The 72,089-nt window shown below is 42.8% G+C and overlaps 1 protein-coding gene across 1 annotated transcript; it reads left to right on the forward strand.

Moving 5' to 3' along the window:
• Nucleotides 1–45,342: 45,342 nt before the first annotated feature.
• On the forward strand, nucleotides 45,343–56,268 carry LOC140696542 (cryptic protein-like). Its single transcript, XM_072962070.1, has 6 exons — nucleotides 45,343–45,380; nucleotides 45,693–45,742; nucleotides 45,833–46,006; nucleotides 46,741–46,855; nucleotides 47,040–47,149; nucleotides 56,018–56,268. The coding sequence occupies exons 1-6, from the start codon at nucleotides 45,358–45,360 to the stop codon at nucleotides 56,137–56,139; spliced, it is 594 nt and encodes a 197-aa protein (XP_072818171.1). The 5' UTR covers nucleotides 45,343–45,357; the 3' UTR covers nucleotides 56,140–56,268.
• The last annotated feature ends 15,821 nt before the right edge of the window (nucleotides 56,269–72,089 follow it).

Raw genomic sequence — 72,089 nt, forward strand, 5'->3', positions numbered from 1 at the left:
CCCCTGAGACGCAGCCCCGGGGCGCAGAGAGCCGGGCAGCTGCTCCTACCCCTTCCCGCGCTCTGTCCGCAGGGTCCTTGCCCACCGGCCCTGCCCCTCAGGCCCTGGGATGGGAGCACACCCTGCCGCAGCCTCCCTTGCCGACTTGCACCCTAACACCCTGTTAGAATATCTCCTCGTCCCCGTTTTCTGGTGCCCTCTGGGTCCCCTTGTGCTGACAGGCCACTCCGTGTGCGTCCCAGAGCTGCTCAGCGAAGCCCGCTCCTGTGGAGGCAGCGGAACTTTCTCAACAGCGGCTGGTGATTCACTAAATTCGTAAAATTGCCATATTGCCACACCTACACCCTGAAACAGTCGGGCGAGTGGAAATAAGGACAGCAGGCGGGGATCCGTCGTGGGCGGGGCCCGTGGTGGGGGCGGGGTCTGTGGGCGGGACCTGCGGGAGCCCAGAGCCGGAGAGGGCGAGCCCTGCGGAGGCGGGCCCGTCGTGGGGGCGGGGTCTGTGGGCGGGACCTGCGGGAGCCTAGAGCCCGGGAGGCGGGCCGGGTGGAGCCAGTCGTTTTCGCTTTCAGGGTCAGTGGTGCGGCTTCGGGGGGTGGCCTGGCCGCTGGCCCCTGCCCCCGGCTGTCCCTACATCTTACTACCTTAGGGGACATGGTCCAAGCCCGCCTGGTGCCCGCCTTGCTGTCCTTGCCCTCCTAAACCCACAGGAGCCCCTCTCGCGATTCTCCGCCTACTTTCCTAGTAGCCCTTCATCAGTCTCTTCTTTGTGTTGCTCCTCTGCCAGCCCCTTAAAGAGTTTATTTCAGAAGCTTCCAAAAGTTTTCCATCCTCCCTACTAAGAAACAGTTTTCGGGTCTCAGTCCATTCCCACACGCACACACACACACACAAAATAAATCAAAAGTTCCTGAGAACGATTCTTCCCCTTAACTGGGGAAGTGCTTTGATGTTTTTGACTACTTTTCTCCTTTTCCGCTGGTCACAGGTCAATAGCTTGATCTCACAGTCCGCTGTCGTGTCCAGCAACTTGGAAAGCACGTAGGCCCTGGGCTACACTGCTTGGCGGCGCTGAGCTGTCTGCACCGAGCACGGTTCCGAAGAGCGCGTGTCCCGCACTTCCAGCACCCCCGCCTTCCATCAGGGCCGCGCTCTGGCGCTGTTTCCGTGTGTGTCTGCTATCAAGCTTGGTTCTTGCAGCTCTTGTGGTGCGGATATTTCCTGCTCCATTTTTCAGATTAGGAAATTGAGTCTCAGGCGTACAAAGTACCTTCCTCATGAAGGTACTTGGTGATGAAGTCAAAAGGTCCCGAACTGCCTACACCAGATTGTCTGTACAACAGAAACTGACACATTGTAACTGTACTTCAATTTAGAAAATAAATAAATAAAAATAAAGAAAAAAAGACTAGAGGGGAAGGGGATATAGCTCAGTGGTATAGGGCGTGTCCAGCATGCACAAGGTCCTGGGTTCAATCCCCAGTACCCACAATAAAAAAACAAAACAGAACAAAACTTGATTACTTGTCCCCTGAAAAAAAAAAAGACAAAGAAAAAAAGATTAAAGAAAGGATTCACAGTCACTAAGTTTCTCACAGAAATGGCCTAGGAAAGGTGGGGGAAAGGTCTCTTTTTATCTTAACAACAGGAGGGATTCACTGAAAACATTTATCCTTACAGAATTAAATAGCATAGTATGTGTGAAGCATCTGATCCATGCACCATAACAAAAAAATTATTCAGAAGTCATGTGCTGAAATAGTTTTCCTTGTATTTATGTTCATTGTACAGGATTTCTTGGCTTTTGATGAAAAACCACAGCCTGATTGCATAGGCCCTCAAGCTGGAACACTTGGGGCGGAAACATTTGCCTTTTCTGTCATTTGGTCTCTGCCCTGGTGTGGTGACTGGTGAGATGGGCCAGGAAGGAGGTGTGGTGAAGGACGGGGCGGGGGAGGTGGGGGACAAACCCTGCAGCCCCCACGAGGCACAAAACCCAGGAAGTCTGGTGCAGGCGGTGGCCACAGGCACCTTCTACATCCAGGCAGCCCCTGTCTGGTGAGCTCCGGTCCCTCCCATCTGTCCTACAGGGACATCAGCCCAGGGGAGGGAAGGAGAGAGGACCGGGAGGCTGGGACCTGGCTGTGATTCATGCACCAAGGGCCTTGTGTCCTGCATTTTGCTCATCTTGTGTAATCTTCCTAGAAGTGAAGGAGAATTAATAAAATGGTCAAACTTAGGCTAACAGATTGCTTACTCTTACCTTTGCTCTTAAACTGGTCAACTAACCTGACTGACTGGTTGCTGTTCTCAGCTCCAAGCCCATTGTTAACATGAAGCTATTACTTTTACTGTCTCTGCTTTATTCCAGTAATTGAGAGCAACAATCATGCTTGGTTTCTGAGTTGTTCTCCAGGGAAAAGGTCACAGAACTGTAACCTTACAAAATAGCCTGAATTACCTAGAAGACCATGCCGTGGGCACTTATAAAGAGATTGAAAGAGTGACAACAACTAGCCTTTATAGAATTGGTCACCTGGAAACGCTGTGACGCTGCTCTAAGTCTTATGAGAAGAAAAAATTCTGTTGATTGTTATTGACGCCTTATTATTTAAGCTATGGCTATAAAATCATCCTACCCCATCCCCAAGATGGGCTCACGGTTTTGAAGGCACTAGCCTGCTGTGATTCCCCGTTGCCTGGCAGAGTGATAAAGCTGCCTCTTTGCTTCTATGCTCTAAGACCCTGTCTCTGAGTTTCAGTCAGGCTCATCAGGGATGGGGGCCGATCTTTCGGCAACAAATTCGTGGCACCCAACTCGAGGTGTGAGACTTTTCTAAGAGGGGTCTTCAGGTTCCACCCAATTGCCCGGACAACAAGGCTTGAACGACTGTGCCTCTGTGCTGACAGGAGAGGCAACGGAGAATGGAGCCCAGCAACTGCCAGGGCCTGTTTCACTCTGGGGATCCTTTCACGCCTTGCCACTCCCCCTGTCAATGGACTGCTGTCACCTGAACTAACTCGTTGGAGGAAAACAGAAGGCTCTGTTTCTTCTGAAGTGTCACATCCAATCTACAGGCTTAGGGTGAGTACCTGGTGATGACTGAGGTCCCTTGATCTCCCACTGGCAGTTGTCTGATTAGACAGGTGGAGAATTCCCATCTGAATCTGAAGCACAGCGGGTACCCACCTGTAACGGAGATCTTGGGCTAAGAGAATTTGGAAGCAAAAGTAAAATCTGCATGTTTTCATAGCTGGACTGACTAACCTGTCATTTACAGGTTTGTGCTTCCATCTGCTGATGAAGGCCTGACATTGCAACCTGAAATCTGTATTTGTATTTGTATTTTTGTATTTGAAATAAGTTACTATGGGGGGTGCACCATCTATTCCATCCAATAGCCCATTGGGTAAGACATTGAATGACTGGTCTAATTATAGTTATCCACCTATGACTAAGAAAAAGATGGCATTTTACTGTAATACTGCTTGGGTAATGTACAATTTAGGCTCTGAAGAACAGTGGCCTGAAAACGGGTCATTAAATTACTACACCATTCTCCAGTTAGAACTGTTTTGCCAGAGAAGTGGTAAATGGGATGAAATGTCATATGTGCAAGCCTTTATGAAGGCCCACAGTGAGGAAGAGAATAAACCAGGTACCAGACTGATGGGTCAAAGAAAAGAAGAAAAAGATTGTAACTATGAACAGAGAAAGGTGAGGGAAGAAAGAAAACCCCTTCTAAAACAAAGAAAAAAGTCAGGGAAAATACTTAATGAGAAGACACCAGATGAACAGATGGAGGAAGATTTAGGAACAATTAGAATCATGAACCCCCCTCCGGAGGACGAGGACTCATCAGGGGATGAGGCTCTCCCAGACTCCCCCGCTGTTCCCGCTCCACTGCCACCTCTGGCGGCTCAACCGATCGCTCCTGCTCAGCCTATGGCTTCTCCAGCCCCTCCTGCTGCTCTGGCTCTGCCGCCACCTCTGGTGGCCCTGCCAGTCGCTCCTCCCATCCCCAACTTTGCAGTCATCTTCAGAGGGCCTGTCAACCACTTCTCCGGTTGCCCTGTCTTCCCCGACATCTTTGCCACCTCCCCCAGCTCGCCTTCTGTCACTCATTCCCGTGACAACTCCACCTGCCTGCCTACCTTGGCCCCTTTGCCTCTTCCCCAATTATACCCAGCTTTACCTATGGACCCTTTTCCCCCTCCAGTCACCCCGGGAAGGGAACTAGATCTTGCCTCCCCCTCCAAGACCCAACAGGGCGCCCAATTTGGCCCAGGAAAACCCCTGCCTATAGCAGGGCAATACCCTTTGAGATAGATACCAGTTGGTATCAGGGCAAATGGACTTCCCTCTAATTCTGTCTGGGCAGATAGCCCATGCGCAACCACGGATGTGGTCTGCTGGAGAAATCGGTACCCAGCCTACAGTGACGATCCCCAGAAAACTGGCTGAACTTCTTGAGTCTATATTTTCAACCCATCGCCCAACTTGGGCCAATATATAGTCTCTGCTTGGGGTGTTACTGACCTCAGATGAAAAAAAAAATGGTCAGAAGGAAGCCCAATGTCTAAGTCAAGGGAACCCAGAAATACCCAGCGTAGACTTAGCTCTTCCGGCTGCCGAGCCAGACTGGGGCCCCGATACCACCGAAGCTCTGATGATCCTAAAACAGGACAGACAGTGTGTCCTAGCCAGCCTCAGAAAGGGCTCCCCGAACAGACTGGCTTAACAAGGCACAAGCCCTAAACAGGAATCGACTGGAAACCTGTCTGCTTTTCGGGAACAGGTCCTTCACGCTATGGAAAGTACCCGCCCTAAACCCTGACCATGATCCTGAAAATGTATGCGTGGTAAATACGACTTTCATAAGCCAAAGTTCAGATGACACAAGGTGTAAATTAAACAAGATTGAAAGAGCAGTAGACAAAACCCCCGGAGAATTATTGGAAATTGCCTTTAAGGTTTGTGATGCTAGAGAAGAGAAAAACAGAAAGCCAGTTAACTCATGATAGCAAATCACCCGGGGGCCTTTAGTGAACAAAACCCAAAGGGCAAAAGGGAGATAAGACAAAGCCAACCAGTGTGACAAGGAAGATAGTGATTGACGGGGCCCGGGGCTCTTAGCCATGTGAGAGACCCCCAAAACAACTGCTACTCAAGACCTCAGGTACAGCTGACAGTCGGGTCCCGACTAGTGGACTTTCTAGTAGATACTGGAGTGGCACACTCAGTTCTGAACTGTAAACTGGGAGCACTGTTCTGTCCCAGCAGTGGGAATTACAGAGGTGCCGATAACAAACCTGCTGTTACAACCTCTGGAATGCAAATTAGGAGGAAGGACTTTAATACATAGCTTTATACATGCACCTGAGCGCCCTGTGCCACTGCTGGGAAGAGATTTTCTATGCAAACTGAATGCCCAGATAACTTTCTCCCTCGAGAAAAGGATTTGCATAGCTGTGCCTTCAGATGCCACCCTAAGGCTACAGCAGGAACTAAACTCCACGCCCAAAGAACCTGAAAGGATTCCGGAAGAAATCCTGCAAAAAGTAAGTAAAACCGTCTGGGCCGGCGGGATCCCAGGATGGGCAAGATTTCCACCCTGGTAAATACCCAATTAAAGCCAAATGCTAGGAAACAACAGTATCCATTAAAGGATGACGCTCTAAAAGGAATACAGCCAGTTCTTTAAATATAGACTGATTAAGCCTTGCAGATTGCCTTATAGTACCCCAATATTGCCAGTTAAGAAACTCCATTCCGAAGAATAGCGATTTGTGCAGGACTTCAGGGCCATCAATGACATTGTCCAAGACATCCAGCCAACAGCACCAAATCCATATACCTTGTTAGCTACGATTCCTGGAGAATTTAAATATTTTAAAGTCCTGGATTTAAAAGATGCCTTCTTTCACATACCTCTTGAAAAAGGTCACAATTATTATTGACCTTTGAATGGCAAGATCCTAACACCAGGATCAAGACTCACTACTGCTGGACTGTGCTTCCTCAGGGGTTTAAAAATTCCACTATCATCTTTAATGAAATTTTGGCTCTGGATCTTAGAAATCTACACCTGAATCAAGGAGTCCTTTTACAATATGCGGATGAGTTATTAATTGTAAGCCCAGACCTTGATAATTGTAAGGAAAACACAAGAACTGTGCTTAATCACTTGGCTTGGTGTGGATTAAAAATATGCCCCAATAAAGCCCAAATTTGCAGGAAGCCAAGCAACCTACCTGGGAAGCCAGATATCCCAAGGAACTTGCAATCTCTTATATGACCGCAAGATGTCAATCTGTACCTTAAAAGTCCCCTAGTAATGAAAAACAGTTACGGGGGTTCTTGGGAATGGCTGGATTTTGTAGACTTTGGATACTTAAATTTGGACTGATCGCCAAACCCCTTTATGATGCTCTAAAAGGCATAGACACAGAGCCCTCAGTATGGCCTGGGGAATGCCGGCAGGCGCTCACCGCTCTTAATACTTGATTGCTCTCAGCTCCCACATTGGGGTTGCCAGACCTGAAGAAGGAATTCAGGCTGTACGTGCAGGAACGACAGGGGACAGCACTGGGTGTCTTAATCCAGATGCTTGGGACTAACCTTTGCCCAGTTGCAGATCTGTCTAAGCAACTGAACAACACAGCAGAAGGATGGCCCCTATGCCTGTGAGCAGTTGCCACCACCTGTGACTTACTACAGGAAGTGGAAAAGTTTACACTCGGACAGCCCATAATAATCCACGGGCCTCATCAGGTCACTGTATCACTAGAGCAAAAGGGGATATTGGCTCACCGCAGGAAGAATGGGAGAATATCAAGCAACTTTACTAGATAATCCAAATGTCACTCTAAGAACAGTGATGACTTTAAATCCGGCCACCCTGTTACCAACACCCACGGCAGAACCTGAAAACAGCAAATTAGATCATGTCTGTCCGGGAACATTAGAAGCTATTTATTCAAGCAGATTAGATTTAACTGACAAACCTTTCCCAGAACCTGATTGGGAACTATTTACAGATGGGAGCAGCTACATAAAAAATGGCCAATGCAAATCTGGTTACATAGTAACCACCAGATAAGAGGCTGTGCACAGCCCCCAGGCACCTCCGCCCAAAAGGCTGAATTTATAGCACTAACCTGGTCCCCTCCAGATACCAAAAGGAAAAAGGGTCAACATTTACACAGACTCTAAATATGCACTTGTGGTGGTCCATGCCCAGGGAGCAATTCGGAAAGAGAGGGGTCTCTTAACTTCAAAACAAAGAGATTAAACACCCTAAGGGAATATTGGCCCTCTTACGGGCCGTAAATGAACCAGAAGCTGTTTCCATCATGCGCTGCCCTGGACACCGAAAGCTTACATGCTGTGTGTCTCAGGAAACCACATGGCAGGTCGGGTTGCAGAAACTGCTGCCTTCTAGGAACAGTCACCTCCAGCCCAGGGGGCGCTAATTCCTCAGCTAAGTTTAACTCAATACCAGCCTTGTGTTCAGAAGAAGACAGTAAAAGGGCCATTGAATGGGGATTTGACAAAAGAGACCCCTCCAACAATTGGAAACTAAATGACCGCGGACTGATCTTGTTGTCTCGGACTTTGGTGTGGCCCACAATCAAACATATACACGATACCGACCATGGAAAGGATGCTTTAATGGACCTAATTAAGCCTTGGATTGGAGCCCCCAAACTCCATCAAGCCATACAGTCATTAAAGGATGCCCAATTTGCTTTAAAAATAACCCAAAATCTATTCAGAAAAGTCTCCCACAAAGAACTCAGTACATCAGAGGCCACCCTTTCAAAGACTGGCGAATGGACTTCACCCAGGTGCCTCGAACCACAGGTAACTTTCGTTATTTGTTAGTCTTGGTAGATGCTTTTTCAGGATGGACTGAAGCTTTCCCAACCTACACGGAAGGGACCACAGAAGTCACTCGAATACTTCTCAAGGAACTCGTCCCCAGGTATGGATTTCGTCTACCCTCCAAAGTGACAATGGACCAGCATTTACTGCAGAAATATTACAACAAGTAAGTGAACATCTGGGAATTAAATGGAAATTACATGCTGCATGGAGGCTTCCGTCTACAGAAAAACAGTAAAAATGTATCATACCCTCAGGAAAACTTTAGCCAAGTTATGTCAAGAAACTCAACTAAAATGGGATAAGGTATTGCCTATTGCTCTGCTGTGGGTAAAGGTAGCCCCGAGAAGCGGGCTTGGTTTAAGCCCATATGAAATTGTTTTTGGGGAGACCAGTTCTAAGCCCTAGGAGAAAAGGGGAGAGCTGGCAACTGACCCAAGAAACCAGGGTCAGACTATACATAACTGCAGATTGGTCAAATATTAACTATTACACATGAGCTTGTTTCTTCCAGGTTCCCGCCTCAGCTAGACACTCCTCTACACGCATTTAAACTAGGAGACCAGGTGCTATTAAAGGTCTGGAAACAACAAGGACATGACCAACAACTTGAAGAGAAGTTGAAGGGACTCTACCACGTGCCACTCACCAATCTCTCCAACTTTATGGAATTAAACCACAGGGCCCCCTGTCAGCCGCTCCTACGGGCACAGCTGAGTGGAATATCTAACCTTTAGGGGGACTTAAACATTTGTTTAAGAAAAATATTTCTACTTAGATGTGTCTTCCTTATGCAGTTTCCTTTGCAGCTGGTAATGCTTTTGTGCAATGGGCCTCCTCATACACAAACTCATTTAATTATTCTAACTGTTGGGTCTGTAGCCAACTTCCGGTCTCAGGAGACCCTGGTCTCCCTTGGTGGGTATCCCTCCCCAGGGAACTGACTGGAAATAATTATTTAAATATATTCAGGCCCAAAAAATGGGCATGCAGCTTTGGTAAGACCCCAGCTCTGCTAAAACCTGGACGATGAGCAAAACAGATCACGAATTATGATCCCCTAGGCTGGCCCATTAATAACACTCTTGAAGCAGTGGGCTACCATTTCTCATTCTCCTGTGGGGGACTCTCACACCGCGAATGAGTACCTACTTGGAACTTTGAAAAGAACATAGATGGAGCCCAGATCCTGATTATTCCCACAAAATAAAAGGAGGGTGAAGTCAGATGTGGGATGGACAGTTGCTGGCTCACTCCTGAGTTCAGGAGACTCAAATATGCCAGCCCTGTTATGCTGGGAACAATGAGATCATTCATTAGAATCATCCAAGCGTTCCACCCAGTATATGGGATGGACGTCTCTAAAAGCCTGTGCTCAGATTATTATTATTAAAAATGCCGATTGGCTCACCACAAATTGGGAGCAGAGGACAGACATGGTCTGGAACCCCCCTACGGCATATTATGGTTATGTGGAAATAATATTTGGACTTGGCTGCCATCCGGTTGGATAGAAAGGTGCACCCTTGGGTTTCCATGGGTTCAAGGTCATTGATAAACAACAGTACCCTTCACCCATATTGCTAACCTGCTGTACCTGCATTCTTGCTGGAGCCGGTCTGTTTTCTAATGGTATAATCACCTGCTTAACTTCTTTTTACCTAACATAGGCTTGGAAAGCATTCCTTCCATATGGAGGCCTTAGCTAAATTCACCCAAAGGGCCTCAATGACACTTCTGCTCAACGCCAAGGTACAACTCAGAGGAGCCATCTTGCAAAAGCGAGTGTCTCTCCACAATGCAAGGAGGAACTTGTGCTGTTTCCCATCCTGCCTGTTGTATTTTCATACTAGGTGAATCCAGGAACGTCACAACTGCCCTAAGGACACAGAACAACAAATGCATAATGTAGAGAATTCAGATGCATATGTGCGAGAAGATACATTGCAAGTTAACACCCAGTTTTCTGGTCTCTCTTCATGGGTAGCCCAAGGTCTCAAATCCTTTCTTATGGGAATTCTGCAATTTCTGTTATCATTTCTGTTAACAGGAGTTGGTATATATGTAATATTTAGATGAACTGTTTTCTGTTGTCTAATGTGTGGGAAACACGCCTCTAAGGCTCTTTTTAAACCCCCAGCCACATGGCAGGATCGGGTTTGCTTGTTCCATTTCACCCCCACACAACCCCCCCCCCCCCCCCCCCCGTTCAGCAGGAAGCAGCCGGATGAACACGACGCCCATCTCCCTATTTCCATAGAAATGGAATGAGAGAAACTGACAGCGGGGATTTGGAAGGAGAAGTAATAAAATGGCCACACTTAGGCTAACAGGTTGCTTACTCTTATGCTTACTCTTAATCTGGCCAGCTAATCTGACTGACTGGTTGATGTTCTCAGCTCCAGGCCCATTGCTAACATGAAGCTATTAATTTTACTGTCTCTGCTTTTTTCCAGTGATCGAAAGCAATAATCATGCTTGGTTTCTGAGTTGTTCTCCAGGCAGAAGGTCACAGAATTGTAACCTTACGAAATAGGCTGAATTACCCGGAAGACAACGCTGTGGGCGCTTACAAGATAAAGAGATAGAAAGAGTGACAACCACTAACCTCTATAGAATTGGTCAGCTGGAGACGCTGTGATGCTGCTCCGAGTCTTATGAGGAGAAAAATTCTGTTGATTGTTATTCATGCCTTACTGTTGAAGCTACGGTTATATAACCACCCCACCCCACCCCCAAGATGGGCTCACAGTTTTGAAGGCACTAGCCTGCTGTGATTCCCCGTTGCCTGGCAAAGGGATAAAGCTGCCTCTTTTCTTCTATGCTCTAAGACCCTGTCTCTGAGTTTCAGTCAGGCTTGTCAGGGACGGGGGCTGATCGTTCAGCCACAGAAACTCCAAGAAGTCAATACCGCCACGCATGTGTAGATAAGAAGGAACCTGGGCCATTCGGGGAGCAGTCAAGATTCCACAGCTGGGAAGGAACTGACTACCTGAACCCAGGGGCAGACTCTCCCTCCACACCGGGGACTGGCCCAGAGCCCTGGGTGTCTGATTGATAGAGATCCTTTTCTTAAAGAAAATTACTATTTCATGGCAGTACTGGGGATTGAACTCAGGGCCTCATCCATGTTAAGCACATACTCTACCACTGAGCTATACACCCCCCACCCCCAGCCCCTGATAAAGATCTTAACATTACTTCATTCAGACTCTTCGAGAAATTTTACTAAATGCTTCAGTTTAGTAAACGCTCATTTTGTACACACAGACCATGTGCTGTCTTCAGGTGTATAAATGATAATATTAGGAGATATATTCTCAATATATCTTTGTAATTTTTGCCTTAATATATTGAAACATGTTTGTGAGTCTGCACGGGGGACCACACCCTCAGGGATTCCTGCCACCTGGGTGGGGCCAGCAAGTGAGGATGGGGTGGTTTTCTTATCAGCAGATGAGGGCCGGCTTCCTGCTCCCATGGTTTCCTGAGGGGCTCCCAGCCCAGGGGGCAGATCAGCAGCCAGAACAGGTTTCATCAGAGATGGTGATGCTGGACGTTAATTGGTGGCTTTTTTAAAAAACAGTGGCAGAATTTTGTCACAGTCATATTCAGGCAGACCTCATTTTATTGTACATTTAAAAAAATTTTTAATATAGTCAGTTACAGTGTGTCAGTTTCGGGTGTGCTGTACTTCGCTTTTATTGGGCTTTTCAGACACTGTGCTTGTGGCAACTCCAAGTTGGGCAAGTCTGTTGGCAGCATTTCCCCAATCTTCTTTGCTCGCTTTGTGTCCCTATGTCACATTTTGATAATTCTTCCAATATTTCCAACTTTACAATTATTTGCATATTTGTTAGGGTGATCTGTGATCCGTGATCTTTGATGTTATTCTTGCAAAAAGATTATGACTTGCTGAAGGCTCAGATGATGGTTAGCATTTTTAGCCATCTAGTATTCTTAAATTAAGGTATTGTTTTTTAGACTTAATGCTACTGCACACTTGCTAGTGTATAGTGTAAGCGTAGGTTTTATATGCACTGGGGAACCGAAAACCTTGTGTGGCTCACTTTACTGTGATATTTGCTGTATTGCAGTGGTCTAGAACCAAACCTGCAATTTCTCTGAGGTCTGTCTATAATTTTATTTTAATTTTTGTTTTTTTTTTTTGTAGGGGGAAATAATTAGGTTTACTTACTATCTTTCATTTAACAAAGGTGCTGGGGGTCAAACCCGTGACCTCATGCATGCTCTGCCGCTGAGCTCCACCCTCCCCTCGTCTGTAATTTTACACATCACTTTCCTGTTTGCTGCGTCTGGGGGGGCAGCTTGACCTTAGTGAATAGAGGGACTTGCTTTGCCTCAGCAGGCAGGAGCCTCTTCCCCTGCTCTCAGCAGGGATGCTCTCTGCGAGTCTCTGAAGGGATAGGAAATGGCTTCAGGGCCACCTCTCAGCTCCTTCCTGGACCTCTGTCAGACTCCACGTCAAGGGCTTGGCACAGTCCCTGGGAATTTATCATCAGTGCTGTTGATCGTTTTTAGTCCCCAGGTGAAGCAGGCGCACAGGACAGTGATGAGTTCAGACTCGGCTGCCCTCCTTCCAGCTGCATCACAGGAGCAGGGCATGATGTGTGTCAGAGAGCCTGGGGTTGAAGCCAGACTCTCCTACTCTCCAACAGCAGAGTGGGTTATTCTTGTTGGAGCCTCAGGTTTCCCAGGTGCCAAATACAAATTATGCCTCACTTAAAGGCTGCCGCAGCTGCCCTTTCTCTGGCAAGCCTGTTACATAGGGTGTATAAATGACTGGGCAGAATATTTGTTGGGGAGGGAAGGATTTGGGCTCGTATTCCCTGATTTGCATCCCAGCTGCACTTCTCGAGGAGAGGAGGGATTTTGGTTTGTATTTAGTCTGGATCGGAAGTGTCATGATGTTGGTGCATGATGGGTGCTTCTAATCTGCAAGCCTAATTTTATTGAAATGAGGGCATAATGGGCAAAAGGCTACATTTGGACACTGGCGATTCCTGCCTTTTCCTACCTTTCTTTGCCTACCACCCCAAAATGTGTGATCACTTATCAGCCCAGAGGTTCCTGCTTTCCTCTGTCTGTCCAGACACCCCCGTTGTTCACGAGATGTATGGTTTCCTGCATCTGGGCCCGTGGCTCCCTTTCTCTGCTCATATCTGGCTCTCTGCCCGCTCTAAAACCTCCAGGAGACTGCCCGGCGGCCCAGGTCTGGATCTCCTGGCTGGGCCCACCCTGGTGCTGAGGAGTGAGCCCTGGCCCACAGTGACTTGGGGGCATGATCTGTGTGCCGACTATAGGGAGCTTGTCACACCTGAAGGCCAGTCACATCTGAAGTTTAAGGATCAGTGGTAGCGCTTTGTGAATGTTCCTTTTGAGGAAAATCTTTCTGCTTCATCTCATTGCTAAGTTTTTCCAAGACATGTAGGACAATTACCTACTGTGATATTAATCAAAATCTATAAGTAATGAAATTGAATCCAAATTGCAGTCCAATAATTTTAAATCTTTTTCAAGTTCAAGTTTTATGCTTATATAAAGCTGCTGCTAATACATTCATTTCATGTTCTAATCTTCAGCCATAAAACTTTAAAAAATAAAACTTTAAAAAATCTGCTTCAGGCTTCAGTTAATGATTACTTTGGCGTTATTTATAGTCTCTTGATCTTTATTATACAGTCTTATAATATTATTTCACAGTCATTATCAGTCTTTCACATTTTCAGTAATTTTTTAAAGCTATCAAAAACTGAGATACAAAGCTGATGAAGGTGAAGCTGGTAAGGCCTCTGAGTGAGGCTGTGGGAGGGATGCTGTGCGGTCTGCAGCTCCCTGCGGGGGTGGGGGTGGATATGGGGGTGAGGAGGGGAGTTGGGGAGGGGAAAAGGGGGTGCTGATCCTCGCGGTCAACCTGAGCAGCTGGGTCTGTGGCCGGCCGGGGACCAGCTCGCTTTCCCGTTAGGGGAAGCTTGGAAATATCCAGGGCTTTTAACTATTTTAAAAATTACTTAAAAAGGTAAGAACCATGTGAGGGGCATTTTAAAATCGGCATCAACTATAAAGAAAACATTTTTGTAATAAAGTTGGAAAAATAGGGTTTACATTTTATTTCTTAAAGAAAAGTTTTTTTGGGGGGAGGTAATTAGGTTATCAATTTATTTATTACTTTTGGTGGAAGTTCTGGGGATTGAACCCAGGACCTCGAGCATGCTAGGCATGCACTCTACCACCGAGCTACACCCTCCCTCTTTTAATTGTTTCTTAATGGGTATTTTTGAGTCGCTTTAAGTACAGAGATTGAACGTAATTAAAACAAGCCGCCAGAACGGAGGTGACAGCGCGCTCAGGGACTAGTGCACTGCCTCCCCCAGGGAATTGGCCCTTCACACGCTCAGTGTCCCTGCCAAGGGAGCTTTGTTAAACAGTGTTGAAGTGGAAACCACAGTCCGAACTTGAAAGAGAAGAGAGAAGCGACATGTACATGACAACAGGATTTTGAACATGGTCTGCAGATTCTTCATGGAGTTTGTCTTTATCCCTAAGCAAACAGGGGTTTAATTGGGCCAGGGCTCCTGATGGGTTGCACATGTATTGCCCCGGGTGGATTAGAGTAGATCCTCTCCAGCGTCCTGGGCAGCGGATACCGGGCTGGCCGGAAAATGCCAACCTGACGGCCTGTGGCCCAGGGCCCCTGGAGGCCTGCTTCCAGGAGCGTGGAATGGGGATGGGCCCTCCTCCTTCTGAAACTGGAGGTCCAAGAGCTCCCCCTTCCCATCCAGGGGCCGCCTGCATCCCGACCACACCTCACTGCTGCAGAGGGCCTGGCAGGGCCGCCTCTGGCCTGGTTTCTTACTGCATTCAATACAAGTCTATTGAGAACCTGTGAGGCAGCCGGACCCAGGAATAGTGGCTTAAAGGCAGGCAGAAGCCCTACCAGCTTGGGAAGTACAAACCAGAGCGAGCTTTTCTAGTTCTTCTTTTCTATTTCTCCAGTCCTTGGCATTGGTGTTTCCTCACCCAGAGTCCTGGACACAAGCCCGTGACGTGCTCACATGTCATTCAAGCTGAAGCCTCGCCTGGGCGCCCCTCCCACCCCTGTAAGCGGAGGCCCAGAGGAGAGGCTCCGCCCCCGGGGCCCTGTCTAGGTGGGAAGGGGAGGCACTGCTCGGGTGGCCCTCCGGGGACATGTCCAGACTCACCCTGAGTCAGGGGCCCCAATCACCCTGGCTGGCCCAGGGCTGGTGTCTGGGAGGACTGGTTCACCTTTGGCCTCCGTGACCCTGTGGAATGTGCGGCCACGGCGGCAAAGGCCTCCCTTTTCCAGGCAGTGGAGACTCAGAGCAGCCGCCGTGCCCTGCCACAGCGCCCCACCTGCTCTCCCGGGGAAGAGACATGTTCCGACGGCGGCACGCTGGAGACTTCTCTTCCAGGCCCAGGAAGACGGTGCGACAGGCTGAGTGGAGAATGAAGTCACCCTGCTTCCCAGCACAAGGCTGGAGAGTGCCTTCCAGCGGAATCAGGCTGGGGCGGGATCGGGGTAGCCGGGCTGGTCAGTGAAAGAGGAACCAGATCCCAGCACAGTGGAAAGCAAACTGCCTTTGTGCGTGGAGGGTGGTGGGTGGTGGACGCAGCACGGTCCTGACTGCCACGCATTTTGGTGGGTGTGGGGGGGCAGTTGTACTCTGTGCCCTTTGACTTGGAAGTGCGGCCACGTCATGCAGCCTGCAGGTCCGAGTACAGTTTCACCGGATATGCAAAACAGGCCCAAAATAGCTAAAAATATGCTTCTTGGGATACATGTAAAGCACTTGGATGTGTCAGAATTTGAATTTGGTGCCCGCTGGCTTTGGGCTAGAGCTAGCGACCCTGTAAAGTCTAGTGATAAGAAGTAACCAACTCATCTACAAAAGAAACAGACTCAGACATGTGAACAATCTTACGGTTACTGGGGAAAGAGGGTGGAAGGCATAAATTTGGGAGTTTGAGATTTGGAAATGTTCAACACTATATATAAAAATAGATCTAAAAAATTTATTCTGTATAGCACAAGGAACTATGTTCAATATCTTTTAATAATTTTTAATGAAAAAAGAATTTGAAAATGAATATATACATGACTGGGACATTGCACTGTACACCAGAAATTGACTCACTGTAACTGAATATACTTTAATTAAAAAAAAAAAGAAGTAACCAACCTAAGGCCAGTATACAGGGGTATCTGTACTCCATTGAAACAACAGGGCTGAGTCAAGCAGTTGGAAACAATTCAGAAGTTTACCTGAAATCAATTCAGAGGTCTGCTAACAAAGTAAAGTTTCCTGGGAAGATGTGCGTGGATCCACAGTGCTCAATTTCTCCAACAGTCAGGGAAAAACTGTACCGGAGACCAGATACACTGGAAGAGGAGCGTCAAATATATTGGGGGCACAGAGGGAAGAATGGCCCATTCAGGTCGGGGCAGAAGCATTGCAGAATGAACACTTTGTTTACCTGGTACTTGTGGCTGCTGTATAGAGATTGTGCTTTATAACGCAGTGAGTTATTCTTTTAACTTGGCAAATGTTCTTATAGTTGTTTCTGCGCCAACAAGACAACAAGATAGATAAAGGGGAAGGGGAAGGAAGAAAGCAAGCAGGAACCCCACATGTAAGAGGGGAAAACAGCAATTTGAGCATACTGCTTAGCTTTACACCATTCACTGCCTTCCCGGGAACACAGCCCTGGCAAAGCTGCTGTATCTCCTGCCCTCTACTGGCCACAAATGGAATCCTCTTGAACTTGGGGGTTGCCTTTTGGGAGCCAAGACGCGATAAAGAGCAGAGCTGTTGACATAGAGGACCCTTGCTCCCAGCTCATAACTCCACTCTGTTGTAGGTACAGTTCTAGCTACAGCAAAAACATGGCTCATCTCAATTCACTCTTTCAATTATGCAAGGGAGGCATGCATCTCCCCACTTCAAAGCTGAGCCCAGGTGTCCAGCCAGCACAAGACAGAAAAGGGACAAGACAGCTTGCTCCCTTTCATGGCACTGCCCTAGCGCGGGAGCCAGGCGCCCCCTCCTGGGAAGAGCAGGGGTGCTGAAGGGACCAGCCCGAAACAAAGGTGAGCTCCCTTCCCTGAAGGGCCTAATGCACTCGGGGATGGCGTCTGCATTAATACTTTCACACCTTGAAATGCCTCATCAATTTAAAAAATTTGGTTATTAGGTTCTTATTTATTATTATTTATTTAATGGAGGTACTGGGGATGGAACCCAGGACTCCATGCATGCTAAGCACATACTCTACCACTGAGCTATACCCTCTCCACTGCTTCATTTATTTTTGGAGAGGGTTCATCATAATAGTTGGCTGGGAATACACAAGATCACAAGTAATAAAGGAAAGATTAAATGATCCTCAGGGAAAATACACGAGTTTAGGCCAACTTCGTGATATCAAAGCTTACATGGCCAACGGTCCCACAGTTGTTCAGCAAGTGAATAATCCTACAGAACTTTTTTCTTTGGAATAAATCTGTGTTTTGACATAGATCTTTTCATTCTGTGCTCCATTTTCCCATTGTGATTCATCATGAATATTTGTCAGTTTATGACCATTTATTTTAAAAAATCTTATCTGAAAAAGAATATATATATATATATATATATACACACACACACACATACACACACATATATATAAATATATAACTGAATCACCTTGGTGTACACTGGAAACTAACACAACACAGTAAATCAACTATATTTCAATTTAAGAAAATGCCTTGAGGCCAGTAACGGGAACGCTGCAATTTCCTAGAGATTTTTTTGTGCTTTACAGCTTTCTGCACTGAACAATAAAAATGATAATAATAGTATGACATGTACTTAAGTTCCTTCCATTTCCTACATTGAGACCTATTGAAATGAGCATGCATGTACACACATTTTTGTATATTTAAGTGGGATGAATTCTTAGCAATGAAATTGCTGGACCAAAGACATATGTCTTTTAGTTGTTGAGAGATATTACCAAATTACCCTATACTTAAGTTTACACTAATTGACACTCCCGTGGACAGTATATAGGAATAATTCTTTTCCCAAAATCTTATCTTGCAGCATTATTCTGTGATTATAAAACATATACACTGTAAAAAATGCCATTTCACCCACAGTTAGCCATTACATCAGAGGATTTTGATCATGTGTTCCTCTATGTTATTCTTGCCATTGGAAATATTCACCTAAGTTGTGTAGCTGTTGAGTTTCTGGTTTTGGAATTAGCTGTGGAATCTAGTAATACTGGATTTTGACACTCTTACCGTAATAGAGAGGATAATTGTGTAATCTAATTTCTAGAATCTTAGATGCGTTAAAACTAACTTGGATGGTACGTCCAAATGATGTCATTAAAGAAATGTTTTTCAAAAATAAAAAAAGTAGTCACTCAAAAAATGATAATAATAGTAATAAGAATAAATTTTGCTTTCGAAACTCTCCCTTTTCTCCCCTCTTTATCTTCTTTTAATCCTTCACTTTTTATTTGCCTTTGACTTACTGTCTGTTTTACAGTTTTTAATTCATGATTAAGAAGATATAAAAGCCAAGAATTAATTTACAGAGTGTAAAACTCTTCAAGGTCTTGCTTCAGCCGGATAGATTTTTAATAACTACTTTCATCTGTCAATATTGTGCTTTTCTCACCAAGAAAGTCCACAGTTTAAGAACTTCTTGAACTGGAGAAATCAAAGAGGGCACAGGGGATGACGCAGAACCCTCAGGAGCCTGGGAGCTAAGATCTTAGTATGGGAGACAGCCTGTGACCTCTTCACGTCTGGAAGGGCCAGCTGTCTTTCTCAGCTGTCTCTCCTGCTGTCACTACAGATGAAATGTCTTGTCCTCTGAGTAGTCTTTTCCATCTTAGGCCTCTGCTGGTGTGTAGTGTCAGAATAATGCTTCCTTGCCACCCTCAACCCCGCCCTGACTCCCACCACCAAGATGTCAGCATCCTGATCTTCAGAACCAGTGAGTGTGTTATCTTATATGTAAAAGGGAGTTTGCAGATGCGATTAAGGACCTTGAGGTGGGGAGATCATCATGGATTATCCAGGTGGACCCAATCTCATCATATTAGAAAAGAAGAAAAGAGAGGCAGAAGTGGAGGTTAGAGAGAAGAGAAGGAAGGAGGAGAGATTCAGAGCATGAAGGACTCCACCTGCTGTTGCTGCCTTTGAAGACAGAGGAAGGAGGCTGTGAAGCAACCTCTAGGAGCTAGGGATGGTCCTGAGCTGGCAGCCATTCAGGAAGCAGAGACCTCAGTCCTACAACCACAAGGAACTGAATTCTGTCAACAACCCTGTGAGAAAGAAGTGGATCCTCCTCTAGAGCCTCCAGAAAGGAACATAGCCCTGCTGACACCCTGATGTTGGGCCAGTGAGACCCATGTTGAACATGTGACCCACAGAACTGTAAGAGAATAAATTCTTGTTGCTCTGAGCTGCTAGTTTGTGGCAGTTTATTACAGTAGCAAGAGGAAACTGATACACCCTGTGCATTTGAAAGGTTAGGCATGCATAACAGCATGTCTTCCCAAACATTATTTCCCATTGTCCTTTCATTTTTTTCTATAACCTTCTGCCCTCCTGCTAAAGCCAATAGGTAGATGATTAAGTCTTCCAAGATGACTATTTTAAAAAGTACGTCAGGCCTACTTTTTTCAGGAGTTGGCTCATGGAGTGTCTTCAATTCACCATTGGCTTTTGAGATGCTTTGGCTCAGCCTTGGCACAGGTTAGCTGGATCCCGTGTTCAGGGTCCCACCAGGTAACAGCTGAAGCCTCAGGGGGTATTTGTCGCACCTTTCCCACAAATAAGTTAGAAAACCAAAGTTTTCTGAGAAAACATACATTTAACGCATATTGAAAATATATATTGAGAAGTACCTTGAAAATAAGCACAAGAGTGTTGATGACAGACAACCTTACTTTGAATTACCGCTTTGCCTCTTGGTTCCTTTGTGACTTCCAAAGCGGAAAACCACTTCATGGGGATTCAGTTTCCCCATCAACTGTTGGTTGCAAAGTTATCTTGAAATTCAAGAAAATATATGCAAAGTCCCTGACACTGAGATATTACTAAGTAAATGGTGATACAGTTTTACAGGAAAGATAATATAAAGAGAAGCACCAAAGCCGAAGGCCACCGAGAGCACACCTGTGGTTGAACATGTTGGGTTCATTCCACATTGCAGTGAGGGGGAGGACACACCACGGGGAACCACGGGGTTCTCAGGAAAGTGTTTTAGAACCTATTTATGGGGAAGGGCATAGCTCAAATGATAGGGTGCATGCTCAGCATGCACGAGGTCCTGAGTTCAACCCCTAGTATCTCCATTGAAAAAACCCCAACCCCCCAAAACTAATCATAAGTAAATGAACAGACCTAATGACCCCCCTCAAAGAATCTGTTTATAGAATTTGAGCTTTGTTTGGGTGATTTGGGAGAGGATATAAGAAAGTGGGACTTTGCTTAGTTGGAAAGTGGGGGAAATTCTGTGACTGGGTAACTCGATGAATTTTACCCAGAGGGAGGAGACTCTAGAATGAGAATGAAGTGTAAACTGGAAAAGCAGCAGCAGGGACTCGTTTCGGTATTAATAGGGGGAGTTTGGTATTTTGAGGGCGGCTTGCTGACTTTATTTTCTCTGTGCTTAGACAAAATTATGAAGTGGATTGCTCTGCCTTATTCTATCGTGGTTTCAGAGTAATTCTCCCTGACATTAGTGTCCCGTGAGATTGTTTATGACCAACAGGAGAATAACATGGAAGAGCTACATATGTGGGCCAGCTTGTGAATTTCAGGGACTGCTCTTTTGTTCTCTTTCTTGGCGGAATCAATCTTCTTACATTTTAATGGATTGGTTGACAAACAGTGGGCTGTTGGTGGAAGCCCACTTCATATTGAGCAACTAAACACTAGCCTATTCTAACTACGAGATTTGTAACTATTCTACAAATTAAAACATAATCTTCCATTTCTGTACAACTTCTAGTAAACCTAAGCTTGCCCTCTAATACAAAATTTTGATCAAGACAAAACTGAATAAGTGAACCGGTAAATATTAACTAATATCAAGACATCTTGTGCATATGCATACAGTGAGCCAAGATATGTGCAGTGTATATTCGGGGGTGACACTGAGAGTGGCATTGTGGGGACTGGACAGTTAGACATTGTTTGATGAATTCATTACTCAGGAAAACTGCTGCCCAGTCAACTCAGGAAACTGGTTTTAAAATAACGACAACAGTGTTTTACTGGTGAAACTGTCTGAGCTTGGACACTAGAGGAGGCAGAATTGAAGGTGGCGGGGGGAGAAAATAGTCTAATAAAAAAATTGTGCACAAGTGGTTTTCTTATTGAGTCACAAATGACAGTGACAGTATTGACAGGAACACGGCTCAACCTGATACCGGGAGTGCTCTCCAGGGTGCTGATTCAAACAGCCCCGAGCCCTGTCCACAGTCAGCTGTTTTCAAAGTAGGCAGGCCCTTTCTATTAGTAGCATCTGGTGCCTGGGAGAGTGTGGCATTCTCCCCTTTTGTGAATTTGATCATTAGAAAGATATTTACATTTCTACCTCAAGGGTATAAGCCGAATAGCAAAAGGAGCAGATGAACCAGTGCAGGCTGGGGTAAGTTTCCTGTGAAGCTTGTTTTCCAAATGCAGTCTAGAACTGTGTTGGAGAGAGGTAGTTTGAGCATTCAGCACTTCAAGACAAATACAGTTTTTATCTTTGTAACAAAGTTGAGTGATAAAATACAATTTAAAAAGTCAGTCTCCTCGGGTTTCACGGACATTAAAGGGAATTCAGAAAATAGCATTTTGGAGATGACTGAAAATAAGGATGCATAATATTCCAACAACCTAGGAATAAACTGGAGTTCAAAAAATATTAAGTATAAAAACATGATGATGGATAGCTTAGAAAAGACTTAAAACATAAGGAAAAGAAAATGTAGATCTTCTGACATTCCTAAATTTCCACTAGGGCAAACTGTCATTGCCTAAAGGAAAACAGACTCATTTCTTGTCATAAAGACAATGTGTTCTCCAGAGCCTGAACCTTATAGCATTTTTATTTCAGGGTGGAACATTCAGTGGTGGATTGATTCACTGGGGAAGAATTAAAGTTCCCTACCCTGTACAGGTAGTTTCTGTGAACTGGTGGGGAAGGGTAGCTCTAATCACAAGACATAGTTACAGGTCAGTAGGAGCAGTTCCTTGTTTCAGTTGATGACTCATATGGAAGGAAGAAGAAACTCTAGAGGAAAAGCCAAAACTTTCACCTGCAGGACTCTGGAAGTTATTGCTAAGTCCAAAACACTTAACCCAAGAGAGATGCTTGGTTGGAAAGTACTTGTTAACCAGTGGCAGTCTCTACTGGTTTCAGTGGAGTGTAGTCATTCAATATTCACCACATGTTTTTTTTGATGGGTTTTTTTTTGGTTTGTTTGTTTTGGCAAGGGAGGTAATTAGGTCTGTTTGTTTGTTTATTTATCTTAATGGAGGTACTGGGGATTGAACCTAGGATCTCACGCATGCTAACCATGTGCTCTACCATTGAGCTATATCCTCCCTCTCACCACATATTTTAATATCTGCATATTTAATTATTTGTTGATAATAAGTACTTCTACAAATCCAGAAAATGAATCAGTTATAGCGATTAGGGGAACATGGAAAGAACCTGACAAAATGATAAATAACTTGAGAGTGTCCCTCACCTAAGTCTTACTTGGTAAAATCCATATTCTTTCTTTCTTTCTTTTTTATTGAAGTATAGTTGATTTACAATGTTGTGTTAGTTCCTGGTGTGCAGCATCGTGATTCAATTATACATATATATTCTTTTTCATTATAGGTTACTATAAGATATTGAATATAGTTCCCTGTGCTATACAGTAGGACATTGTTGTTTATCTATTTTATATATAGTAGTTAGTTAGTATCTGCAAATCCTGAACTCCCAATTTATCCCTCCACCCCTACCCCTTTTCCCCTGGTAACCATAAGCTTGTTTTCTTTTTTTAAAAAAAATTATCCACATTTCTGTTTATTATATGTACTGGACAACATATTCAGGAACAATGATAAAGCAATGTATAAAACTTTAATAAGAAATACAGATTGCAAAGTACTACCATTTAACTTTTTATACCAATGCTTACATATTTTCACTCAGTTGTTAAATAAAGCACACATAACTCAATTTTAAAGTATTTTTTTTAGCAAGGGGGAGGTAATTAGGTTTTATTCATTTATTTATTTATTACTGTTTATTTTCAGGGGAGGAGCTAGGGATTGAACCCAGGGCCTTGTGCATGCTAAGCAGATGCTCTACCACTTGAGCTGTACCCTCCCGAAGCACACATAAGTCAAAATACTAAATAATGCTAGTTTTTAAAATGAAATCCTCTAAAAAATATGTATGTGAAAACTCAAAATTGTCTAGTAAGATATGTATGACCTTGTTTAGTATTTATCATAGATGTCAAAATTATCACTATTAAAACCAACTTAAGCATTTACAGAATACTCCTTAGGCCTAATATTGATCTATTAAATGAAAATATCAGAGAAACTGGTATGGCATCAGGTTACAGCATTACTAAAAATATTTTTTATTGAAGTATAGTTGATTCACAGTGTTGTGTTAGTAAGAAGCTTTATTTAAAACCATCTTTCTCAAAGTTTTAACATGAAAACAAAAGCCAAATGTACCTAAATGAGACCTAAGCTATTCTCAGTAACAGTATAACCTTTGTCCTATGGGCATTACTATTTTCAAGCTTTTTTCCTTTACATGAAACTACTAAAAGGAAAATATAAGTATGTAATAACTCAGATTACCTTGTACATTTATCATTCTATAAACATACGTTTTAGTAATTAATATATTAAGGCCATAAATCAAGTCACTATCCCTTATGTCAAAGGCATTTTATTATTCACTGACTTAGAATCCTTACTTTTATGTGTGCTATGGAGCTGAAGTCAGCCTATTTTGCCTTAAAGGGTGGGAAATATATTCCAAAGTAATCAGTGTGGTTATTTCTCAGTAGTGCAATTACGGGTAAATTTTACTGTCATCTATATGTTTCTATAATTTCTGTACTTTTATGAAGTGATATATGATATATGTGTGTATGTATGTCTCTATATATTATATAATAGATACTTTAAAAATACAAATGGAAGAATAACTTATAAGTGCTAGACCGTATGAGTACTAGTGACAAAACTTCGTAAATCTAGTGGAAAAAATGAGGAGGTAAGACTGACATCTATGTCTATGTGTGACTGGGACATTGTGCTGTTCACCAGAAATTGACACACTGTAACTGATGGTACTTCAATTAAAAAAAATTAGGAAAAAAAAGACTGATGTCTATGAAAAGTTACTATGGAAACCACAAGATGACTTTATACCCACTGGATATAGAACGGATATTTATTTCAGGAAAAATTACGGCAAAGTTTCATACTGTGATTACACAGATACATAAAAATGCTGATAATATTTTAGGATAGCGTGATTATTAATGGTTTTCTTCCTCTATATCACAAAGGGTGCTATTAAAGCAATTTTGTGATTAAATTGCTTCATTTTGGTGAAGGTTTATCCTATGTTTATCCTTTCAGCAAACTGCTGCTGAGGAAGATGAGAAGGACTGAAAAATCATTATGGCTGATATTTAGGAGGGAATGTGAGAACTGGAAAAAGGAAGGAAAAGAAGTCTGTCATTTGTGTCAGAAAATGTTCTGGGAGACTCTGCAGTTTTCTAGGCGAGCCTAATGGTGGCTGGAATAAGGCGGAGGAAGGGGATGGCACCCAGAGTAGTTGAATGGGAGAGGTACTGAGAGAGGTACCGATAAGGTGTGGTGATTTTAAGCAACTCTAGACAAATCTGTGGTGCAAAAATAATTTTTGAAAAGAAAAATTAGACCTGGAGAGATTAACCTGTGCCTCCAGTGGAGATGGTGATGCTAATGGAAGGCATTTATCTTGATTTCCAAAGATCCTGGGTCTTGATAAGATCTTCATCCTTGTCGAAATAAGTTCTTTCCCATATGAGTACAAGGAAGAGACATGGTAGACATTCTTTTCTTTTGTTGGATTTTGGAGACAGATGTTTCAAAACTACAGACTTGACCAATTTCCATTGTACATTCCAAGGTCACTTGAAAGGAAGAGCAGGGAAAGAATCTGATGTAATAAAGATGGGCTATGGCCCAGGCTCTCCATTCATGTAGGCAGCAAAGCCTTAACATTGAAGTGGCATCATTGAATCTTTACAGCAGTGTTGTGGGATAACCTTTACAATCTCTATTTTACCTGCGAAGAATGACACTCAGAGAGGTTGAGCAACTTCTCTGTTAACCACCATCATCATCACAATAATAGTTGCAGTCATAAGAACCAGCACTTCTATAGCAATACATGAGATATATACTATTATTATTTACAGCTGATAGTTAAAATGAAGGCATAATTTTGCCTTTTGTCCAAGGTCACAGAATCAGTTGATATCAGAGGGGAGAGACAGATCTGTTTGGCTCCAGGTCATACTCTCATTCTTTACAGTGGTGGTTCTCAAAAGAAGTCCCTGGACCAGCAGGGTCAGCATCCCAGGGGGACTTGCAAATTCTTGGGCTAAAATTTAAATACTTTTGGGGGCATTTCACAGCCCATGAGAGACATCCTTTTTAAAAAAATTGAAATATAGTCAGTTATAATGTGTCAATTTCTGGTGTACAGCAGAGACATCTTAAAGAAAGAGGTGGAAAAGAAAACAGCATTTTACTCAGCTGTTACTTTTCACGTATACAGAAAAGTTCATGAGTGATGGCCAAATATGCCAGGCACTGGGCCTGATACTGGGCCTGGGATGAGGCAAGTCACTTCTCTCCAAAATAACTGAATATTCAGTGCTTGGGCCAATATACGCCTAAAAGGCTACTGGTAACAGATTAGAAGGATGAATAGCTGGGGAGCCAAAACTTGAACTGAAGAAGGCAGACAGGTGGAAAAGGGCATTCCAGCTAAGATATTATCACCTGGACTGGATAAAGAAGTTGTGGTATATTTATGCAATGGAATACTACTCAGGCATAAAAAAGAATAAATTAATGCCATTTGCAGTAGCATTGCTGGACCTGGAGATCGTCATTCTGAGTGAAGTAAGCCAGAAAGAGAAAGAAAAATACCATATGATATCACTCATATGTGGAATCTAAAAAAAGAACACTAATGAACTCATCTACAAAACAGAAACAGACTCACAGAAATACCAAACAATCTTGTGGTTACTGAGGGGAAAGGGGATGGGAAGGGATAAATTTGGGAGTTAGAGATTTGCAAATGTTAACCACTATATATAAAAATAGATAAAAACCAAATTTCTTTTGCATAGCGCAGGGAACTATATTCAATATCTTGTAATAATCTTTAATGAAAAAGAACATGAAAATGAATATATGTATATATGCATGACTGTGCTATACACCAGAAATTGACACATTGTAACTGACTATACTTCAATAAAAAAAAAAAAGATTTTATCATCTGTGAAGTCAGGGGAAGATGAAAGAACAAAGCCACCACCAGGTCTGGACAGGTGTAGGACTGCTGGGAGAGGGGAGCAGATGGCTTCCTGGGCACAATCTGTGCACCATTATGGGGCTGGTGGACCACTCTGAAGGCCATGGGGAATCGTGAAATGAGCTTACACAGAAAACTAAGAGGTGACTGTAAAGCTCCCACTGAGACCAGCAGGAATGGATTACATGGAACTGAGTTTATTCAACTTTCTGAACAAGAATGAGCTCCACCTGGAAAGTCTTGGTAGCATCTCAAAGGGAGAGTGATGGCAGGACGCTGAAAGGGTTCAGATGGTTCTGAGGCAGATCTGGGCAGCAGGGACTCACTAGCATCTGTAAACCAGGGGAGTTGCTGACACAGTCTCATTCTTTGGAATCCTTGAGTCTATGTGGAGTCTCTGAACTAAGGGCTTATCTTGGAATATATAGGTCTGAATGAGCTTGTGGTAAGCCAATGTGAACTTAGGTAGTTTTTCATCATGGTGTGAGACAGTTTTTCAGTTTTGAGACTCATACAGTTTGTTTTACAAATTGTGGTTTCTGTTCATGTCTCATTGTTTTTCATTTTGGAAAGATTGTCAAGATACAGCGTGAGGAAGGGATCAGATGGGGCTGGATCAGAGGCAAGGACACCCATGGAGAATTTCAGGTAACACATGACACCTAAAGGGCCAAGTTGGAAACAGACAATCAACCATGAGGCAGTGAGCAGGTGATAGATGAGGGATAATGCTGAGGAATTGCAGGGGGATGTAGACACCAAATAATTTTGGAGAGAGGAATAAGGCAGGATAAGAGAGACGGAGGATTTGGGAGTGACACCAACCTTCTAGCTTGAATGAATGGGCAGAAAAAAAAAAGCTTGACAAAGACATAGTAAATTCAAGGTGGAACTGTTTCCTGTGGACATTTCGGGTGCTGCTCAGAGGACACTCATTCGTCACTTCTATTGCAATTCCAACAGACGTGTAATAGAAAAGGACAAACCTGACTCCATATTAGCTCTAACCCTGTGCTTCTAGCTCTGTTTCCTGTGCTTAATCATGCTGGTTCTGCACCTTTTGTAGAAGAATGTTGCCTAGAGCCTGAAATATATGGGATAGCCCACTGTCAAAGCTCTGACCTTTAAGGATTTTAACCCTTTTCATTCATACAAAGATAACAAATCAGAGAAAAGAAAACAACATTTGTTTTGTTGGAGGTTTACAGGGACACCATGATCTGACCCAGGTGGACAGTTGCAAGAACAAAGGATTCAAAAAGCAAAAAAATTCCTACACCAAGAAGTTTGCAACAACCAGCCACACCCTCTTCCCTTTCTAGTATAAAAGGAGCCTGAATTCTGATTTGAGAAAGATAGTTTTCCAGGACATGAGTCTGCCATCTTCTTAGTCTGGTGGCTTTCTGAATAAAGTCACTCTTACTTTTCTTTCTTTCTTTTTATTGAGTTATAGTCAGTTCACAATGTTGTGTGAATTTCTGGTGTACAGCACAATTCTTCAGTCATACAGGAATATACATATATTCATTTTCATGTTCTTTTCCACCATGAGCTACTACAAGATATTGAATGTATTTCCCTGTGTTATACAGTATAAACTTGTTTATCTGTTTTATATATACCAGTCAGTATCTGCAAGTCTTGAACTCCCGGTTTATTCCTACTCACCCACCTCTCTCCTGGCAACCACAAGTCTGTATTCTATGTCTGTGAGTCTGTTTCTGTTTTATATACAAGTTCATTTCTTTCTTTTTTTTTTAGATTCCACATATGAGTGATACCATATGATATTTTTCTTTTTCTTTCTGGCTTACTTCACTTAGAATGACATTGTCCAGGGACATCCACGTTGCTGCAAATGGCATTATGTCGTCATTTTTATGGCTGAGTAGTATTCCATCATATAAATATACCACTTCTTCTTTATCCAGTCATCTGTTGATGGACATTTGTGTTGTTTCCATGTCTTGGCTATTGTAAATAGTGCTGCTGTGAACATTGGGGTGCAGGTGTCTTTTGGAGTAGATTTCCTTCTGGATATATGCCCAGGAGTGGGGTTGCTGCATCATATGGTAAGTCTGTTGTCAGTCTTTTGAGGACTCTCCATACTGTTTTCCACAGTGGCTGCACCAACCTGCATTCCCACCAGCAGTGTAGGAGGTTTCTCTTTTCTCCACAGCCTCTCCAGCATTTATCATTTGTGGACTTTTGAATGATGGCCATTCTGACTGGTGTGAGGTGATACCTCATTGTAGTTTTGATTTGCGTTTCTCTGATAATTAATGATATTGAGCAGTTTTTCATGTGCCTGTTGATTATTTGTATGTCTTCATTGGAGAATTGCTTGTTTAGGTCTTCTGCCCATTTTTGGATTGGGTTGTTTGTTTTTTTCTTATTCAGTCATATGAGCTGTTTATATACCCTGGAAATCAAGCCCTTGTCAGTTTCATCTTTTGCAAATATTTTCTCCCATTCCATAGGTTGTCTTTTTGTTTTGCTTATGGTTTCCTTTGCTGTGCAAAAACTTGTAAGTTTAATTAGTTCCCATTTGTAAAGTCATTATTTCTTGCCCCAACATCTTGTCTCCCAATTTATTGGCCTATCATGTGGCATGAAGAATGAGTTTGGGACTGAGCAACAGACATTTGTTGGGCAGTTTTCTGGGCCAGGCTCTCTTCTAGGGACTGGGATAGATTAGGGCACTGTCTCCCTGCCACCCCCAAATCCTCACCCATGTGGAGTTTACACTGGAATGAGAGGAGGTAAAAGTAAACAATAAACATGACAAGCAAACTGTCTGGTGTGTTAGAGGGAGACGAATGTTATAGGGAGAAAAATAGAGCAAATTGAAGGGATTGGGCCTGGCAGGGGATGGCCTGGGTGGCAGTGGTAAATGGGGGGCACTAAGGATAGGCCTCACTGAGGAAACCTCCAAGCAAAGACCTAATAGAAGTTGGGAACATTCCAGGTAGCGCCATCCTGTAAAATTCGGGACACATAGATATATTTGAGTTTCAAGTCAGCAACGAGTGATCTTTTCATGTAAGTATGTCCCATGCAATATTTGGGGCAGAGTTACAACAAAATTATTTGTTTATCTGAAATGCAATTTTCACTGGACAGTCTGTATTTTTATTTGCTAAATCAGGCAACCTGGTTCCAAGCAGACAGAATAGCTCGTGCCAAGGCCCTAAGAAAGGAGTGTGCCGAGGAAAATCAAAGGGCAGGGTGGCCTACGCCATGCAGGTGGGGATGGGTTGGGCGTGTGGGCTCCTGAGTTCTGGCCCGGCCCCAGTGAGGGTGTGGCTTTACCATGAATAAGATGGGGCAGCAGCTGCAGGGTTTAGGGCAGAGGGGACCAGAGCTGCTACTTTGCTTTTTTTGTTTCTTTTTATATGGAGGTGCTGTGGATTGAACCCAGGACCTTGTGCATGCTAAGCACATGTTACCATTTGAGCTATACCCTCCCCAGACCCTACTTGTTAACAGGATCCCTCCAGTTGCTGAGTGAGGCCAGACTATGGGTGGGGAGCAAGATGACCTCTGGGTGACCTCTGGAAAAGGCACTGTGTGTGCAGAAGTGTGGGTGGTCAAGAGTCCTTAGCTTTTCTGTACTTCCGAAGAATATTTTAAATTTAAGAATAAAGAAAGTGAAGAGACTGGGATTGTTTGCAGTTTTGTGGTCATTTGTCTTGTCTGTCTCAAATTAGATTGTAAACTCCTGGAGACAGAGACCCAAATCTCCCCTCCAGGAGTCAACCAATGCCTTTTATAAAGAGCCAGATAGGAAATCTCTCTTAGGCTTCCTAGGGGAGGAGGGAAAAATTGATGATATTAGCATGATATGTAACAGTAACAAGACAAGACATTGACAACATTAACAAGACAACATTGACAGGAGAGAAATCAAATTTCCACAAGATTTTATTGACAAAATTAGAAATGTAATAGTAACAGACACGATGTTTTGTGATATAGGAATACTGGCGGAAAGAATGGAAGTATTTGGGGGATAACATCTTGCTTGGCTGGGGTTCAAAGTTACTGTTTCCTCTCACCAGAATTCATTGCAATTGTTCATCTGTTACTGCTGATCTGTAATGAGATTTTATGTATTTTATCTTTGAAAATGTTTTTTCACACAGCTAAGTACTGACAAATACTGATCCCTCAAGATATGGCATTAATTGAAAGTATTTATCACTTGGAAGGTCTATAAAGAATTTTGCTAGGGTCTTCCCTTGAGGTCTGCCTTTTAGTATGCTTGTTACATTGCAGATTAATCACTTCCAATTTGAAAGTTAGGTGGAATCTCCTCTATTGCACAAGTACATGGATTTTGAAATAAGGACATTTCCTTTGCACTTTAATTGAAGTCCAGAAAAAGACTGTTACAACTGTAGTTTCAGCTCAGAACACAGACCCACAGCAAATCTGTATGGGAATGGAGATCACACTTCTTGTTTTAATTTCGACAGCCCAGGAAATGCATAAAGCAATTTAACATTACTTGTGAGTTAAATATTAGCTGTTGTCTAAATAACTTTACTACAGTATAAGTTTCACATATAAACTCTATTTTGCCCTATAGTTTTGGGCTTGTATTTCATTAAGAAACATTATCAAATCTGCAGCCGAAGCTAATTTGTAAATTCAGTTGATGTTTGATAATAGTGGTTGAGGGTGGCTCTTCTTACTCAGAAAAAAATTCAATTTCAGCCATGAGATTACAAAAAAAATCACAATAAAACTTTACCACTCCTAACCTATTGAACTGCTGTGTGATTGGGCAAGTTAGGATTTCAGCTTTTATTTTATTTTATTTTTTTCAACTGTGAACTTTAATTCAACCAGGAAAATAAAACAGTGTTTCCTTACACATAATTTATCTGCTTACACCTCAGCTACATAAAAAATTTCTCCAAACTACAATCACTCATCTTTCTATGACTTCTTTCAATATTCATCAATTTAAAGGATTCAGCTTTTATTTTGACAAAAACTCATGAAACTAATAAACGTTAGGTCCAAATGAAGTTTACTGCTGATACTGCTGGTTCAACAACACATGATAGATTCAGATTTTTTCTGCAAAGCACCTGCTGTTGACTAATAAGATGAGCAACCATTCATTTGAAAGGCGTTACATTTTCAGAAGCTTTGTAAATTTGTCCAACCAAGCCTTTCCATGCTCCATGAATGTTTTTACCGTTGTCAGCTGTAGCACATCTTAACAGTTTCCATTTAGGTTGTACTGGATTTGCATTTTCTCAGCCTCTTTGAAAATGTCCTCGTTACAGCCTAATTCTTTAAGCACTTCAGACTCAGAAGTGGTTTCTCAAATAAACAACACCAGGCAGTATCAGCAACACCGTTAGGCTTATCAAGGGCCAGGGAAGATCACTTGAAAACATTTGCCTTATTTTAATTGGCCGTTAATGTTGCTCCCAATGTCCTCAACTCTTCAGCTGTTATAGCTGAAAGGTAAATAGTCTTAAACAAGTTTATTTTCAGTTACTGCAATAAATCAGTTCAGTTAACTCACCATCAGTTAAATGACTTTTCTTGTTTTCCAACATTTGGAGACTTACTTTGGTTGCAGCCTCATTTTTATTTTTGTGAAAAAATTCTGCTATGATGAGAGATCTCACTTAAAATTTTCCAGTTTTTCTTTAAAAAATTTTTTTTATTGAAGTATATAGTCAGTTACAATGTGTCAGTTTCTGGTGTACAGCATAATGTCTCAGTCATGCATATATATACATATTTTCATCTTCATACTCTTCTTCAATAAAGGTTATTACAAGATATTGAATATAGTTCCCTGTGCTATACAGAAGAAATTTGTTTTTTTAATCTATTTTTTATATATAGTGGTTAACATTTGCAAATCTCGAACTCCCCAGTTTATCCCTTTCCCTGGTAACTATAAGACTGTTTACTATGTCTGCGAGTCTGTTTCTGTTTTGTAGTTGAGTTCGTGTCATTTTTTCTTTTCTTTTCTTCCTTCCTTCCTTCCCTCCCTCCCTTCTTCCTTTTCTTTCTTCCTTTTCTTCCTTCCTCCCTCCCTCTCTCCCTTCTTTCTTTTCTTTCTTTCTTTCTTTCTTTCTTTCTTTCTTTCTTTCTTTCTTTCTTTCTTTCTTTCTTTCTTTCTTTCTTCTTTCTTTCTTTCTTTCTTTCCTTCCTTCCTTCCTTCTTTCTTTCTTTCTTTCTTTCTTTCTTTCTTCCTTCCTTCCTTCCTTGCTTCCTTCTTTCTTTCCTTCCTTCCTTCCTTCTTTCTTTCTTTCTTTCTTTCTTTCTTTCTTTCTTTCTTTCTTTCTTTCTTTCTTTCTCTTTCTTTTCTTTCTTTCTTTCTTTCTTTCTTTCTTTCTTTCCTTCCTTCCTTCCTTCCTTCCTTGCTTCCTTCTTTCTTTCCTTCCTTCTTTCTTTCTTTCTTTCTTTCTTTCTTTCTTTCTTTCTTTCTTTCTTTCTTTCTTTCTTTCTTTCTTTCTTTCTTTCTTTCTTTCTTTCTTTCTTTCTTTCTTTCTTTCTTTCTTTCTTTCTTTCTTCCTTTTCTCTCTCTCTCTCTCTTTCTGTTCCACATATGAGTGACTGATGTCTGACTGTCATCTTCCTGTGAGTTGGGAATGTGATGGTGAGTGCTTAGACTGGTAAGTTCAACATCTATTTTATTGTTTTAGCCAGGTTGCTGTCGCATAATGAACATGATGTTTTGCCATCTAATTGGATAATTAAATAATCTACACTTCTGTGTGCTTTAAAAATGAAACATAAAGTCCACTTTTCACTTTTTGTTTTGACATAATGGGCATGTATCAATAATAAAAGTCAATATAATGTCACAGTGCATGGCACTGAAACAGCTGTCAAGTTATAACCTACTCAGCGCAATTCTGAGTGCACCAAGTATCCGTTCCAAGTGAAGAGTGTCGCATCCGATCTTCTTTAGCTAACTGCAAAAGCAGCGCCACATAGCATGTAAAAAATGGAACATGGCTGGGTGCCAGCAAAGTTTTCTTTATAGATACCACACATAGTTACAAATATTTTTTCTTTTGTCTTGTGATGAGAAATTTTAAGATCCACTGTCACGGCAACTTTCAAATACATAATTCAGTATTATTAAATACAGTCACCATTCTGTACATTACGTCTCCATGACTTACTTATTTTATAACTGGATGTTGGTACTTTTGACCATCTTCCCACATTTTTCCCACTCTCTCCCCCCCAATCTCTAGCAACCACCAATCTTTTCTTTGCAGCTATAACTTCTGTTTGTTTGTTTTAGACTCCACAAATAAGTGAGATTATACATTAGTTTTCTTTTTCTGTCTTACTTCACTTAGTATAATGCCCTCAAGGTCCAACCTTCTTGTCACAAATGGCAGTATTTCTGTCTTTTTCATGGCTAAGGCTAATAATATCATATATATGTATATATATATATAACATCACATTTTCTTTATGCATTCACACTTCAGGTTTTTTTCCATGTCTTGGCTACAGTAAATAATGCTATAATGAACATGGTGGTGTAGATATCTTTTCAAGTTAGTGTCTTCATTTGCTTTGGATAAATACTCAGATGCAGAATTGCTGGATCATATGGTAGTTCTATTTTTAATTTTCTGAGGAACCTCCATACTGGTTGCCATAGAGGCGGCGCCAGTTTCTACCAACAGTGCACAAGTGCTGTCTTTTCTCCACATTCTTGCCAACACTTGTTATTACTATTATTTTTTATTTGAAGTACAGTTGATTTACAATGTGTTAGTTTCAAGAGTACAGCTAAGTGATTCAGTTTATATATGTATATATATGTATGTAGAATATATATTCTTTTTCAGATTCTTTTCCATAATAGGTTATTATGAGATATTGAATATAGTTCCCTGTGCTATACAGTAGGTCCTTATTGTTTATCTATTTTATATATAGTAGTGTATATCTGTAAATCCCCAATTCCCAATTTATTCCTATCACCCCTTGTCCTTTGGTAACCACAGTTTGTTTTCTATGTCTGTGTGTCTGTTTCTACTTTGTAAACAAGCTCATTTGTATAATTTTTTTAGATTCCATGTATAAGTGATATCATATGATATTTGTCTTTCTCTGACTTAGTTTACTTGTATGATAATCTCTAGGTCCATCCACATTGCTGCAAATGGCAATATTTCATTCTTTTTCATGGCTAAGTAATGTTCCATTGTGTGTGTGTGTGTGTGTGTGTGTGTGTGTGTGTGTGTGTATACATACATACACCATAACTTCTTTATCCATTCATCTGTTGAAGGACAGTTATGTTACAAACCAAATCCAACAATATGTAAAAAGGATTATATGCCACAATCAAGTTGGATTCATTTGAGGGTCACAAGGATGGTTTAACATACACAAATCAATAAATGTGATACACAATAGCAAAAGAAAGGAGAAAAACCACATAATCATCTCAATAGATGCAGAAAAGGTATTTGATAAAATTCAACATCCATTTATGATAAAAAATATTACCAAAATGGATATAGAGGGAACATATCTGAACATAATAAAAGCTATTTATGACAGACTTACAGCCAACATAGTACTCAACAGTGAAAAGTTGAAAGCCTTCCCACTAAGTACTGGAAAAGACAAGGATGTCCACTCTTACCACTTCTATTTAACATAGCATTGGAAGTCATAGCCACAGAAATCAGATAAGAAAAAGAAACAAAAGGTATCCAAATTGGGAGGGAAGAGGTAAAATTGTTATTATATGCAGATGACATGATACCCTACAGAGAAAACCATAAAGACTCAACACAGAAACTATTAGAACTGATAAATGAATTCAGCAAGGTATCAGGATACAAGAGTAACATACAGAAATCTGCTGCATTTCTTTACACTAACAATGAAATATCAGAAAGAGAAAGTAAAAAAAAAAACTGCTTTAAAGTCACCTAAAAAAAAACAAACCATAGGAATAAACCTGACCAAGGAGGTGAAAAACTTATACACTGAGAATTCAACATTGATAAAGAAAACTGAAGATGATTGAAAGAAATGGAAAAATATCCCATGCTCTTGGATTGGAAGAATTCATATTATTAAAATGGCCATACTAGCCAAAGCAATCTAGAGATTTAATGTGATTCTTATCAAATTACCCAGGACATTTTTCACAGAACTAAAACAAATAATACTAAAATTTATATGGAACCACAAAAGAGTCAGAACTGCCAAAGCATTCCTAAGGATTCCTAAAGAGCAGAGCTGGAGGCATAATCTTCAGACAATACTACAGAACTACAGTAATCAAAACAGCATAATATTGACACACATACAGACATATGGATCAATGGAAAAGAACAGAGAGCCCAGAAATAAATTCACACACCTATGGTCAATCAATCTTCAACAAAGGAGGCACAAGTATACAATGGAGAAAAGACAGTCTCTTCAACAGGTGATGTTGGGAAAGCTGGACAACCACATGTAAGTCAATAAAGTTAGAACACTGCCTCACACCATACACAAAAGTAAACTCAGAATGGCCAAAGACTTAAATATAAGGCATGACACCATAAAGCTACTAGAGGAGAACATAGGCAAAACAATCTCTGACATAAATTGCAGCAATACTTCCTTAGATCAGCCTCCCAAGGCAAAAGAAATAAAAGCAAAAATAAAGGGGACCTAATGAAACCTGTAAGCTTTTGCACAGCAAAGGAAATCCTAAACAAAATGAAAAGACAACCTACTGAATGGGAGAAAATATTTGCAAATGATGTGACCAACAAGGGGTTAATTTCCAAAATATACAACAGCTCATACAGCTCAATATTAGAAAAACAAGCAACCCAATCAAAAAATGGGCAGAAGACCTAAATAGACATTTCTCCAAAGGAGACATACAGATGGCCAACAGGCACATGAAAAAATGCTCAACATCACTAATTATTAGAGAATCGTAAATCAAAACTACAATGAGGTATCAGCTCACATCAGTCAGAATGTCCATCATCAAAAAAGGCTACAAATAATAAATGCTGGGCAGGTGTGGAGAAAGGGGAATCCCTCTACACTGCTGGGGGGAATGCAAATTGATGCAGCCACTATGCAGGACAGTATGGAGGTTCCTTAAAAAACTAAAAATAGAGTTACCATGTGATCCAGCAATCCCACTCCTGGGCATATCCAGAGAGCTGAAAATTCTTAATGGAAAAGATACAAGAACCCCAGTATCCACAGAAGTGCTATTTACAACAACCAAGATATGAAAGCAACACTTGTTATTTTTTTGTCTTTTTGATAATTGCCGTTCTAACAGGTGTGAGGTGATATCTCATTGTAGTTTTGATTTGCGTTTTCCTGATGATTAGTGATGTTGAGCACTTTTTCCATATACCTGTTGACTGTCTGTATATCTTCTTTGGAAAAGTATCTATTCAGTTCCTCTGTCTGTTTTTTAGTCAGACTGTCTGGGTTTTGCTGTTGTTGTTGTTGCTTGTACGGGCTTGTCTGTTTGTCTGTTTGTATTTTGCTATTGACTTTGTGAGTTCTTTATATATTTGGGGTAATAATCCCTTATCAGGTATATGATTTGAAAATATTTTCCCTCATTCTGTAGGTTGTCTTTTCACTTTGTTGATGGCTTCCTTTGCTGTGCAGAAGCTTTTTAGTTTGACGTGGTCCCATTTGTTTATTTTTGCTTTTGTTGCCTTTGCTTTTGGTATCAAATCCAAGCAATCATCACCAAGAGTGATGTCAAGGAGGTTATTGCCTATATTTTCTTTTAGGAGTTTTATGGTTTCAGGTTTTACATTCAAGGCTTTAATCCACTTTGAGTTAATTTTTTGTGTATAGTGTAAAATAGTGGTCCAGTTTCATTCTCTTGCACATGGCTGTCTAGTTTCCCAACACCATTTATTGAAGAGACTGTCCTTTCTTCAGTGTATATTCTTGGCACTTTTGTCAAATTAACTTACCACATATGTGTGGGTTTATTTCTGAGCTTTCTATTCTCTTTCACTGGTCTATGCAATTGTCTTTATGCCAATACCATACTGTTTTGATTACTGTAGTTTTGTAATATTGTTTGAAATAGGGAAGCATGAAGCCTTCAGCTTTGTTTTTCTTTCTCAAGATTGCTTTGGCTTTTAGGAGTCTGAAGCAATAATTTTATTTCTAGAAAATTATCCTAAACAATTATTACTCTAAATAGTCCACAGAAATTTGTGGATAAAAATGTTCATCATATTTTTGTCCAAAATTGTTTAAAAAACAGAAATAATTAAAATGTCCAGCATAGGATATTTTTAAAATGTGGGTAGATTTATAAAAAGAATTCTTTGCAGCCATTAAAATCTTATTTTAAACTCTCTAATTAAAAGGCAGATATTGGCAGGATGGATTAAAATGTAAAGGACATGGCCTATCTATAAAAGACTCACTCTAGATACAAAGGCAAAATAGGTTAAGATTTAAGGGATGGAGAAAGATATTCCACTCAAATAGTAACCAAAGAGGGCAGCAGTGGCTATATTATCAGACAAAAGAAATTTTAAGGCAAAAAAGGTTGCAAAAGACTAAGAAGGACTTTTATATATTGATGAAAGTTCTAATCCATGAAGAAGATACACAAATTTATAAACATACACACACCTAACAACGAGTTCCACTAAGTGAAATCTGACAGAACTGAAGGGAGAAATAGACAGTCCTACAGTAATAATTGGAGAATGTGATATCCTGTTTTCAATTATGACTAGAACAACCAGGTCTATTAAGACTTAAAAGACGTACAGAACACTCTATTCAGCAGCAGCAGAAAACATCCTTCTCAAGTACACATGGGCCATTCTCCAGGGCAGACCATATGTTAGGGCACAAAAAAAAGTCTTACTACATTTTAAAGGTTGAAATCATACAAGTTATCTTTCCAACCACAATGGAATGAAACTAGAAACCACCAATAAAAGGAAAACTTGGAAACTCACAAATATATGGGAACTAAACAACACACTCAAAGAACTGACACGACAAAGGAGAAGTCACAAAGGAATTTCACAAAAATCTTCCACAAAAAAACTCATTTTAGCTAATAAATGAATTCAACAACGTTATAGCATACAAAATCAACACACAAGATTAGTTTATTTCTATACACTAGCAATGAACAATCCAAAAATGGAAATTAAGAAAGCCTACAATAGCATCAAAAAGAGATAAATTTATCCAAGGCAGTGTAAATCTTGTCTACTGAAAACTATAAAACATTGCTGAAAGAAAATTTAAAAGACCTAAATAAAAGGAAAGACATTTCATGTTTATGGACTGAAAGGCTTAATATTGTTAAGATGCCAATACTACCCAAAGTGATATTCAGATTCAATACAATCCCTATCAAAATCCGAACAATATTTCCTGTAGAAACAATAAATCTCATCCTAAAATTCAAGAGAATCAAATAGACAAAACAATCTTTTAAAGAACAGAACAAAAGGACTAACACCTTTCAATTTCAAATCTTAATAGTAAGCTAGAGTAAGCAAGATGTGTGGGTAAAAAGTGTGGTACTGTCATAAGGATAGACAGATCGGTGGCTCAGAATTGAAAGTCCAGATATAACCCTTCTCATCTATGGTCAATTGATTTTCAACAAGGATGCCAAAACCATACGAGGAGAAGAGTTGTCTCCTCAATAAATGGTACTAGGAAAACTGGACATCCATATGCAAAAGAATGAAGATGGGCCCTAACCTTACACCATATACAACTATTAACCAAGTGGATCAAAGATAAAAAACTTAAGAGCTAAACCTATAAAACTCTTAGAAGAAAACATAGGGGGAAATCTTCATGGCCTTGAATTTGGTGATAGTTTCTTAAGTATGACACCAAAAGAACAGGCAACAAAAGAAAAAATTAGACTCCCAAACTGAAAACTTTCATTCATCAAAGGACATTAACAAGAATGGTGAAGAGATCATCTATAGGACAGGAGAAAATATTTGCAAGTTGTATATTTTATAAGGGGCTCATACCCAGAACATAGAAAGAACTGCCACCAGTAAAAACAGGGAAAATTTGAATAGACATTCCTCTAAAGAATATATAAAAATGTCAATAAGCACACGAAAAGATGCTCAACATCACTAGCTATTAGGGAAATGCAAATCAAAACCATAATCGTGATCACTTCACATCCATTAGGGTGGCAATTACCAGAAAACAAAAAATAACAAATGTTGGTGCAGATGTGGAAAAATTAGAACACTGCTGGTAGAGGTGTAAAATGGTGCAGCCACTGTGGAAATCAGTTTGGCAGTGCCTCCTAAAGTTAAACACAGAATGACCGTATGACCCCACAATTCCATTCCAGGTATATATGCTCAAAAAGAACTAAAAAACAAGGACTCGGTACTATATTCAATATCTTGTAATCACCTTTAATGGAAAAGAATATGAAAACAAATATATCTCTATATATGCATGACTGTGACACTATGCTGTACACCAGAAACTGACACATTGTAACTGACTATACTCAAACAAACAAACAAACAAACTCAAACAGGTATTTACACACCAATGCTCATTGCTGTATTATTCCCAGTAGTCAAAAGGTGGAATCAAACCAAATGTGCATCCCCAGAAAAATGGATGAATAAAATGTGGTATTTATACATACAATGGAATAGTACTTAGTCATGCAAAGGGATAAAGTTCTGACACAGGCTACAACGTGGATGAATCTGAATATATGAAGCTACGTGAAATGAGCAGGAGGAAAAGGGCAAATATTGTATGATTCCACTCACATGAAGTATCTAGAATTGGCAAATTCATAAGGACAGAAAGTATATTAGGGGTTACCTATGGCCAAGTGGGCAGTCAATGGGGAGTTATTGCCTGATGGGTACAGTTTCTTTTGCGGTAATGAAAATGTTTTGAATTAGTGATGATGGCTGCAAAACAAATTGTGCATGTAATTAATAGCACCGAATTGTACTTACATATGATAAAATGGCAAATTTTGCTATGGGCTGGATTGGGTCCCCCAAATTCATGTGTTGAAGCCATAATCCCCAATGTGATGGTATTTTGGAGATGAGACTTTTAGGAGGTTCAGATCAGGTAATGAGGGTGGGGCCCTCAAGGTAGGATAGGTGCCCTTGTCAGCAGAGACCAGAGAGCTTACTTCCTGCCCTCCCTTTCTGCCACATGAAGACGCAGTGAGAAGGCAGGTGTTTGTGAGCCAGGCAGAGAGGAACCCATTCTGTTGGCCCCTTGATCTTGGACTTCCCAGGCTCCAGAACTGTGAGAAAGAAATGTCTGCTGTTTAAGCCTCCCAGTCTATGGTAAGTTTTTACAGCAGCTTGTAAGACATTTTGTGTTATATATATTTTACCACAGTCAAAAAAAAAAACTTAGTTGTATTCCTGAATACAAACGGCAAAGAGAAAAATCACGTAACAAAGATTGTACCATTTACAAAAGAAGAGAAAATATAAAAATCACCCAGGATTAATTTAAAAAAAGGCACAGTGGCAGGTGGCAGTGACCCCTGTGCTCAGTGGTCTTCAGACACTGCACATGCTTCCTGCAGGCTGCTTCTCCTTAACATGCACAGTTCATGTTTTCCCAAAATCTAACTTGAATTCTACGTCTCACATGCATCATTTTTGACAAGGGGGATAATAATGGACTGGGATGAAAAAGCTAATAGTCATTTCCGAGCAATGAGAATATGAGTGACTTTTACCTTCTCTTTTGTGTTTTTCTGTTCTTCCCAAATTGACTAACATCAGAATGCATTACTTTTTTTTTTTAAACTGAAGTATAGCCAGCTTACAATATTGTGTCAATTTCTGGTGTACAGCATAATGTTTCAGTCAGATACATCCATCCATATACTCCTTTTCATATTCTTTTTCATTATAGATTACTACACGATATTGAATATAGTTCCCTGTGTACATTCTTCATAATCAGAGAAAATGACACTGGTGTTTAAAAATACATTTAGAATTTACTCTTTTCTCTTTATTCCCATTTGATCCCTATTCAGGTCTGTGTGAGTCCCTGGAGGAGCTTCCAGTTTCCTGGTCCTCTGGCCTTTCTATGCTACAGTTCCTCCAGCATCGCATGTCTCCACCCACACCTCCTCCTCCTGCCCTTCCACCCCTCCTGAGGTCCCCTCCCCCTCGTCCTTCCCTCTACAGTCAAGTCAGTGCTTTCAACATTCCTCTCCGCACCTCCTGTAACCTCCATCATCGTCCCACTTTTGTAAATGCTTTCTGCTCTCTAAATCCCTCCCTGCAGGAGGGGGGCAGTGTCCCTCCATCTAGTGCCCTCCACTGGGTCCCACAGAAGCCCTCAGCCGGCTCAGTAGCTTGGCTTCTGACTGCCGTCACTGCTGGGAGGCACTGTGCAAGCCCTCAACTCCTGAAACCTCATTTTTCCTCACCTACAAAATGGGAGAGTATCTATGTCATCTGGATGTGATGACCATAAAACAAAACAATCAGTGCAACTCAGTGAGGACAGTATACCTAGTCTATATCAAACACTAAATAATTTTAAAGCAAATTGAATCAAACACAGATTTTTAAAATTGACGTATAATCAGTTCACAATGCGTCAGTTATTTCTGGTGTACAGCAAGATGTTTCAGTCAAACAGATACATACATATATTCATTTTCATATTCTTTTTCATTATAGGTTACTACAAGATAATGAATATAGTTCCATGTGCTCTACAGAAGAAACTTGTGTATCTACTTTACATATAGCAGTTAGTATCTGCAAATCCCAAACTCCCAATTTATCCCTTCCACCCCCTGCCCCGTCACCATCAGATTACTCACTATGTCCGCAAACACAGATTTGAGGTCAGACGAACCTGTGTTCGAGTCTCTGCACAGCTGTTTCTTAGTCACAATCCCCAAGATGCTTTCTTAGCTTCTTAAATCGCAGTGCCTCACTGACAAGTGGGTGTAAGTGTGATAGCACATTGACTGCTGTGTGGTACCTTGCATCAGGCACTGTGCCAAAAGGCAGGGGTGCAAAGACGAGGGTTCCCATTGTTGGGGGCACACAGCCAGGTAGGGCTTGGATGCGGTCACAGGCTGGGCTGTACACTGGAACCCCCGGGGCAGGTTTTAAAAATCCTGATGGTAGCTCCCCCCATAGTATTTTGACAGCCCTGACGGCAGAGTCCCCAAACCAGCACAAATGGAGTGTTTTCAAGGTTTTCTAGTATGTAAGGCCTTTTTTTTTTTGCCTAATTAAACATTTTATTTTGAGATAACTGCTCTGTCTTCTGAGCAGAGTCTGAGGTGTGGCCTAAGCACAGTTCAAGAGCTTCCTGGAAACCTCAGCGAGCACACAGGACAACCACTGCTCAAAAGTCAGTCCCGGAGAACTCCCCCTTGCCTAATTGGCGTGGGACATTTCCTCGGTGACTGCTGTACTGAGGACTCAGAGGTGGGATGGTCTCCAGTCCCGAGACAGGGCATGCCAATTCCCACACACCTTATGTCAGCTCAAAATGCGCCAGAAGTTCCACTGGAGCGCTGAGGGGTGGCCGGCCTGGCTCCAGTCTTATCTGTTTACAACTGATAACAAGAAAGAGGACCTTCCTCAGACCAGGGGGTCTGCCTGCCCACCATGGGGGGCCCCAGCCACTCCCCAGGCAACCTCTTCCAGCTGGGCCTTGTTCACTAAGCAAACAGAGGCTCCTCGGGTAGTGAAATGCAAAACTCTTTTCATAAGACCTTTAAGTAAATGAGAGCAAGTGATAGAGTGTTTTATCACCCCGAGGCCATCAGCCCTTGCTTTCCCTCCTCAGAGCTGACTTCAGAAGTTTAGCAAACAGCCGGAGATGGGACATTCGTGGCTATTTCTAGCCTCTCAGTCCTGTCTTTCTGGCAAGACACTTCCTTTCCTTCTTCTACAGTCTCATCTATTACAAGATGCATGTTTTCAAAACCTTATTTGACATAGGAAATACCATGATATCTGAGAGTTGCTTTGAAAAACCTCAAGGGGGAAAAAGTATGGGGGACGATAAATGAAATCGGCAAAGGTTGATACTAAATTGTTGAACCCAGTTGATTGGGTCATCGTCCTAGCTTTTGTGTACATTTGAAAATATAAAATGCAATGAAAGAAACTGAAGGGGAAAATCAGGTTTGAGCAACACTTGTAAAACTTTAATATTACCAGAAAGGTTTGGATTCAGTATCATCCTATAAATTGAACAGTTTTAAAACTTTTCATTCAAAGAAATATAATACTTTTGCTTATCTGTGATTTTTGTTGCTCATAAAGAAGTTCCTATTGATTTAAAGTCATAAATATACTCACATTTAGATATAACTAAATTATGCAATTAACAAGTAATACTCGTTAAGTCTAAAAGTATACTTGTCGTGACTCCCATTATAGAAGTTTCATGAAGGGCTGAGGTGACAGTCCCTGCAGGCTTTGTCGCCACTGAGACCCAGTCCTTGGGAGGCCACACGGCAGCCAGGCTCACCCAGTTCTTGGTTTACTTAACAGCCTTTTTCATTAACCTCCCATTTCAAGGTTTAAAATATTTAATCAGTATCAAAGACGATTTCATCTTTGGAGAAAGCAGGCTATGTTTAGAAAGCAGTTCTAAAATCAGAGAGCAATTTGTACCAGAGTTGCAGGATGTCCTCTGGGCTGCTGAAAAAAGGATCTCGGTCCCTATTTTGGCAATTAGAAAAACTGAAATTAGCAAGTTCCAGAAGAGCACCCTGACTGACTGACAATCACTCCCCTCTGGGATTCTGAGCAAGCTGCTCACCAGACACTAGCGGGTGGCAGTGACCCTGGCGCTCAGTGGTCTTCCGAAACTGAGTACCCTGCAGCCTTCTTAATTTCTGTGCATTTCTTGTTTTTCAAAAATCTAAATGCCAAAAGTTTTGGGCTTAAACTGTAAGCCTCAGTTGCCTCGCCTTTTGCTTTGGGGGATAATAATCGTGCCTCCCCAGAGGGGCACTGAATTAAGTGGGTCATTATTATGACATATTCGCCACTGTGCTGGGAAAAGAAAAGGACCAGTTTGTCAAAATACTGATACATCCTCAGAAAGCAGGTTTAGAACCATCTCCCTTTAAATTCATGTTCTCCACTCAAGACTTTTGGGACCCAAGGCTGCTGGCTATATCCCATACAACAGCTCCCTTCTCCTGCTGGGCCCCCTCACCATCTTCCAGTATAAGAAGTGTGCGATATAAAATCTCCATTTTCCTATGAAAACTTATTTGTTCAAATTTGAGTTTTAATTTTTTGTTTGTTTGTTTTTTCGGGGAGGGCAAAGCTTGTTGCCTTGGTCACCGATGTTCTGCATCAGGGGTTGACCGCTCAGGCTGCTATCAGCTCTGTAAACACTGCTGGGGAGAGAATCAGCCTGTGCTCCACCCCGCCCCGCCCCCGTCACCCGCCCCCTGCCGAGTCTCATTGACGGGCTGGTCCTTGAGGTTCTGCGCTGGCCCTGACTGTCACAGCCGAGCACTGCCTAAGGGAGTTGCCCAGCAGAACTCAGAGACCTCACTGCGGTTTCTCATTGTTGTTTCTCGGCCTGGGGAGAGGGTAGGAGACACCTGCATCTTCTGTACTTATCCGTCTTGTGTTCTGATGCAGCTATTCCAGGGTTTGTGGTAAAGATGCCTGCAAATACAAAAACTCTTCAATTTCAACTTCCTTGGAATTGATCTGCAATGTATCCATGAGAGAAGGAGCCTTTTATACCAGACGTGTCAGTGGGAAAATGACCCGGAGGCACTCTGTTAGGTAAGGACATATGTCTCCCAGATCTTATAGCCAAGAGGGGTGTTCAAGAGCCTCGAATAGATTGCAGTGCGCCTACGGTGTTGCTTCTCGTCAAGGGGTATGTACAATTTCTTGGTCTCAAAATCTTTCTAAGGACTGACAACATTAATCAAACTACAAGTTACAAAATGGGTAACATTTATTATGCATTAAACATATACATTTATATACTTACATATTTGTATATGATTGCATGACATTTTATACATATGTAAATTTATGCTTATACTTTTTAATATTTGAAACTTCAATAATTTTCTTTACATATTCCAGGCTTCTGTTTCTGATCAGTTTGGCATTAGAGATGATCCACGTGGGAAACAGTAAGAAGCATTCTGTTTATAGTCTCTTGGTTTTTACTGTATATTTGTTTCTCAATCATTATTAGTCTCACATTTTAAATTTCTGAAAAGGTTATCAAAGAGAGAAATACAAACGCAGTAGAGAAGAAATCAACCATGCTCCAGCTCAGAAGCTCCAGCAGAAAACACTCAACTGGACCTTGAATAATTTTAGGGAGATGAATGACAGCGCAGACGGCTGGAGGCCGCGGGGTGCATTTCCCCACTCCCCGGCTTTGCAGGAGCGTAAGTCGCGATGCTGACACAAAGGTCATCTCAGTCAGTGGACTCCGAGTTTGGGATCTGGAAAAAAAAAAACCCTAGGATAAATTAAGGATCAAAAGAGAAACCCAAGAGATAACAGTTTATCATCTTCAAATGATGATACGCTATAAAGTAAAAAATATTTCATAGCTAGGTGTTCTTTTATTCTGAAAAAATGTTTTACTGTTTCATTGGTAAACGTTGCATTTGCTCTTAAATGCCTTTTCTCTGTAGGTCCAGAGCAAATATCCTAACCTAAGATAATAGCGGACCTTTGCTAGGTTTATTGCAGACTCTCAGGCTCCAGACCCCGGTCCCCAGGTCGTGTCCCTCTGGGGAAGGGGCGGTGGGGGCGGAGAGGGGTTTAAACTTTTTTTTGTCGTCTTCGCACCCGTGGGTGGTCCCCGCCAGGAGGCCTGTGTTTAAGCACTGTTGTGGGAACTCACAGCCTAACTTTACCATGTGAAAGGAAGGAAGAAAGAAAACCCTACTTGCAGGGGGCAGGGGTTCCCCGCCTGCTTTAGGGCTCGCCCCGACCCGCTTGCACCGCCGGTAGTTTGTTTTTAATCCTTAAATTAACAAGCAGGGTTTACCTGAGCAAACACTCTTAGCAGGGAACTAATTTTATTGCCTTCCCGGGGCGGTCTCGCTCGACGCTCCTCCGACCTGTCAAACGGAGAGGGCCGCGCGGAGCTGACGCCCAGGCGACCCCACAGGTGCGCCCCCGCGGCCGCGCTGCTGCAGGAACGGCGGCACCTGCGTGCTGGGCAGCTTCTGCGTGTGCCCCGCCCACTTCACCGGTCGCTACTGCGAGCACGACCAGAGGCACAGGTAGGCGGGGGGTTGAGCGGGCTGGACAGGGGGCAGTGGGCGGGACCAGCAGTGCGCCGGGGGCGGGGTGAGGGCATGTGCAAGGGGCGGGGCCTGGGTGCTAGGGGGCGGGGCCGGGGCGCGCTCCGGGGCAGGGCCATGGCGGCGCGCCGGCCGCTCTAACGCCGGGCCTGGGCCTCCTCAGCGAATGCGGCGCCCTGGTGCACGGAGCCTGGACCTTCCGCGGCTGCCGCCTCTGCAGGTGCGTCTTTGCGGCCCTGCACTGCCTCCCACGCCAGACACCCGGCCGCTGCGGTAAGCGGACCCGCGTCCTGGGCTCACAGTCCACACACGCATGCATTTGCTTCTTTATAATACGGATCCATAGAAATCTACCTGTGCCAGGAGACACAGGAATGAGCAATCTGGGTCCATTCATCCCTGGGGAAAGTCACATTCGCTGTGAATCACATAGTTGTTTTTTTAAAAAAAATCAGTATTACCATTTAAAAATTTATTCCTAAATTTGGCATATCTCAATTATTGGGCTTCAACGTGATGTCCAAACTGTGCCCTTAAGTGTCCTTTACAGAGAGCAGAATTTGGGGCACGCACAAGCAGGTAAGCAGAGCCGCCCCAGGCAGACAGTTTCCCCAAACTAAATCTCTGTCGGATTTCTTTGCACGACATCAACACCATGTTCTCAACTGTGGCATGCAAAGGGCACCCTGCGGCAGGACGGGAACAGGCCTGCGCAGCCAGGCGCTGCCCGTCAAGGCCACCGCGCCCATGTCCCCTGGGAAGGAAGGTGCCTTGTGCCCACAGCTGAGGCCTGCCACGTAAATAGATAAAAGCCAGCGGGGTGTGGAGAACATGCGGGGTGAACACTCAGTTTGTGAAGATTCTCAGCAGTTTCCAACTCAATGCAAATGTCTCCCTTGTAAAACTTAGTAAGGAACACGGATTTCCTAGGTCCAAACACAGCCGCTCTGCTGAGACGGCGCCTGGGGCAGGGCCAGGGGCACAGCGCTTGCACCCCTCGTCCTCACTCCGGCCCCTATTCAGTAAGCGCGGGCCGGGGCAGCGGGGAAGGGCACAGCTGACTGCAGCACAGCCCTTCAGCCCCCTTTGTTAGCCCTGGGCCTTGTGGAGCCCCTCCTCCGGCTCTCCTGTTCCTCCCTGCACCGTAGTCAGCTCTGGGCAAATCCCACAACTTAAGGCATGCTTAATGGTAGCACAAGCCTCCAATCCCACTTCGCATCCCCTCGTGCACTGTCCGGACCGCAGTGGAGGCAGCTCTTGTGGGGTGGAGCCCTTCAAGCCACCTTCCTGTCCCCACTCTCTGGGGGGGATGCCCTGGGTGGGGCCATGAATGGAGGACACAGTTCATGCATGCTCAGCTTTAAAGCCACCTTTCCACCCCTCCCTCCCCCTTCCTCCCCCTTGGGGAGGATTAGCAGTCTAGGGATGCTCCTAATGAGGGTGCAGCCCTTCAGCCCCACGTCAGACCCCCTTGTCCACTGCCCAGACTGCAGGAGAGGGGTGGCCCTTGTGGGGTGGAGCCCTCAGCCCCGCTTCCCGCTCCCCCTTCTTCTCAGCCAGCTCTGCGTGGTGCCAGCAGTGCCTGTAGATGCGAGTGTGTTTATGGGACAATGTCCTGTTCCTCCTGCCCTCTCCTGCTGGGCTCTCCATCTGCTGGTCCTGCTCACTGGCTGCTCCTTCTATGCCCCAGAGAAAGGAGGACACAAATTAAGGACTAGGCATTGGAATTGCAGGTGGTAGCTGTGTAACCCTGCAGGTGAAGTCATTTCCCGCTTGTCACTGGGGCTGCCCGCAGCGATGTGGGGAAGGGGCTGGCTGGGATCGTTTCCAGTCTCCTAAGCAACGCCAGCTCGGGCTCAGAAGCAACAGAGCAAGGACTGGGTCCCAGGATATCCGCTCACAATTTCACATCCTTGGAAACATCAAGACTGGGACTGCTCTCTGCCAAGGACAGTGACAGTGACTCCGAAAATATGGCTTCTGCTTATCAAAGTTGAACAAAATAGTGCAGGCATCTTTCAGAGTAATTTGTCATTTGCATAAAGGACAGTGACGGATTGTGCTCTGATCCACTGATCCTGCTTTGGGGTGGGTGACAATGGTGGTGCCTGTGCTGACAGCGGTCATGATGATGTGATGATGACAGTGATTGTGATGATACTTGTCTGTTAGCTGTCAGTATATTTTAGGCACTTTATACACTTAATCCCGTTCAATTCTCTTAACAAGCCTATGAAATAGTATCATACCTTTTGTATATGAGGAAACTGAGGCTTAGAGTGGTTAACTCCTCCAGCTAGTAAACAGGATGATTCTTTTTTTTACTTAAGAGGTAATCACCAGGTTAGTTGTTAATTTAGAAACACTATGATGTTTTATAATAACATTTAAATTATTTAAAGATACTGTAGATTAACATTCTATATTGATATAAACATTGACATAATGGTAATTCATATATAATTAATGTTAATCTGTGAATAAAACTGCTGCCATTCACAGAGTACATAAGCACATCCCTGAAGTATGTCAAACACTTGATTTTTAAGTTGAGATATAATTGCCACATAACATTGTATTGGCTTTAGGTACACAACACAGTGATTTGTATATGTTAAGAAATGATCACTACAGCGAGTCTCGCTAACATTCATCACCACATGTAGTGATACATTTTTTTCCTGTGATGAGAACTTTTAAGATCTAATCTCTTAGAAGCTTTCAAATATGCAGTACAGTATTGTCAACTGTAGTCACCGTGCTGCACATTACATCCCTAGGACTTACTTATTTTATAAATGGAAGTTCGTACCTTTTGACCCCCTCCACCCATTTCACTCCCTACCCCACCTTTGGCAACCACCAGGCTGTTCTCTGTATCTATAAGTTTAGTTTCTTTCTTTCTTTTTTTTTTTAGATTCCACAAAAAAGTGAGATCAGATGGTATTTGTCTTTTTTGTCTGACTTATTTTGCTTAACAGAATGCCTTCAGGATCCACTTATGTTGTTGCAAATGGCAAGATTTTCTTTTTTTTTTAATGGCTGAACAATATTTTATTATATATATCTCACATTTTCTATATCAATAATATGTATTGCACATATATCTCACACTTCTTAAATCTATTCATCCATCAGTGGACACTTAGGTGCTTCTATGTCTTGGCTATTGTAATAATGTGCAATGAACATGGGGGTGCATGTATCTTTTCAAGTTAGTGTGTTCATTGCTTTCAGATAAATACCCAGAAATGGAATTGCTGGATCATACGGTAATTCTATTTTTAATATTTTGAGGAGCGTCCATACTGGTTTCCATAGTGGCTGCACAAATGTACATTCCCACCGAAAGTGCACAAGGGCTTGGGGTCTGATTCTTAACCCCTTTACTATTCTGTACTCTTCCTATAATTATCAGTATAAAATGAAGGGTTTTTTTTGAGTGTTTTTTTAAACACTAAAATTTCATTATGAATATAATAACTTTTATTGGCAAAATCACATTTTTTATTGAACTTTTCTCTGAGCCACTGAGTAGATTTGCCCTAAATATGTCTTTTTTTTAATTGAATGAAAGAATCTTTAAATTCTATAGTGCTTTACATTTTTCAAAAGTTTCACACATGATTTCATATAATACCATAATAAGCCTTTATTTACCCCTACCTCTTATTGCCCCTCCCCCTCCTTCTCCCCACTGGTAACCATGAGTTGGTTCTCTGTATCTGTGAGTCTGCTTCTTTTTTGTTTTATTCTCCAGTTGTATTTTTTAGATTCCACACATAAGTGACATCATACAGAGTTTGTTTTTGTCTGGCTCATTTCACTTAGCATATTATCCTCTAAGTCCCTCCATGTTGCTGCAAATGGCAAAATGTCATTCTTTTTTATGGCTGAGTAGTATTCCATTGTGTGTATGTGTTTGTGCCACATCTTCTTTATCCATTCATCTGTCAACGTACAGTTAGATTGGTTCCACACCTTGGCAATTGTAAATAATGCTGCTGTGCACGCAGGGGGTGCATGTCTCTGTTTGAATTAGTGTTTTTGTTTTTGTTTGGATATATACCTAGCAGTGGGATTGATGGATCATATTGTAGTTCTATTTTTAGTTTTTTGAGAAACCACCATGCTGTTTTCCACAGTTGCTGCACCAGTTTACATTCCCACCAACGGTGTATGAGGGTTCCATTTCCTCCACATCCTTGCCAACATGTGTTATTTGTGTTCTTTTTGATGATAGCCATTCTGACAGGTGTGAGGTGGTATCTCATTGTGGTTTTGATTTGCATTTCTCTAATAGTTAGCGATGTTGAGCATCTCTTCATGTGCCTGTTGGCCATCTGCATTTCCTCTTTGGAAAAATGTCTAGTTACTTCTTCTGCCCATTTTTTCAATCTAGTTGTTTGATTTTTTGATGTTGAGTTGTATAAGCTGTTTATGTATGTTGGATATTAACCCTTACCAGTCGTATAATTTACCAATATTTTCTCCCATTTAGTAGGTTGTCTTTTTGTTTTGACAATGGTTTCCTTTGCTATCAAAAGTTTTTAAGTTTAATTAGGTCGCATTTATTTATTTTGCTTTTATTTCCTTTGCTTTAGGAGACAGATCTGAAAAAAATATTGCTGTGATTTATGTCAAAGAGAATTCTGCCTATGTTTTCGTCTAGGAGTTTTATAATATCCAGTCTTACATTTAGGTCTTTAATCCACTTTGAGTTTATTTTTGTACATGGTGTTAGAGAATGATCTAATTTCATTCTTTTACATGCAGCTGTCCAGCTTTCCCAGCACCACTTATTTAAGAGACTGTCTTTTCTCCATGGTATATTTTTGTCTCCTTTGTCATAGTTTAATTGACTGTAAGTGCACAGGTTTATTTCTGGGCTCTTAAAGAAGGTATTTTTGATAGTGTTATTTAGAATATTGAAAATCTGTCCATGTTCTAAATCCAGCAGCAGAATAATAGGTAAGTAAATGTTTTAAATCCTTTAATGGGATATTATGATGATTTTGAAGAATATATGGAAGATAGAATGGAAAACTGTATTTATGGTGTAATTCTAATGATGTGGAAAGACACATGAATGGGGGATCACAAAAAGATAACAACATATTACAAAATCCTGCTCCTCTGGCTCCTCCAGGGACCCAAAAGCCGAAGGGTCTCCAAGGGCCCTCCTGGCGCTGATACTCTGCGGGTCCAAGAATGACAGGCTTTCTTAATCCCCATATAATATCTGTTCAAAGGCATGTTTGCCATTCTGTTTCAGAAGGACAGTATTTCTTTCCAGTTTCCTCACGTAAAATGAGAATAACCTACTCTCCGCCCTCCCAGATGTGGAAGTCTAAAATTTGTGCAAAACAGTCATATTTGTTGGTGTGAACTATTTTATAATTTTTCTGTTCCATGACCTAAAATGATGCTTTGAGCAAAATAATTCTAAATAAATATTGAATGGATGACCTTTGACCCTTTAGTTCCAAATACAGCATCAAAGAAGAAACACCATAGAAGTCATTAACAACTATTATATTACAATTAAAATAATCAATTTTTAGTGTTCTAAATACCATATGCTTTAGACCAGGTAGCTATCATTCTATCATTTTCTTCATTTACAGTTGTTAATTTTGCATTAAAAGAGGCAATGCGGCATAATAGAAAAGCATGGGAAATCCCCCGAAGTACTTGTTCAAATCCCCAAGAATACTTTTTTTTTTTTTAATGGGAGTACTAGGGATTGAACCTAGGACCTCAAGCATGCTAAGCACATGCTCTACCACTGAGCTATACCCTCCCACCACCAAGATTGCTTGTGGTAATGTTTATGGCCTTTATGGAAGGTTGAATAGCTGTGCTTCAATCTCCACAGCAGCAATACTTAACCCCAGTGACTTGTTAAGATGAAAAGGCCCTATACCTGTTTCATATTATACATAAAGTAAATTATTGTTACTTTATTAACATCACCATCACCATCAATAGTATTCAAGTCAGTACAATGAGGTTAGAAAAAATTACTTCATAATCTAGCATTTATATGCATATCTACCAAAATGTGTTTTTTAGGTTGTGAATGATACCTGCTATGCCATAATTGATGAGCAATTTTTTCTTTTTTTAAAAAAATCATTTTTGTTTTTTTCTTCCAGTTTTGCTGAGATGTAATTGATGTACAGCACTGTACACTTTTTTGGGAGGGGAGGTAATTAGATTTTATTTATTTTTTAATGGAGTTACTAGGAATTAAACCCAGGACCTTGTGCTTGCTAGGCACACACTCTGCCACTGAGCTATACCCGCCCTCTTTGATAAGCATTTTCAATTAGGGTTTTAAAAAAATCGAGACAAGCTTGAATCTAGAGGGACCTTTGCTTAGTCCTTGAAGCAGCCCAAGGTCTCATCATACCAGGAGGGCGATTCTTCCTGTCCCAGCCCGGAGAATTAAGTATTTCATTAACATCAAGGACCATTATATTGTAAAACTTAGAGCCTAAATGCTGACACCAGAAGTAGCAAGTTGGAATGCCTTCAGTGATAAACAGGTCATGCTGATGTCAGACTGGGGTCAGATCAAGCCTCACCTCATTTGCTTCAAACCCAATTAAAAAAAATTATAGTTCTGGCACAAATCAATCAACCAATCAATCGACAAGCAAATCAATGTCTGTGGACCGGAGCCGGTCTCGGGCCAGAGCCGGTCTCGGGCCTGTGGGAAGGATGGCCCCTTCCCAGATCCTGGCCCCAGCTGGCTCCAAGCCTGGGTGTGCTGCCCGGGAGAGGGCAGGCCCTTTGTCAGACCCCTCTGGGATGCTCTCCCATGGTAGGTGCCATTCTAGTGGGGGAGCTTCTCTGGTGTCGTAATGAGAGAGGAAGTCAGCGGGCATCCAGGGATATCTGCAAATTGGAGAGTTTCGGGAATGCTGATTCTGGACTTCATACTGAAATGTAATGTTACCCTCATCCAAACTTTTTTAAAATCCTCCCCCCCTCAGTGAAAGCACTTGAGTACGTTCCGCGCTGAGTGCTGGTGCCACAGTGCCACACTGAGCATGCGCAAGCGTGGTTTCGCTTTTGCCGTCGTTTGTGAGACTAACAAATGTGATGAGAAATCTCTGCTGTGTCTAAGTCTAAAAAAAGGGCTTGTGATAAATACATCATTAAAATCCGAGGTTATAGTAAGTCATCCACCAGCAGCAGAGTTTCCCTTTTGGTGTGACATAAAATAATGGTGGGCGGTAGGACCATTGATTCCGTTCATTCTAATAATCAGTAAATATAAATAAAGCTTATTTAAAAATTTCCTATAAATATATAGTGGACGTTCTAATATTTTCTCTCTAAGCTCAGTGGGTGACCTTGGGCCCCCTGGGAGGGACACTGCATGGTGCTCACAGCCTCAGTTTGGGGACCCCTGCTTGAGGGGCTGAATCAGCCTAACCAAATTCTGTATTGACTTTGTCATTAGAGTCAGTGTGACCATAACAATGGCCTTTGAGTTCATGTATGAGAAAAGACTGCCAATAGGGCCTGGATCCTTCTCTGGGGGCAGCCTGGCCCCTTCCACCAGGGGAAGGTCAACAGTGAAGCTCATTAGAGGCTGACCCCTTCTTCACCTGCAAAGCTGCTTCTCCCGTTGGGAACACCTGTCAGACCCTCAGCTTTCCTGGAGCCACCTCTGGGCCCACATGCTAAGGTTCCTGTTTCGTGGGGTTCCTGGACCCAGGAATGACCATCTCCCACGGTGGGGTGGTGTGGGGAAGGGTGCCCAGGTCTGGAGTGGGCCTGGCCTGGGTCCTGTGCTGAGCGTGACCTCCTGGCCTTTCCCACGGCAGTTACCTATGGACAGATGCAGGGCAGGTCCCTGCTGCAGTGGCTTGTCTTTGTCATCACTCATTAGTTCCTGCCGGTCTATGCACACCACAGCTTCTCACGCACAGAGGGCATCTTCTGAAGGTACCCTAGGGGGCGGAGCTGGGAGGGTTTGTTTAGGGGAAGAGCAGGCTGGCCTGTGCCCAGCGGCCCTGGGGAGAAGGCCCCTGTAAGTTTGGCTCGCCCTTGTCTGCAGGCTTCCCTGCCCAGACCGCCCAACAGCCAGCTCCAGATTTGCTTGTGAGAATCCTCAGTGGGGTTGGTGTCCCTGCCTGTGGGGCTTGTCAGCTTCACCTGTTACTAACCACTCACCACCGGGGACTTTGGCCTGGTCCCACTACCCCAGAGATTCCCACTTAACACCTCTGGGCTGGCGTCCCAGCCATCCAGAAAGCCAGACTCATGGATCCCTGGAGCTCAGAGTGAGACCTGCAGTGGAGGAGCCACACTCCACCCCTGGGGAGAGGGGCACTCCAGGTGGGGCCCAGCCCCCAGTACTGTGCAGCTGCATCCAGTTTTAACTTCCTCTGTGGGGATGCCCGCCAATGCTATAGAGATGAATACTTTCCTCCCTTTTAATAAATGGTCCCTAGTCAAAGCAGTAGTGTTAGGACTAATTGAGGGAAAAGTTGGACCTTCTTTGCAACGAATGAAGGCAAGCAGTTTTATTCGATAACATTTTAAATCAGATCTACCTGTCCCTGCTTGCTAAATGACTTGGCATGGAATTCTCAAAGATCACCTTGGTCAGCTCCTGCGCAAAATGAGAGGAGCTGAAGGGCTGTTTCTTTGCAAGCCTTTAAAATAGTAAACAGATTTTCCAAGTTACACAAACATCCCACTGTTTGCCGACGAAGCCAAAGGGGATGTATGAGCTAGCCTGCCGCTGGGCAAGGTCTAGTGAGGAGGCGCAGGCAGAAAGGGGCTTTTATCAGAGCAGGTGCAAACATCTCTGATTCACTCTTCTTTTCTTTTCTTTCTTTTCTCTTCCTTCCTTCCTTCCTTCCTTCCTTCCTTCCTTCCTTCCTTCCTTCCTTCCTTCCTTCCTTCCTTCCTTCCTTCATTCCTTCCTTTTTTCTGGTGGAGGGGAGAGGTAATTAGGTTTATTTATTTATTATTTTTTATTTAACGGATGGAACTCATGACCTCATGCATGCTAAGCATGCGCTCTGCCACTGAACTACACCCTCTCCAAGCTTCACCCTCTGAAAGCAAGCCTGCCGCAGCGTGTCTTATACACTCTTGGGATTATTTTTCCCCCAGACCTGAAAGACTTCCTGGCCTCCCACGCTAATGCACTAAGCGCGTGGCGCACACGGAGTGTTCTCATCCTCCTGCCCTGCCTCCTCCTGAAATACATCCTCAGCGAGGCGGGAGCCTGCTGACCCGACCTGCGACTCCGCTGCGGCGGGACCCTGCCCGGCCACCCAGCGAGCTGAGCCAGGTGGCGCCACGGGAAGGAGCGAGGGGGCTGCCCGGGCTTGGGCGGCCTCTTTGATTTTCTATGTTGGAAGTAACCGATTTGTTTGATTTCTTATAAACTGGAGCATTAGATGCATATTTGTATCGTTTAATAAACATTTTCAAGAAAGCCTTTCTTGCTTTCCTGGGTACTTCAAGGTAAACAACTTAGATGCGCGGGAGTAAACACTAGAGCCTATTCAACCCTAAGCTCCGATGACTTCGGAGGAGACCAAGCACGGGGCCCCTCCTGCTAGCAGCTCCCTTTTAAGCGCCTCTTGCCACCGGGCAGAGACGGGCAGTAGACACAGCTAGTCTTCACATTGTTCCTTCACTAGTTCACTCAACTAGTCCCTAAGTCCTTGGTGGGAAAGTGGTGGTTCCACATGGGTGTCCCCTGCACTGCTGTGCTTGGAGTCTGGCAAGGAGCAGCTGCCCCAAAATGCTCCCTAGACAGAGAAAGCGAGGCAAGAAGGTGCAGAGAGGGTGGGAGGGATGGAGCTCAGGCTGGAGGCAGGCAGCCAGGCACCCCTCTGCTTTTCCTCCAGCTTCCTCTGCAAACAGCTCAGTTGTGACACCTTTTTCCGGGACAATTAGCACTTCTTGGGATTATCACCAACATCTCCGTAAAAGGAGATCATCTCAGTAGAACTCACTGTAAAGGCAGGCGGGTTGAGGATTTAGCCCAGAGAACTGACAGCGCCAGGCCAGAGGCTAGTCCTCCTCCCCCGGGATCCTGGTCCCCCGCAGCCCGCCAGGCAGCACAGCCTCCCTGCTGCAGGCCAGCCACCGAATCTGAGCCCCAGTCTGAAACCAGCGTGTAAAGAACTTGGGGCAAAGAAAGTGGGCTAAGGGGCTTGCCTTCCCGCCAACCACACAGGGTTAGGAGTCAGATGTTTCTTAACCCCTTCGGTCAAGTCTTTCAGCTCCAGGCTGATTAAACCAATCCTGTTTGGACAGATGCCATAATCAGAAATCAGAGGAGTGAAAACAAGAAGGATATTACAAATAATTCAGGCCAACAAGCCAGTAAGAATCCAATAAGAAGAAATTATGAGTGAGAAAAGGACTCTAGGATAGGCTCTACAGCCTAAATTAAAGTAGCTGATCAACATATTGCTGTTTTATAAGCTTCATAGAGTTTCCTTTACAGTACTCAAGGCTGAGTTCAATGGAAAGGCCATCATAAGATTTACCAGGCATGTGATATAAAACTACATATACTGGAGTGCTTTTGTGGGCAGAAAAGTATCTTTCACTCAACACAGAAATGTCCCTGTCCGGAGAGGGCTGTCTCAGTGCTCAGCTGAGGAGCCTCGACCCTGAATGTGGTTTCGACTCCTCCTGGACACCAGGACACTGCACATGCAGGTGAAGAGAGAGCTCTTGGTGTGAGCACTGAAATGGGAAGTCTGCTATCTTACATGGGCTGCTACACACACATACACACACACATGCACACACTCACCAAGCCAACAAACACGAGGCCCACCATCCGCTGGGGGTGGTGGCACCACCCTTCAAGCATGGGTGGGAGAAAGAAGTGAATGATGCATATATCAGTGACTACCTCCGGCCCCCAGGACACGGTGGGGCACATGGGTGCCAAGCCACCTGGGGGAGGCCACCTCACACAAAGCTGTGCACTTTAGAATGTCCACTTTGAAAGCACACACATAGATGATATTTCTATTGAGCTTTTCAGCTTTTTAAACACACTTTAGTTTATATTGTAATGTGTCTCTGTTAATCCCCTACCCCTAATTTACCCCTCCCTGCCTTTTACCTTTTGGTAACCATAGTTTGTTTTCTATGTCCGTGAGTCTGTTTTAGATTTGTAAATAGACTTTGTATCATTTTTAAAAAGATTTCACATGTACATTAAATCATATATTTGTCTTTCTCTGACTTATTCACTCAATATGATAATCTCTAGGTCCAATTATTATAAAAATCTATATTGTAAATTACTTTAATGTCATTTTCAAACTTTTCCACCATTGGCCATGAAGATAGGAATTCAATGTAATATTCAAATGAGTATTAAAGAAAAAGAGGGTAGAATTCAGTAAAGGGTTGACTTGGACTATGGTTCATGAAAAAATAATTATTCAAGTTTTGGGATATAAATATTTCTGGGTAATAATGACTTCTGATGACACAGTTGTCCTTAAATAGTTTCAGGTACATTCTGAGCAGTACCTTCTATTGCTGCTTGATTATTCTAGAAAAAAGCTAATGATGGACTTGGCAAATTTATCCTAAGAACCTAATGAATATGTTTATGCTATGTGTGGAATGTTTACAAAATGCCTGTGTTAGGCACTTTTATACCAATATGAAGTGTGCTGAAAAACATAGCCAGACAAAAAGATACATTGTCTCATTTTCTTTTTATTGAAGTATAGTCAGTTTACAATGTTATGTCAATTTCTGACATACAGCACAATGTTTCAGTCATCCATATATATATATACACATATTCCTTTTCATATTCTTTTTCATTATAGATTACTGCAAGACATTGAATAAAGTTCCCTGTGCTCTACAGTAGAAACTTGTTGTTTATCTATTTTATATGTAGTAGTTAGTATCTGCAAATCTAGCTACACTTAAGGAAATTGAACTGAGAGGGCTGTTCCACACTTGAGAGGCTACAGTTGTGGTAAGGAGGAAAGCCAAGATGTGTTTATTTATAGTATGAATATCTAAGATATAAATACTCATTTACCTTTTAAATAGAAAATTAAGAACCAGGATTGTGGCTCCTCCTAATAGAATAATTCCCGATTTTAAGCAAGAAAGCCAAATTAACCATTTCATCTACTTATCTATCTATCCATGCACCTAACTAACTAACTAATTGAGAAACCTTGACCTACCTAGCTCTGAAAAGAACAGGAATTGTGAAAAGTTAGCAGCCAGCGTTTTCTGAAGTGCCTGAAGAATTTGAGGATGAAAGTTCTTTTCTTTGTAAAGGACACCCCAGATGTTCAGAGAGATCATTAAAAAGTAGAAACTTTCCAGGAGACAAAAGAGGATTCTGGGCTCCGGTTGGAAGCTTCACATAAATGCGTCACGTATCTTATCTGCCTCCTGCTGTTGAGGAGAGCAGATAGAGACAGCCTTCCCGGACCACTATCTCAGAACTGCCCCCATCCCAGGAATGAGCCTTTTCACACCCTAGGTTTGCTCACTCTGACAGAGAGCGAGGGATCCTCCTTTTGGAGAAAGCAGTAACCAGCTCTCTCCCTTCTGGACTGTTTATAGAAGCCACTCTTTCCCTGCCAGCTTTTGTTCTCACTCAGCCTACCCTGCTGCATCCTAGAAAAGTAGGATTTGTCACCACAGGTCCATGTGTGCTCTCGCTGAGGGACCCACATGGGGACACTGAGAGAAGGCACAGGGAAAACCACGAGGATTTATACCAGTCACGTGGTTTCAATCCCCTGACTGTTCAGACCGTTCAGCCCATCCCTGGGTTGGAGTTTACATCAAAGCCACAGCAAACGCCTGCGGGAGGAGCCCCCTTGTGCCTTTCAGCCACATCACAATTGGCCCCTCTTCTAGCCTGGAAGCAGCTGACCTTTTTTTGGCCAGGAGCACTCAAAACCAGCCTCGGCATGTATTTCCAACTTCTGCCGTCTGCAAAAGCCACTCCGGCACACGCAGCTTTGTATCACACAGGCAACAGGTCCTGTGATGGGCCTTTCCATTAAACTCAGCTTGAACAGTTAAAATTAGGTTCTATAAACTTTATATGCACAGACTTTTCTCCTTTCACCTGGACTGTCTGCTGTTGGGAAAGGACAATGAGGGGCTATGTTTCCTCCAGTTAGAACTGCTGGACGCTCTGCTGATCTCCTGACCAGCAACCAGAGCTCTGCGGGACCCCAGCTAAATATAATCATGAAAGTTCGAAGCCACAGAGATGGCTGAATCCCCAGCAGGGGAACACTGCCAAGCCGAGGGAGGGTGTTGCGCTTGGAAATGTCTGCAGCATCTCCACTGGGGTTTATACAATGATGGGCAACTAAATGTTTAATAATCAGCTCTCTAGAAAAAAATTGTATATAATATATATTATTACTGATAATAAACAGATATATCACTTTATTATAAGTAACGTGGTTTATTATGTGTAAAGCTCATACTGCACAGAGTTTGCAAATAATAATAAAATATATATGCTCTATGTTGTAAATTCCATATAGCAATAAGCTTTTGTTGATTTTTACCAAATTCTACATCTGTACCCAACCTATGATTGTGATTCAACAGTAACTTGACAAATGGTACTGCCTCCTGTCAACAGAAATAATCAATCAACAATCTATAATAGGAAGAGAAAAGAGCTTTATTTGAGCCAAACTGAAGCCTATAACGCAAGAGACAGCCGCTCAGATAACTCTGAGGAACTGCTTCGGAGAAGCATGGCTTTCAGCACAATTTTATATCAAATAAATCAGGGACACATTCCTTCAATATTTCAAAAAATAAACACACAGATCAGCATGTACACAGTGAGTCAGTGTGGCCTTGGCACCTGGCCAGGGAGTCTCATCATCGAAGGAGGACCAGCATTGGTGTCCCAGGAAGGGAGGTATTTAACCCTTATTTTTAGGATGGCCATTTTTTACTTCTAGGCAATGAACCCTTTTCTTTAATAATTAAAGCAGCTGTACAATGTGTTTGATAGGCTACAAACAGACTGTTCCAGTTAGCACAAAATTCAAGTTAACTCATGTATAAGCCACAATGGCTTCCTCATACTTCAATATGTAAAAATTGCTTTAATCAGTCCTAATTCACTGACTCTTTCTCCAACACATGTATTGTCATGAAATCTGATACGTGATCTACTATGAAACTATTTCTCATCCTCATTATGTTAATTCACGGAAATCTCTGAAGTCTGGCACTACACATAGAAGAACTTCATGTCTTTGCTTATGTGAACGACTTCTTTGCCGTTTTAAAACCAGGTAGGGTAAGACCCACAGATGCAGAAATGACTGTCATGGAGGAAGAGGTTTGTACCCACAGTTCCCCAGAAACAGGAGGCATGGAACACCACGCAGGACCGCATGCAGAAGCACCGGGGTCAGTCCGGAGACAGAGGGAGCAGCAGCGGAAATACAGGCACAGCCTTAACTACGGTCTCTGTGGGAGGCCCGGGCAGGGCGAGGCCCGCAGGCTTAGGGCTGGCTAGCTGCAGCGGGCCGGGGGCACAGAGGCTCTCCTTAGCTGCTGGTACATTTCCCCGGCTCCTCTGCCTCCTAACTGACCCTCGTGCTCCCCCACGTGGCGCTGCATGGCATGATGTGCCCATCTTCTTAAGATCCGTGAGTATAACAAGGTATTTTTTCAATCATCTTGCATACCTAAATAATAATAGAACCCATATTTTAAAACAAATAGGCAAGGCAAGAAATATAGGCAAGTTTTAAAACCTATACCTATACTTTTAAATGGGCAAGAGTATAGTTCCTTATATGGACTTAAGAGCTGCTTAAACCTCCGCACTGGGTCGGCACTGCTGACGCTCCTGCACATGCTGGTGTGATTCTTATATCCAGGGCTGGCTGAGCCTCCACAGAGGGCAGTCCTCCCAGGTGGGCCCAGAGGAACAGACGAGGATGGTGAGTGGCGCACACCCACCTGGACTCCAAGCAGCGTCCCCAGGGAAGGGAAGCCTGGTGCTACTCAGGCCTCTGCTGCTGACTGCGTGCCAGGGGATCCCTCGGTGGACCTGGGAAGAACCCCAGACCACTCAAGAAAGTGGTCCCAGGTGGTAAATGGACAAAACCGTATTTCGGAATCCCTGCTGTTGAGTCAAGAATAATTTCCTCTAATAATGAATCTCACCTGCGAGCATGCTTTTCCGCTCCACTCATGGCATCTGATGGTTATGATACAAGGAAAGTTGTTGTAAATGGCTTTGTTTGACGCCTGAGGAAACGCAGATCTGAGGGTTGCATGAACGGAATGAGTTTCCCCACCAGCAACGGAAACTCAGGGCTGCACTGTCTCCCGGCTCGACTGCCTGGAAGAGACTGTGAATTTCCACTATGAGTCTGGTGCTGATTCTGATTTTAATCCCTGTTCCAGACCCTCCTTGCAGGGGCCAGCCCTGAGGCTGCAGTCACCCCGATCCTTGGGGCCTCAAACGCTTTAGCATCAAGTGGACATTCGCTGCACTGATGCTTCACTCCTGCCTTTCCCTCATTTCCAAACCTTTTTGATTACAGGCAACTTCGGAATAACCCTCCCACAATTTAAAAAGCCTGGAGTGCTGGGGCCACGCCCCATCCTTTATAGGTCACCCCTGGGGTACCCCCATGCTCTGGAAGGAATCTGGAAAGAAGGCTCCTCTAGGCAGAGCTGGGGGACACACACTCCAAATTTCCCCAACTGGGGTCTACTACTGCACTTCAGATAGTGTGGCCAAGAATAGGAAATGCCATCCCCTGGTCTCCCTCTCCCTCTTACACTTGTGCCACCCATGGTTGTTGTGTGTTGAGTAACAAACACTGTCAGATAACAAGAGAAGCAAGAGATCTTCAGGGACTGAGCATCAAGATGGGCACTTGGCTTCCTTCCTTGGAGGACAAAAGACTAGGTGGTGCTTTGCAGGGCTGGGCAAGGAAAGCTCAGCAGTGGGAGAGGAAAAGCAAGGGCAGGTTCCCGCCGAGCCGGCCAGTTAAAATAGGTCCTAGCTGTTTGCAAGGGAGCAAGTCTAGGTCATCATTTTGAGTAAATTTAAGTATAAGACAAATTGTGGTTTGAATTTTCCTTTCAGATCAGGCATATGGGTGAAATACATTGTGTTTGAACGAAATTTGTTTGCACTGGACGTGTCAATAGTTCCCCCGCAAAACAAAATGTTGAGACTGCTGAGTTGGAAAACATCACTTATTCACCCCAGAAACTCCCTTCTCCTGACCTGATTTCCTAGAAATCCTTAATCTTCAGATCACAGATTCCATGCCATCATCAGGGAGGCTCTAGGAACTGGGAGACAGCCAGCTAGTGTGGCCATGGGTGAGTGTTACCAAATCCAAACTCTTTCTGCTCACGGCTCAACAGGCCAATAAATTGGGAGATGATGTGTTGGGGCAAGGAATAACGACTTTATTCAGAAAGCTGGGAGATCAAGAAGATGGCAGACTCAAGTCTTGGAGAACCATCTTCCCCCAGGCAGAATTCAGGCTCCTTTTGTACTAAAAAGGGGAGGGGGTGTGGTTGGCTTTTGCAAACTTCTTGGTGTGGGAATCCTTTGTTCTTGCAGCTGTCCACATGGGTCAGGTCATGGTGTCCCTGTAAACCTCCCACAAGACAAGAGTTATTTTCTACTCTGCAACTTCTTAATCTTTATGTGAGTGGGAAAGTGTCATACCCTTAAAGGTCAGAGCCTTGAGAATGGGCTCTCTTGTGTATTTCAGGCTCTAGGCAACATCATTTTACAAAAACTGAGGAACCAGAATGACTCAGTCCACACAACAGGGCACAGGGTTAGCCCCAAGGAACAGATCTAATATGGAATCAGATTTGTTCTTCTCTATTACAAGAGCAGCACCCAGAGCCTAGGGCTGGACCTAGGAGGGCAGAAGGAAGACACTAGGTGCCCCAGGCCACGCTGGGGGAGGGTCCCCAGGGTTCAAGGTCAGGAGAAGGAGCCGAGCATCTTCATCCAAGTGCAGCCGTGACCTTCCGTCCCTGCGGCATGTGTGCTCCTGAGCTGGATGAGGCTCACGCACAGCTGTCTTCCTATCTCCTTGTCTTCTCCATCTACCTGTGTGACACACCAGGTGCTTGGTGGGGGGAGGCGGAGAAAGAAGAGGGAACTCCACTTCTCCAACCAGACCAGCCAGGAGACAGGTCAGCATGTAGCCCATGACCAGGGACTGCAGGATCGGGCTGGAGACCCAGAGGTCCTGCAGCCGTTTCTCCCTCAGGCTGGGATGGGAACCAGTTTTTATGTTCACCTGCTTCCAGAAGTCACCTGACAACCAGTCCTTGTCGAGACACTGTTAGTCAGAGATTGACCTAGAAACCTGTTGAAAATGAAGGGCAATTTAAAGTCCTCCCTCTACTTCTGGTCCCTGAGCCCTGAGACCACCTGCTCCTCACTCAGCCCAGGTGACCTAGAGCCTCTCCTCTCCTCTGCATTATCTCACTGTCCAGGAGCCCGTCCCTGGCAGCTGCTGGCTCATCACCCAGATCACGCTGTCAGCACAGAGCTGCAGACTGTCCTCCGTACCCCATGGATCTACCCTTGGGGTTGCTAGGGGCCCAGGTCCTCTCCCCAGGGCCCGAGGGTCCTTCTGGGTCCCACACTCCATACCTGGTGAGCATCTCTTCCATTCAGCGCCGTGCCTCCCTGCGGGTACCAGATTCCAGTACTCCCACTTGCCAAGGAGCCCAGAGGCCTCAGAGGGGCTGGAGCACACCCATGGTGGGGGCTTCAGTCAGACACGAGGCCAACAGCAGCTGCCCATGCAGCTCTTCCCTGAATACCACTCTCACAGGTCAGCTCATGTGGCCCCAGGCATTCAGTTTCTGAGTAATATGGCTTTAGAATTCGTTTTGGTGATCTTCTTTATATTTAACGTTGGAACTTTTTACATTAAACACTATTTGCAGCCAGTGTTTAAAAAATATTTTTACATAAAGTAAAAGACAGAGATAGCTCTTAATAAAGAATATGAAAACAATGATATGTATATATATATGCATGACTGGGACATTGTGCTGCACACCAGAAACTGATACATTGTAACTGACTATACTGCAATTAAAATAAAGTTCACATGGCAAAAAGAAATTACTTGAGCCATTACCCCTGTGCCTTCCACTGAGGTCATGCTCTCTGTCACTAACTTTTTTTTCCTATAAATATTTATTATTTTTTTAACTGAAGTATAGTCAGTTTACAATATTGTGTCAATTTCTGATGTGCAGCATAACATTTTAGCCATATATATACACATATACATATATATACACACATACATTCTTTTTCACATTGTTTTTCATTATAGATTACTGTAAGATATTGAATGTAGTTCCCTGTGCTCTGCATAAGAAACTTGTTGTTTATATATTTTACACATAGTAGTTAGCATCTGTGCCACACACTCTTAATTGGACAAAGCTGGTGTGGATTTAGGGTTGACCATGTGTCCCATGCACTTTCTAGGCATCTCACTGTGCTAAGTAGTTTGATCATCCCTCTTTAGGGGTCCCAGGAACAATGTCACCTGAGGTCTTGCATGATGACCTGGATGTCAATAGGTTTATATCTGTAGGCCAGATTTTTTAGCTATAAAACTCATGGCCCATAGTTCTTTCTGGGAGTCTTTAAATATGTAATTCCATTTCCTTCTGACACAAAATACTGCACTCAGAAATGGTGAGTGAGATCCTCATTTTCTTTCCTTTATACAGTGTATCATTTGCCCCTTTCCCCCCAGATGCTCAAGGATTTCTTCACTAGACCACGTCCTGCTGCTGGTGGTTCTGAGTCACTGCCCAGTGTGCCTGTCCAGGTGCACCTTGAATGTACTTCTTTATTTCCAGCAAATTTTCTGAATTACAACATTTCTTTATTTATTTTTGAAGTATTGAAGTATAGTCAGTTTACAGTGTTGTGTCAATTTCTGGTGTACCGCATAGTGTTTCAGTCACACATATAGATACATATATTTCTTTCCATATTCTTTTTCATTATAGGTTACTATGAGATATTGAATATAGTTCCCTGTGCTATAAGAATTATAACGTTTAATGTTTGCTTTGTATCTTGCCTTTGGTTTTCTTTTTCAGGCAGTCCAATGATTCAACTTCCATGCTTATCTTCAAATTGCGACATTTTCTCACAAATCTTTATCATCTCTTACTCGACTCCTTTTTTAGCATTTTCCTCTTTCACCTTCCATTTCTCACAAGGCACTGTCTGTCACTTTGCTGTTATGACTTTATACTTCATGCATGAAGTGATTTTTTTCCATTTTTTCTCATTCTTTCCTAAATTCTGTCCTTTCATCTGAGTTTTTCTCATTCTGATTTATGATGTCATTTAGTGTCTTGTATCATTTTCTAACTGTCTTTCATCTTGTTTCTGAAGAAAGCACATTCCAGTCCATGAAGTACAGCAAGAAGGAAGGCTGCCATCACCTGTAGTGGTGTTGCTCTGAGATTCTTCCCCTTTGCGCCCTGTAAGTACCTGGGATTCAACATCAAGATTTTCCTGTCACTAAATTTTATAAGAAATTTGTTTTCTTAATTTTGTGGAAAGCAGTAGGATGTAAATAGCTTTTCTCTCCTGCAATTGTTGTGAAATGCTAAAAAAAGGATACCTTGCTTCTGGAATTTTCTCAGCTCTGTTCTCCCGCCCTCTCTCTGGGGGTCTGTGTTTTCATTATGCCACAGCAGCTGCCCTGTTCTATTTGATAAAGCGAGCATCTTGTATAGCCCAGGAGGGCCTGGCAACATCTTAGGACTGTCAACTTCTCCCCTAAATCTACAGCTCGCCCCTTTAAATGGTTATATATTTTCAGATTCAGCTTTAAAGTTATTTTAAATTATATATCTTTTAAAATTATTTCATTTCTGAGTTATTTTTAACTCATCTTAATACTTATTTTATTATATGTATTTTATATGTATAATAATTATATACATGTGTAATATTATATGTATATTATATGTATAATAATTATAATATTCATTTTTAGTTTCTTATTTTAGTCATGGATTTCCTTTGATTTTTGTCATTTATATTTGAGTCATTTGATGTTAGAGTTGTTTAGTTTAATTTTATTTATTTAACTAAAAATGATAATAGATTAATTTATTTAGCAAACACAATTGTCTTTGTGCTAGGTTTTTGGAAAAAAAATTCATCAGATTAAGATTCCAGCCAAAGAAGCTTACAGTCCTAGACAACCCCAAATACATTACAATATGTTAAGTGTCATTTATGAGTATACAAATGAAATTCTATGGTGGTGATTGTCTCTTCCTAAGGTAGCTGGTAAAGGAGGAAGTGGTAACATTGGACTCTCCGGAAGAAGAAAAGGAATGAAATTTGATGCATATGCAAAGTCTGAAGGTTATCATTTTATTTATATCAGATTTATCTATTTTGAGGGATTTCAGAAAGATTTTTATTTTATCTTATTTTTTAATGAAGATACTGTTGTAGAAAAATATGTTACAGCTCTGTTGTGACAGCAGCCTGGATCCAGGCAAGAGACCAAGCAGCACTCGGAGAGTTACAGAACTCAGATTTATTACGCCAGTGGGCCCAGAGGACTTAACTCTCCAAGCTCGGGACCCCATCTGTAGGTTTACACAAGCCTTTATAGGCTGCCAGTTTACACTTTGCAACATCGTATACAAATAAAGTATAACAAAAGTTGACCAACTAGGAACAAGCTTTGTAGAAACAGACCAATCAGGAGGGAGAGAAATAACCAATCAGGAGTGAGAGAAATAACCAATCAGGCGTGAGCTCCATGCAAATGAAGTACTACAAATGGAATAATCAGAAGTTAGGGAAATGGACCAATCAGGAGTGAAGGAAATACCCAATCAGGAGTGAGCTCAGGGAACCAATAAAATTTTAGGGGTAAGTAAGCCGTTTCAGAGGCAAAAAGTGAGAGAGAGTCTCTGGGCCAGGGAACTGGATGGTGCTGGCAGGACAGTAGTGGCCCTGCTTGGGGGTCCTGCAAGTCTTTTTATGGGGCTTCCAGCCTCAGGACTGGGGATTGAACCCAGGAACTCCTGCATGCTAAGAATATGTTCTATCACTGAGCTATACCCTCTCCCCTATTTTTAGTTTTTAAGTGATTGTTTTTTATCTCTAGCTCTTTAGACTCCTCGCTGTGTAGGCGTAGACTCACGTCTGGCTGGGCCTGCAACTTTATCAGCAAAGGGCAATCAGGCACAGACACCAGGTTCCCCACGGGGCCTGGTGTACTGTCACAGGGCCCCCAAGTATAGCCTTTTTTAAAAATCGATTTTTATATTATAATGGCTAACATTTGTAAATCTTAAACTCCCCAATTTATCCCCTCCCACCCCCTTTCCCAGGTAACCATAAGATTGTTTACTAAGACTGAGAGTCTGTTTCTGTTTTGTAGATGAGTTCATTGTGTCCTTTTTTTCCCCTTTTTTAGATTCCACATATGAATGATATCATATGGTATTTTCCTTTCTCTTTCTGGCTTACTTCACTTAGAATGATGATGTCTAGGTCCATCCATGTTGTCGCAAACAGCATTATTTTATTCTTTTTTATGGCAGAGTAGTATTCCATTGTATAAATATACCACCACAACTTTATCCAGTCATCTGCTGATGGATATTTAGGTTAGTTCCATATAGTATAGTATTGTCTTAAATACTCACCCACACTTCATGGAAAAGCAGTGTTTTGGAAATAGCCTCTAAAAAGTAATAACTCTTTAATTTTTTTAACTTATTTTTTAAAAAAACAATTTAAGGGCACATAAGAAATGTCCACAATAAATCTGATTACTGAGGATCTTGAAAACATACACCTAAGCTAAGAATTATGTGACTCAAAACACAAAAATGTTGCTCTTCTGCAAACAAATGGGCTCATGTTCTAGGATTTCAGAAATGCACTTCCAGGCTTCCTGTGCCTAGAGCCTCTGTGCCACTCACAGCCGGGGACTGTCCGTGCAGGAAGTCATTGAATCAGTGTCACAAGTGCATCTGAAACACCTTCCCCTGGCGTCTCTCTTCACCAAAGGACATAGCTACATCATACATGGCCCCCTCAAGACCTGATCCCTGCAGCCCTGTCCTGGAATCTTCCAGGAAAGGCTGACTTAGTCCATGGATGACAGTGTGTGACATGGATGAACACTGGGCCAGGGTGACAGTGTCCCATGGGCAACGTGAGCATATTCTGCACAGAGCTTGCTGGGAAGACCCTTGGTCTGCGTCACTTACAGACTGATGAGACTTCACATAATTAAGCTACAGGCTTGTCCTACTCTTCCTTTCCAAATGGGGAGCAGAGGGGCTTTCCCGGGTTGCCCCCAGGGTCGGAGGCCCAGAGACAAGAACATCACATTCTTGGCTTTTCTCTGCTGAGATGTGCAGCACAGTAACTTTCATCTTTGAACCTGTGATTTGTAACAGACAGAGCATGAGGACAGGAGAGAAGGTGCCGTAGGTGGCACGTGCACGTGGGGGCTCAGGTTGCCGTGGGAAATGTGCAGCTGATCCAGTCAGGCTTCTGGGATCCTATGCAGGGATGGTTTCTGAAGTCAGGGTCTGGAACTTGTCCTGACCCCAGGAGGGCTCTTTGTGGCTGTTCCTTTCCCTGGTTCTCTCTGGTAAGCCAGCCAGCCCACAGTCTAGCTTTTATCTCTAATGAATATACCAGTCTCCTCTTAATTACTTTTGACCACCAGCTCCATTATTTTTGAGGGAACTCTTTAGCTTGGATGTTCCCATATTCTGGAGTTGTAAATAAAGTCAGTTACCTTGGGAAGTCCTCCAGATCTCTTTTTTGTACAACCTGCTTCTTTCTCTGGGCCAAATCTTTGAATCAGAGTTCTAGAGTGGAAGGTGGGGACAGGCACACTTCTCTGTCACCTGCTTTAGGAGCTGGAGGGGACTGGTAGCCAGGCTGTCTTGGCTTGCCCATCCTGGCGGGGACACCTTGCTTTGCAGGCCAGGGAGAGGACAGCTGGGGTTCCAGTATTGTCAGTGCACCACACCCAAGGGAGAGTGTCCAGAATAGGGGCTGGACAGAAGAAAGAGCCCCAATCTCTTGGTCACTCTTGCCCAGCACTTTGCCTCTGCAAGGGGCACCTGGGGACAGAGAGAGAGATGCTGACATCCTGCTCTCCCAGGAGGATGTTGTAACCCTCTGACTGGGGGCTAGAGGGAGCGGGAGCCTGCGCCCGTGGCTGCAGCCATCCAGGGTAGACTTGCTGTCCTGCTGAGCTGGGAGTGGGTAGGGAGGCAGCTGGTGGTGATTCAAGCACCGCAGAATTTTGCTGTTCTTACTAAGTGGTTTTGGTAGGTTTTCTTGAATAAATTTTTCTTCATTTGCTATATACTCAGAGGACCATTTCTGGAGACTAATTTTTGAAAAAGAATCTTTACCAGCTTCACTGGGGTGTTGAAAGTGGCACTCCTAGGCGGCGTTTGAGGTCATCCGTCATTCAGTAAAAGCTAATGGATGCAGGTTCTTAAGTAGAGGTATTCAAAAATCTTTGGCATGTATACAGTCTGAAGTCTATGTCCATTTCTGCTTTCTCCTATTCTGGTTCCTATTTGGGGAGTTTTGCTTCCTTGTGGTTGGTTATGTGTCACCACATGCTGGGTATTATTCTTGAAAAAAGTGAATGATAGGGATTTCCTCATACCAAGAATGAAGGTGCCATCCTCTAGGTAGCTCTGCATTTGCATGGGTCATGGACCCCGTTCACAGCCTGATGTGACCCCTGGCTGGTCAGACTGCAAGTCTGCAAGTGCAAATCCACCCCTTCCTCTGCCTTCTCCTTTCATTTTGCTGCCAGAGCCTTGGGCTTGAGAGTTTACAGCACGTCTTCTCCTGTTAGGCTCTCTGAAGCCCCAGTATAACGTGGGGAGTGTTTCCTCTAAGATTCCTGAGAGGGTTAATTTTACACATCAACTTGCCTGGGTGACAGTGACAAGATAGCTAGTCAAAAATTATTCTAGATGTTTCTGTGAAGGGGTATTTTTTTTTAAATGAGCTTAACATTTAAATCAGTGGACTTTGAAGAAAGCAGATTGCCTTCCATAATGTGGGTGGGCCTCATCCAATCAGTTGAAGGCCTGAATAGAACAAAAGACGAACTGTCCCTGAGTAAGAAGGTATTTTGCTGAGAGACAGCCCTCCAACTTGAACTGCAACATTATCTCTTCCTAGGTCTCCAGCCTAACAGCCTTTGGACTTTGAATTAAAGTCTACCTGTAAGATTTTAACTTATGGGGGTGATGAGGTGATGACACAGACAAGCTAATGCCATTGAGAGAAGACTTGCATTAATTACACTCCCCTCCACCCCATGCAGGGCCAGACGGTGAAGCACCAGTGTGCTCGGGAGACAGAAACTGGAGTGAGGGGAAACATGGCCCAGAGCCTTTCTCATGGTTTCCATGGACAAGAAAACAGCTTAGGATTGGCTAGTACGAATAATGTTAGTGCGCTCTAGGCTCTAGGGGTGGTCTCTAGTTTTCTGCAGTGATTTAGGGCAGGGAAATATTGGCTTGGAAGATAAGTGTTAGATTGAGGAGGCAGTTGTGGGTATGGATCTGAGATGGTTGGTTTCTGTATGAAAGGTAAATCCTGCTTGATTATTATTTGTAGCAATGCAGCAGCCACTCCCTGGCCAGCAACGCCCCCTCAACATGTCAAACCATCAGAAAATCTAAAAAATAAAAAATATGATTAATACGGACTTGAACGGCAGCATCAGTCCTTCCGGAGTCTCTGGCTTGCTGGCCAACCTGACAGATTTTGGATTTCTCGTCTCTACAATCACTTGAGCCAATTCCTTAAACCAGCCCCCCTTCCAATCTCTCTCTCTCTGGATATATAGGTACGTAAACATGTGGTTGGTTCTCTGGAGAACCCTGACTAACACAGCTTCCTTCCTGTTGCCTTTGCAGATGTCTGAGGAGGCCCAATTTGTTTTTTTTAAATGTTTGGATAGTATAAAGTCCACTTTAAATTTCTTATAGATAAACATTTCTGAATTTTCTACTAAAAACATATATTTTTTCCCCAGAAATATTACTTTTAAAGAGACAGGAGATAAAATAAATAATAGCATATAGTAGGTATTTTTAGATCAGA

This window comes from Vicugna pacos, chromosome 5 (genome assembly GCF_048564905.1).
Source record: "Vicugna pacos chromosome 5, VicPac4, whole genome shotgun sequence".
Classification (NCBI taxonomy): domain Eukaryota; kingdom Metazoa; phylum Chordata; class Mammalia; order Artiodactyla; family Camelidae; genus Vicugna; species Vicugna pacos.

Bases quoted from the DNA above. Each gene is read 5' to 3' on its own strand.
- LOC140696542 (XM_072962070.1), top strand. From the start codon at position 45,358: ATGACCCGGAGGCACTCTGTTAG. The intron at 46,007-46,740 runs GTAAGTCGCGAT...GCGACCCCACAG, and splicing joins CTCCCCGGCTTTGCAGGAGC to GTGCGCCCCCGCGGCCGCGC. The intron at 47,150-56,017 runs GTAAGCGGACCC...TTTTTCCCCCAG, and splicing joins CCAGACACCCGGCCGCTGCG to ACCTGAAAGACTTCCTGGCC.